The 71755-nt window shown below is 46.6% G+C and overlaps 2 protein-coding genes and 2 non-coding genes across 4 annotated transcripts; 2 read left to right on the top strand and 2 right to left on the bottom strand.

The window, feature by feature from the left end:
* Positions 1-26401: 26401 nt before the first annotated feature.
* LOC114806927 lies at positions 26402-26539 on the bottom strand. The gene has a single exon (XR_003754981.1). It is a non-coding gene; the product is annotated as a small nucleolar RNA SNORA7 (small nucleolar RNA).
* A 9039-nt stretch (positions 26540-35578) lies between these two features.
* On the top strand, positions 35579-36532 carry LOC100092128 (olfactory receptor 1F1). Its single transcript, XM_001520772.3, has one exon. The coding sequence runs from the start codon at positions 35579-35581 to the stop codon at positions 36530-36532; it is 954 nt and encodes a 317-aa protein (XP_001520822.3).
* Positions 36533-43047: 6515 nt separating this feature from the next.
* On the bottom strand, positions 43048-70945 carry LOC103170809 (olfactory receptor 1F1). Its single transcript, XM_039910290.1, has 4 exons — positions 70766-70945; positions 44169-45117; positions 43829-43856; positions 43048-43198 (listed from the first exon to the last, which is right to left on the bottom strand). Exons 1-4 carry the CDS (start codon positions 70766-70768, stop codon positions 43048-43050), a joined length of 1131 nt encoding a protein of 376 aa, XP_039766224.1. The 5' UTR covers positions 70769-70945.
* LOC114807187 lies at positions 66464-66601 on the top strand. Its single transcript, XR_003755240.1, has one exon. It is a non-coding gene; the product is annotated as a small nucleolar RNA SNORA7 (small nucleolar RNA).
* Positions 70946-71755: the final 810 nt, after the last annotated feature.

Here is a 71755-nt window from a genome sequence, read left to right as displayed (position 1 = left end):
CCCCTCCCAGGCCCATAGCACTTTTGTACATATCTGTAATTTATTTACATTAATGTCTGCCTCCCCCCATCCCCCGCCCGACTGTGAGCTTGTTGTGTGCAGGGAATATGCCTGTTTATTGTATTGTACTCTCCTAAGCATTTAGTACAGTGCTCTGCACACAGTAAGCACTCAATAAATACGATCGAATGAATGAAACATATCCTGTGGCAAAGACAGTCCAGACTCATGGTGCCTCTCTTCAAGACGGTCTCCCCTTCTAGCCTATCAAAACCAGGATTGGGACAGTGGATTCTGCAACTCATGTTCAGTGGGATTGGGCATCCGGTTGATGGATTGGGTATTTAATGCCTGTCAGCTCTCGGATTTCATACCCAAGTCGCATTGGCTCCAGGGGGGAAAGGAGCACAACAAGAAGCATTTCCCCCACACGGCTTCCTAAAGTCAGCCCCGTATGTGACACCACCTTGTGCACTGTTGTCTTCCCTCCCTAAACCCAGACACCAATCCTAACCCTATCCAAAGCTGCAACTTTCTCCTGCTTTTTCCCCCATCAGAAATTCCAACCACTTCTTGAAAGACCACACTGCCTCTCCCCTCAGCTCCATCATTCCCCTTTCCACCTCCCAGTTCTTTCCTGAGCCCAGGATTTTGCCTTTTCAGGTAGATTCCGAAGAAATAATGCCAAAATTGTGTCACTCCATGCCTTGATCCCCTACTCTGGCCAAAGAGAAAAGCTTTCTATCACATATATTGACACCGGAGTTCTAGGGAGTCACTCACAGTCTCTCGTCCCATTCTCCTGTGTTAGGACACATGGTGTGCAAGACAGATGGTGGCAATAGCGGGTGTAGTCTGTGGTCACAGTACAGACTCTCTCTGAGACTTTAACAGCAGCAGACATCACTGTACTCTTACCCATTGTATAAGCCACCGCTCTGTATGCTTTTCAGAGTGGCCTGGTCAGGGTCAGGGAGGTCTTTTCCTTTTTCTGGCAAAAACAAGAAGCCGAAAACAAAACAAGGAACAAACACATATCCAGTTATCTCCAAAGAACGAGACAGACCCGAGACAGAAAATGGCAGGAACACATGCAGTTGAGGATTGTTGTCTCAGAGGGCAGGACAGAGACACCAGATAGTCATTTGAAAACTGGCTGACATTCTGAAAAACCTCAACATGTGGAGAAACTTAGATTAGAACAATAAAGAAGAGGATAATAAAATAAAATTATGTGGAAACTGTACATTTGTCAATTGGCGAGTAAACAGGAATGCTGAGTAGCACTTAGAAAGATCCTAGAATGAAGAGAGGGTCAGCGGTGGAAGCCAGCTGGAGTGCAAAGATAGTATTTATAATCTTCTTATCACTCAGCAAAACAACAACAACAAAAAGTAGGCAGCTGTAATTTCTTTAACTTCAATCTGGCTACTTCCCAGAGAGCACTCAATCAACTCTCTCCTACCTTACCTCGCTTTTCTCTTACTACAGCCCAGCCAGCACAGTGGTCCTCTAAAACCAACCTACTCACTGTACCTCAATTTCATCTATTCCCCAGCTTACCCCTTGCCCACGTCCACACTTGGGTCCGGAACTCCCTCCCCGCTTCATGGCTGACAGTCCGCCACTCTCCCCACCTTTAAAACCCTCCTAAAAATTCTATCTCTAAAGGGCCTTCCCTGACTAAGTCCTCTTTTCATCTATCTGCCTTCCCCTTTATATCGACTACTCACTTGGCTGTGTACCTCTTAAGCACTTTGACAATCATCCCAGCCCCACAACCTGAATTGTACTTTCCAAGCGCTTAGTACAGTGCTCTGAACACAGTAAGTGCTCAATATATACGATTGAATTGAAAGAATGAATCAATAGCCTTACACTCTACTATTTCCCTTATCTGTAATTTGTCTTAATTCTTGTTTCCCTCTGTAGACTGTAAGCTCCTTGTGGGCAGGGATCAAATACACCAACTCTAGTATAATGAACTTTTCCAAACAATTAGTACAGGGCTCTGACCACAGTAAGTGCTCAATAAATATCATTGATTGATTGATTAATTTGAATGTTACTTTTTTCTCTCCCATGCCCCCTACTGAGACGGAGTCACTGGCTGGTCTGTTCCTCAAGATCTTCTGCACCAAGTTTCTTTTGTCAAATTCTTTGAGACCTGGTTATCTCTCAACATTAAAACAAGAATAACAACAGAAACTTAATTTTGCTGAGTTCAATTTTATTGGCAGGGAAGGAATTATTTACAGTGTCTCCAATTTAAAACTTGCACAGCGGCTTCCATCACACATAAAAATAAAAAAAGTAAAAAGAAGTGTGGAAGAGAATTTTCTAATATCCAAAGATAGTAAGTTAGGCGACTTTTATTGAAGTGGGTTTTGGTGGATGGAAGTGGCTTGGGAGAATGATGATAGAAAAAGATTCTGTGAACCCAATCTAGATCTCTCCCAGCAAAGAAAAGAAAAGTCAGAAACTAAAGGCAGACAGATACTCAGAAAATGGATTAAATAGCAAAGGGTAATCAGAGGTCAAATATGAACATTTCTTACAGTATATTTTCAATGTAGCTTTTATGGTCTGAACCGATTCTAGAGTTAGCTTTAGGCACAGTATATCTATGCATCCTCCATGGCAAAAATAATGAAGAATGTTAGCAAAGTCAAGAGCCTTAACTCTGTCTTGTTGGAGGTTCATGGGTTGGCCTGAAATATTCTCATTTCAACAAACCAAAAAGGGAGAGAAAATACTAAGATTGACAGGAAAAACTACTTGGGACTTTAAAGAGCTAGGTGCAGTCCATTTACAGGGGTGGCATGGTTCCAAGGAAGGTATGAATTTCAATTCATGAACTTCTAGATTTGTAGAATGTGGGCATTTCTAAGGGGATAAAAAAGGATCTACATCTTCTTTCAATTAAAATTTAGATACACGATAAGTCACTTATCTTCTGTGTGCCTCAGTTCCTTCATCTCTAAAATGGGGATTCAATTCCTGTTCTCTCTCCTACTTACAATGTCAGCCCCATGTGGGAACTGATGATCTTGTCCCTACCCCAGCACTTAGAACAGTTCTTGGCATTCGGTAAGTGTCCTCGAAAAGAGAATGGAACTAAAAAAGCAGTGAGGATTCAAACTCAAGGTGGTGACGCAAGCAAGGAAAAGTAACAGAGACAGTGCTGGATAGATCAGAAAAGGGGGGAATATGACCAAGTGCCCATTCACCTCCGGAGAGGTAGGAGTGACACAGCGGGCCCCCCTCTCCAGTTTGGCTGTGCCTTTATTTACAACATATAGGAGAACTAGCCAATCACAAAAGAACTCGGACAAGTGTGTTTTCTTCACTGACAAAAGAGACTCTCTTCAAGCAGGCCTTATCTGTTTTTGGTAAGACGCAATCTCCTGCCCCCTGAAATTTGCGGATGTTGGTATACATCCCACCTGAAATGGGAGACTTCCTGAGGCAAGAACAGAGTCATTTAGATCAAGAGCTGCTATCCTCAGAATGCTGTTCCAAAACACTAAGCCCTTAACAACTACCACGATTGTTCTATATTATTATTATGTGCCGGTGGGTTGGGATAGCAGCGAACAGGAGGCATCCACCTAGAGCTGGGGGCAGGAAGAAAAGATCAGATAGAGGCCAGGGGGCTTGTTAAATTCAAGTGGGCTACCTCGGGCCAGGCGCCCTTCCAGGGAAGGGAAGGTTAATTCCAGTAACGGACGCTGATTGGCTGCTTGACTTTATCCTGCCTTTCTGTCTGCTCGGGCACCAGAGGGAGGGCTTTCCGCCCTTGGCCTAGAGGGGGCGGCAGAGCGCCAAGGATGGGGTTAAGGCAGCTGGCTGCTGCTCTGGAAAATTCATTTTCCCCTCAGCTCAGAGCCTAAAAGCAGCTGTTTTCTGCGTGGGGAACCGAAGCTGAGACAGATGCAAACGGGGAGGGCAGAATAAGTGATTAGAAGACGCAGGGCAGCCGGCTGTAGGGAGGCAACTGCGGCTGATGGTCAGCCCTGGCTGAAGAAAAAGCCTGAGGTGAAGGCGGGGACTCTGGAACTAGTTCCGGGTGAAGTGTTCAAAGACGGACATTGAACTGGAACGTAGCCTGTGGAAACGCTCGTTGGAGGATGGAAAGAAATGCAGGGAGACTTTGGGAGCCCGTTGGAAGTGGCGCGAGGGGAAATGCCTCCTGCCAACCGACGCCATGGCGGGAAGCTCTCCACTCCGGCAACTGCCGAGGAGGCGCCGCCGTTGACCGTTGGGCAGGAAACGGATGCAGGGAGGAGGGGCCGTTTACTAGTCCCACTTTGACAGAAAACTGGTGTTAAGGGGCCTGGAACGTGAAGGATTAACTGTGCTCACTCACTCCCAATCCGAGATCATAGCCATGATCGTATCGTGTCGTGCTAATGTAATCTACTATGAGAAATTGGAGAGTAAGAAGGGACGAGAAACTTCGAGAGTGACGGGAAGCTTTGGGCTAATTTTCTTGAGGGGCACATTTATCGACGACATGCAAAATATCAACGTTAAACAAGTCATTATAATGCAAGGAAGAGAAATGAAAAAACGTTTAAGAAGTGAAATGCTGAAAATAAAACCAATTCTTAAAGCTCCAGTTCACATAACGCTCGAGACAGCCACATGGGCATTTATAAAGTCCACGGAAAATAACGTTAAAAAGTCACCGTAAAGAGAAAATAACATTTTAAAATGTTTAAAATTAAAAATGAAAAGGAAACTAATACTTAAGCATCAAGGGCACTTAACATTAAAGCCAACTATAGGGATATTGATAAACCCTGTGCGAAACATCAACATGAGAAAATTAATGGCTATAATGAGAGAAGAATGAACAATTAAAAATGAATAATAGAAAGACCAATACTTTCAATTGAAAAATTTAGGTTCCTGTTAATTTCTTGGGCATTCTGGAATATGTCTGCTTCCAATAATAATAATGTTGGTATTTGTTAAGCGCTTACTATGTGCCGAGCACTGTTCTAAGCACTGGGGTAGACATAGGGGAATCAGGTTGTCCCACGTGGGGCTCACAGTCTTAATCCCCATTTTACAGATGAGGGAACTGAGGCACAGAGAAGTTAAGTGACTTGCCCACGGTCACACAGCCGACAAGTGGCAGAGCTGGGATTCGAACTCATGAGCCCTGACTCCAAAGCCCATGCTCTTTCCACTGAGCCACACTTTCAACACACTTCGACTTTCAGGAGATGCCTTAAGGACATCCAATTTATAGGTTAATTCTCTTAAAATAAAAAATATTAAAAGAGGGCTTGGAATATATATTCTTACATTGAAAATGCACCTGAAATTTACTATTTAAAGTGGAGCACCTGCCTTTTAACAAGGAGAGGCAGCCAGGAGAGGGGAAATGAGACCCAATTGGAAACAAAGGTGAAAATAAATTCTTTTGTGAAATGCATTTAGGATTTTGACAAGAATCTTTTTATTTAAAAAGGAGTGAAAATCAAATAGCTGTCAGATATCTAGGCAGCTCTCACCAGCTGCTACTCATTTTTATTTTCTTCAACTGGATAGTTTTATCCTCACTGTGAACTCTAAGCTCATTGTGGGCAGGGAACATGCCCACTAACTCTGTTATATTGTGCTTAGCACACAGTAAGCACTCAGTAAATATGATTGATTGATCAACTCTTCTTGTTTGACATTTATTTCCACTGACCTTTGTCCCTGCCTCCCAACACCTAAAAAAGTGAGGCCCTGACTTGACCCTGTGTTTACCTGTTGACTGTGTCAAATCTGATATATTGTGTTGCTGATGGTGGGATGGGAGGGAAGGCAGTGCTGGAGATTGGAAATAAGCGAGGTGTGAGACAAATTCTTCAGTTAGTCGTTCGTGATCGGGCAGGAAGTCAGCTGCCCTTCATCTCCAGTGCTGTGCCTACCCCATTTTCTGTCCCCTCTGAACTTTCCCTGCCAGCACCAAAATCCTTGGAAATCTCAACACCTATTTCCTGATGGTCTCTGGTTTATGCTATGATCTCTTCGAGCCACCACTGGGAGCAGGGTCACTTCCTTAGGCCAAGACTTTGGGGAAATGAGGAATGCAGAAATTGGTCCTGAGGTTGAGAAGGGGTCATAAGTAGGCCGTTAAGACTGTTTTTATGGGTGCAACTGAAAATCTTGGGATTCCTGGAGAACCGCCCCTGTGCCCTGGGGGCCAGCCTTGCTTCTCTTTCCCTTTTGGGAGCCTCCCAAACACAGACATCAGGGTGGAAAGGTGATATCAATACACAGTGTCCAATTGGCAAGCATTAAATGCCCGATCCCAATGAGCAAGAGGTGTAGAATCGAATGTCCAAGTGCTGGTTTTGATGGGATGGAAGAGCAGATCATCTTAAAGAGGAGGAACCATTTGTCTGTACTGTCTTCTTAGCCATGGGACATATTTCAGCCCCAGTGTCAGGGCAGGATAACTGGGGGGACTCACCAGATTTAAACTCCAGGCCCCAGAGTAAGAGGGGCTCCTTGAGTGTCTGGGAAGGAACTGGCAGTGCCAAAGGGTCTTAACTCACAACTAACCTGGATGCAAAACATGGCAGGAGGGGGGGAGAAGTGGAAAGAGCCCAGGCTTGGGAGTCAGAGGTCATGAGTTCGAATTCAGTAGCTGCCACTTGTCAGCTGTGTGACTGTGGGCACGTCACTTCATTCTCTGTGCCTCAGTTACCTCATCTGGAAAATGGGGATTAACTGTGAGCCTCACAGCCTGATTACCCTGTATCGACCCCAGCACTTAGAACAGTGCCCTGCACATAGTAAGCGCTTAACAAATACCAACATTATTATTATTATTGTTATTATTATGTGGGTGAGGTGTGGCGCTGCTCCCACCAATGCCAACCAGAATCTGCCAGCCCACTGATGCCTAAACTTCTAGAGAACCCTGCCTCCCAGGCTACTTGTGTGGCCGCTGCCATTGAAGTTTCTGGAGCAATGGAGGAGGGGTGGGTTGGTGGGTCTTTTATTTTTTCCAAAAGGGTATGATGGTATGGATGCTTGTGGTCTAGGGGATGTCAAGGGAGAAGTTACAATTTGGATGGAAAGGACTGTAACAGCGTGAGGACGCAGTGAGTCAGTCAACTGTATTTATTGAAGCAATCTTCGCCTGCCATGTGGAATGTCACAATGTGGTGAAGTGTGTGTGTCATCATGAGGATCACAGGCACACAGTGCAAAGGGGATGATGGAAATCTTTTTTTCTTTGGCCATAGTTGGGGCTGGCTGCAGAGAACAGGGCTGGGGGGGAAGCTTGATGTCTTGGTTTGCTCTCTTTCCCCTTGGAGCCAGACATCTCCCTTTTCCCTTGAGGGAATCTGGGCCTCACACAGAAATCCAGTTGGAAATCTAAAAGCAATTCATAGTGTCCAATCGGCAAGCATGAAATGACCGATCCCACTGAACTTGAGTTGCAGAAGAGAATGCATAACTGGTGGCAATCTTAACATTAGAGGACAGGCCATGGTGCAGTCTGGATACCATGAGGTTGATTGTCCTCCTTTGCTAGGTGTCTCAGGTATAAATACCCCTCAGAGGGGCACCAACACCATCTATGCCTTAGAGGCCCCTGCCCAATCTCTGGTCTCTTTTTCCCCTGTCTCTCCCCAGCTCCACCCAGGACTCATATGCAAAGCAAGAGCCTGGGTTCGGGGAAGAGTTGGGAAGTGGAGAGTGGAGGGATGGGGATGAGGGGTGAGACATTTTTTCCTTCTGGGAAGTGGTCGGAATCCATAATAGAGGGGACAGAGGAGGAGAGTTAAAGGATTTGACAGGGTTACGTTCAAGGACTTGTTGGGGGATGGGAGCTGACCTAGGGTGTTGTCAGAGATGGAGCAGACTTTATGGAGCAGAGAAGCAGCATGGCCTATTGAATACTGCGCAGGCTTGGGAGTCAAAAGGCCCCGGGTTCTAGTCTTGGCTCAGCCACTTTTCTGCGGTGTGACTTTGTGTAAGTCACTTCAATTCTCTGTTCCTCATCTGCAAAATGGGAATTAAGACAAAGTGATGATGATATTGGGGTTGGTTCACAGGCCGTCTTGGAGATTGATATAATGGGAATGGACTCTCTCCATTCCTAGGGGACATATTTCTTCCCCCGAGTGGTCCCAGCCACAGTCCTGGTTGCTCTTGCCCACCCATAATCATTTTGTTGACGGTCCCTCCTCCACTCCTCCTAGGAGTCATATGCGCAGCTGCATCCAAGAGTATCTCCCAAGGTATCTGTACAGATACCTTGTCCCTAGAGACCCAGAGCTCAAAGGATGTGATAGGATCCTTTCCCTTTTGCCCAGAACATGGGATTGAGAAAGCAAAGTGACACAGTTCTGGTATCATTTGGTCAGCACAAATCCAAAGTAGCCCCAAAAGTCTGTATTGGGGCAAGAACTGGGAGGTGGAGAAGGGAGGGAAGAGGGTGAGAAGAGAGGCATCCTTTCCTGTTGAGAAGTAGTTGGAAACTATAATGGTGGAAACAGAGGAAGAGAGTTGCAGATTTTGACAGGGTTATGGTCAAGGCCTGGGTTGGGGGATGAGAGACGTTGGGGTGCAGGATGGAGTCAGAGATGAAGCAGACTCTAGGGAGCAGTGTGTGTGTACAGGAGGTTTCTCGGTGTTCCCCATTTGCCTCTTGGAGACATCTTTCCTTATCTCTCCTGTGCGGGAGCCTGCCCACACCTGGGCCTCAATTTGGAAAGGGGGCAGCAATTCAGAGTGGAAAGTATTAAATGGAAAGCATTAAACGACCGATCCCACTGAACGTGAGTTGCAGAAGCAAAGACAAAAGTCATGGTGATGCTGGGGTTGGGGTTGGGGGACAGGCCATGCAGGGGACTGGCAACAATGGGACTGGACTCTCTCCATCCCTAGGGGACATACCTTCTCCCTAGATTGGGCCCGGCCACAGTCCATTACCTGGATGCCCCTCCCCCAGCTGTGGTCATTATGTTGACTGTCTCTCCCCAACTCCTCCAAGGAGTCAGATGCTCAGTTGCATCCAAGAGTATCTTCCAAGGTATAAATGGTTTGTCCTCAGAGCCCCAAAGCCAAAGGATATGAGAGGAAACTTTTCTCTTTGGCCAGATTTTGGGATTGAGGCATGAAGTGACACAATTCTGAAATTACTTCTTTAGCACCTCCTGAAAAGGGGTAGACTTTAGGAAGCCATGTGGGACAATACTTCTTGTTGTTCTCCCTTCCCCCCAAGAGCCAGCCCATCTGCCCATCTTTCCTTTGTAGGAGTCTGCCCTTGCCCAGGTATGAGGTCTGGGAATCGACAGCAATCTATGGTATCCAATTGGCATGCATGAAATGTCCGATCCATTTGTGGAAGCTAATGGATAAGTGGTTCGGAGGGTATGCCATTATGGTGCCTGAAAGCCAGACATCTCCCTTTTCCCTTGAAGGAATCTGGGCCTCACATAGAAATCCACTTGGAAATCTAAAAGCAATTCATAGTGTCCAATCGGCAAGCGTGAAATGACCGATCCCACTGAATTTGAGTTGCAGAAGCGAATGCATAACTGGTGGCAATCCTAACATTAGAGGACAAGCCATGGTGCAGTCTGGATACCATGATGCTGATTGTCCTCCTTTGCTAGGTGTCTCAGGTATAAATACCCCTCAAAGGGGCACCAACACCATCCATGCCTTAGAGGCCCCTGCCCAATCTCTGGTCTCTTTTTCCCCTGTCTCTCCCCAGCTCCACCCAGGACTCATATGCAAAGCAAGAGCCTGGGTTCGGGGAAGGGCTGGGAAATGGAGAGAGGAGGGATGGGAATGAGGGGAGAGACATTCTTTCCTTCTGGGAAGTGGTCGGAATCCATAATGGAGAAGACAGAGGAGGAGAGTTAAAGGATTTGACAGGGTTACATTCAAGGTCTTGGTTGGGGGATGGGAGCTGATCTAGGGTGTTGTCAGAGATGGAGCAGACTTTATGGAGCAGAGAAGCAGCATGGCCTATTGGATACCGTGCGGGCTTGGGAGTCAAAAGGCCCCGGGTTCTAGTCTTGGCTCAGCCACTTTTCTGTGGTGTGACTTTGTGCAAGTCACTTCAATTCTCTGTGCCTCAGGTTATCACATCTGCAAAATGGGAATTAAGGCTGTGAGCCCCATGTGGAACCTGGACTGTGTCCAACCTGATTGACAGAGATGGAGAAGACTTTATGGAGCAGAGAAGCAGCATGGTCTATTTGATACAGAGCAGGCTTGGGAGTCAAAAGGACCCGGGTTCTAGTCTTGACTCAGCCACTTTTCTGCGGTGTGACTTTGTGCAAGTCATTTCAATTCTCTGAGCCTCAAGTTATCACATCTGCAAAATGGGAATTAAGGCTGTGAGCCCCATGTGGAACCTGGACTGTGTCCAACCTGATTGTCAGAGATGGAGCACACTTTATGGAGCAGAGAAGCAGCATGGCCTATTGGATACAGCACAGGCTTGGGAGTCCAAAGGACCCAGGTTCTAGTCTTGTCTCAGCCACTTTTCTGCGGTGTGACTTTGTGTAAGTCGCTTCAATTCTATGTGCCTCATCTGCAAATTGGGAATTAAGACTGTGAGGCCCATGTGGAACCTGGACTGTGTCCAACCTGATCACTTTGTTTCTATCTCAGCTCTTATTACAGTGCTTGGCACAAAGTTAGTGCTTAACAAATGACATTAAAAAAACCCGAACAACCTAGGTTTTTTTTTCAAAAGTGATGATATTGGGGTTGGTTCACAGGCCGTCCTAGAGATTGGTACAATGGGAATGGACTCTCTCCATTCCTAGGGGACATATTTCCTCCCCAGAGTGGGCCCAGCCACAGTCCTGGATGCTCCTGCCCAACCCATAATCATTTTGTTGACGGTCCCTCCTCCACTCCTCCTAGGAATCAGATGCGCAGCTGCATCCAGGAGTATCTCCTAAAGTACAAGTAACTTGTTCCTAAAGCCCCTGTGTCAAAGAATGTGAGAGGAAACTTTTCTCATTGGCCAGAGTTTGGGATTGAGACACGAAGTGACACAATTTTGCCATTACTTCTTTGGTATCTACATGAAAAGGGACAGACTTTAGGAATCCCCATGGGGGCAACACTTCTTGTTGTACTCCTTCTCGCCTGAAGCCAGCTCTGCCCATCTTTCCTTCACAGGAATCTGCCCTCGCCGCAGTGTGAAGTTTGGGAACTGAAAGCCATCCATGATGTCCAGTTGGAAATCATGAATGTCTGACCCCAACGAGTGAGGTTTGTGGAAGCGAATGGATAAGTGGATCAGAGGACATGACTGGTCAGAGACTGAGAGCTATGTGGCTTCACTGTCTTCAGTGCTAGGAGGCATATTTCCTCCCCAGGGTGGGCCCTGTCGCAGTCCATCCAAGACTAACCCTACCCAGCCCAAGGTCACTTTGTCACCTGTCTCTATTGCACTCATAGTAGGAGTCAGATGAACAGCTGCATCCAAGAGTATCTCCTAAGGTATCTGTACAGATACCTTGTCCCTAGAGACCCAGAGCTCAAAAGATGTGATAGGATCCTTTCCCTTTTGCCCAGAACATGGGATTCAGAAAGCAAAGAGACACAGTTCTGGTATCATTTGGTCAGCACAAATCCAAAGTAGCCCCAGAAGTCTGTATTGGGGCAAGAACTGAGAGGTGGAGAGGGGAGGGAAGGGGGTGAGAAGAGAGGCATCCTTTCCTGCCGAGTAGTAGTTGGAAACTATAATGGTGGAGACAGAGGAAGAGAGTTGCAGATTTTGACAGGGTTATGGTCAAAGCCTGGGTTGGGGGATGAAAGACGATGGGGTGCAGGATGGAGTCAGAGATGGAGGAGATTCTAGGGAGCAGCGTGTGTGTGCAGGAGGCTTCTCGGTGTTCCCCATTTGCCTCTTGGAGACATCTTTCCTTATCTCTCCTGTGCGGGAGCCTGCCCACACCTGGGCCTCAATTTGGAAAGGGGGCAGCAATTCAGAGTGGAAAGTATTAAATGGAAAGCATTAAATCACCGATCCCACTGAACGTGAGTTGCAGAAGCAAAGACAAAAGTCATGGTGATGCTGGAGTTGTGGTTGGGGGACAGGCCATGCAGGGGACTGGCAACAATGGGACTGGACTCTCTCCATCCCTAGGGGACATACCTTCTCCCTAGATTGGGCCCGGCCACAGTCCATTACCTGGATGCCCCTCCCCCAGCTGTGGTCATTATGTTGACTGTCTCTCCCCAACTCCTCCAAGGAGTCAGATGCTCAGTTGCATCCAAGAGTATCTTCCAAGGTATAAATGGTTTGTCCTCAGAGCCCCAAAGCCAAAGGATATGAGAGGAAACTTTTCTCTTTGGCCAGATTTTGGGATTGAGGTATGAAGTGACACAATTCTGAAATTACTTCTTTAGGACCTCCTGAAAAAGGGTAGACTTTAGGAAGCCATGTGGGACAATACTTCTTGTTGTTCTCCCTTCCCCCCAAGAGCCAGCCCATCTGCCCATCTTTCCTTTGTAGGAGTCTGCCCTTGCCCGGGTATGAAGTTTGGGAACCGACAGCAATCTATGGTATCCAATTGGCATGCATGAAATGTCCGATCCATTTGTGGAAGTTAATGGATAAGTGGTTCGGAGGGTATGCCATTATGGTGCCTGAAAGCCAGACATCTCCCTTTTCCCTTGAAGGAATCTGGGCCTCACATAGAAATCCACTTGGAAATCTAAAAGCAATTCATAGTGTCCAATCGGCAAGGGTGAAATGACCAATCCCACTGAACTTGAGTTGCAGAAGCGAATGCATAACTGGTGGCAATCCTAATATTAGAAGACAGGCCATGGTGCAGTCTGGATACCATGATGCTGATTGTCCTCCTTTGCTAGGTGTCTCAGGTATAAATACCCCTCAGAGAGGCACCAACACCGTCCATGCCTTAGAAGCCCCTGCCCAATCTCTGGTCTTTTTTTTCCCTGTCTCTCCCCAGCTCCACCCAGGACTCATATGCAAAGCAAGAGCCTGGGTTCGGGGAAGGGCTGGGAAGTGGAGAGTGGAGGGATGGGAATGAGGGGAGAGACATTCTTTCCTTCTGGGAAGTGGTCGGAATCCATAATGGAGAAGACAGAGGAGGAGAGTTAAAGGATTTGACAGGGTTACATTCAAGGTCTTGGTTGGGGGATGGGAGCTGATCTAGGGTGTTGTCAGAGATGGAGCAGACTTTATGGAGCAGAGAAGCAGCATGGCCTATTGGATACCGTGCGGGCTTGGGAGTCAAAAGGCCCCGGGTTCTAGTCTTGGCTCAGCCACTTTTCTGCGGTGTGACTTTGTGCAAGTCATTTCAATTCTCTGAGCCTCAGGTTATCACATCTGCAAAATGGGAATTAAGGCTGTGAGCCCCATGTGGAACCTGGACTGTGTCCAACCTGATTGTCAGAGATGGAGCACACTTTATGGAGCAGAGAAGCAGCATGGCCTATTGGATACAGCACAGGCTTGGGAGTCCAAAGGACCCAGGTTCTAGTCATGGCTCAGCCACTTTTCTGCGGTGTGACTTTGTGTAAGTCACTTCAGTTCTCTGTGCCTCATCTGCAAAATGGGAATTAAGACTGTGAGGCCCTTGTGGAACCTGGACTGTGTCCATCCTGATCACTTTGTTTCTATCTCAGCCCTTATTACAGTGCTTGGCACAAAGTTAGCGCTTAACAAATGACATTAAAAAAAACCCGAACAACCTAGGTTTTTTTTTCAAAAGTGATGATATTGGGGTTGGTTCACAGGCCGTCCTGGAGATTGGTACAATGGGAATGGACTCTCTCCATTCCTAGGGTACATATTTCCTCCCCAGAGTGGGCCCAGCCACAGTCCTGGATGCTCCTGCCCAACCTATAATCATTTTGTTGACGGTCCCTCCTCCACTCCTCCTAGGAATCAGATGCGCAGCTGCATCCAAGAGTATCCCCTAAAGTAGAAGTAACTTGTTCCTAAAACCCCTGTGTCAAAGAATGTGAGAGGAAACTTTTCTCATTGGCCAGAGTTTGGGACTGAGACACGAAGTGACACAATTTTGGCATTACTTCTTCGGTATCTACGTGAAAAGGGACAGACTTTAGGAATCCCCAAGGGGACAACACTTCTTGTTGTACTCGTTATCCCCTGAAGCCAGCTCTGCCCATCTTTCCTTCACAGGAATCTTTCCCTCGCCACAGTGTGAAGTTTGTGAACTGAAAACAATCCATGATGTCCAGTTGGAAATCATGAAATGTCTGACCCCAACGAGTGAGGGTTGTGGAAGCGAATGGCTAAGTGGATCGGAGGACAGGCCTGGTCAGAGACTGAGAGCTATGTGGCTTCACTGTCTTCTGTGCTAGGAGGCATATTTCCTCCCCAGGGTGGGCCCTGTCGCAGTCCATCCACGACTGACCCAACCCAGCCCAAGGCCACTTTGTCACCTGTCTCTATTGCACTCATAGTAGGAGTCAGATGCACAGCTGCATCCAAGAGTATCTCCCAAGGTATCTGTACAGATACCTTGTCCCTAGAGACCCAGAGCTCAAAAGATGTGATAGGATCCTTTCTTTTTTGCCCAGGACATGGGATTGAGAAAGCAAAGTGACACAGTTCTGGTATCATTTGGTCAGCACAAATCCAAAGTAGCCCCAAAAGTCTGTAATGGAGCAAGAACTGGGAGGTGGAGAGGGGAGGGAAGAGGGTGAGAAGAGAGGCATCCTTTCCTGCCAAGAAGTAGTTGGAAACTATAATGGTGGAGACAGAGGAAGAGAGTTGCAGATTTTGACAGGGTTATGGTCAAGGCCTGGGTTGGGGGATGAGAGACGTTGGTGTGCAGGATGGAGTCAGAGATGGAGGAGATTCTAGGGAGCAGCATGTGTGTGCGGGAGGCTTCTCGGTGTTCCCCATTTGCCTCTTGGAGACATCTTTCCTTATCTCTCCTGTGCGGGAGCCTGCCCACACCTGGGCCTCAATTTGGAAAGGGGGCAGCAATTCAGAGTGGAAAGTATTAAATGGAAAGCATTTAACAACCGATCCCACTGAACGTGAGTTGCAGAGCAAAGACAAAAGTGATAGTGATGCTGGGGTTGGGGTTGGGGGACAGGCCATGCAGGGAACTGGTAACAATGGGACTGGACTCTCTCCATCCCTAGGGGACATACCTTCTCCCTAGATTGGGCCCGGCCACAGTCCATTACCTGGATGCCCCTCCCCCACCCGTGGTCATTATGTTGACTGTCTCTCCCTAACTCCTCCAAGGAGTCAGATGCTCAGTTGCATCCAAGAGTATCTTCCAAGGTATAAATGGTTTGTCCTCAGAGCCCCAAAGCCAAAGGATATGAGAGGAAACTTTCTCTTTGGCCAGATTTTGGGATTGAGGCATGAAGTGACACAATTCTGGAATTACTTCTTTAGCACCTCCTGAAAAGGGGTAGACTTTAGGAAGCCATGTGGGACAATACTTCTTGTTTTTCTCCCTTCCCCCCAAGAGCCAGCCCATCTGCCCATCTTTCCTTTGTAGGAGTCTGCCCTTGCCCGGGTATGAAGTTTGGGAACCGACAGCAATCTATGGTATCCAAATGGCATGCATGAAATGTCTGATCCATTTGTGGAAGCTAATGGATAAGTGGTTCGGAGGGTACGCCATTATGGTGCCTGAAAGCCATGCGGCTGCACTGTCTTCTGTTCGAGGGGGTATATTTCCACCTCAAAGTTGACCCTGCCACAGTCCATCCCCTGACTGACCCTGCCCAGCCCACGATCACTTTGTCACCTGTCCTTCCCCCATTCCTTCCAGGAGTCAGATGCACAGTTGCATCCAAGAGTATCTCCCAAGGTACAAATGTCTTGTCCCTCTCATCCTGGAGCTCAATGGGTGGGAGAAGCGTCTTTTCCTTTTGCCCAGATTATGGCACTGAGACAGTGAAGTGACGTACTTCTATCATTCTGTCTTCAGCATGTCCCTGAGCTTGCAAGAATCTGGATTCAGGGAAGAGGCTGGAGGAGAGGGGAGGGTGGAGGTGAGGGGAGAAGGAACTATTGCCTTTTGACAAGGGGTAGGAATCCATGGTGGTGGAAAAAGCGGGGGAGAGTTGTGTGTTTGGACAAGGTTAGTGTTGGGGTCTGGTTTGGGGACAGGAGATGACTGTATACAGGGTGGTGGAAGGAGAAGGGGTAGATTACAGGGAGCAGTGTGAAGGCTTCTTGGTTTGCTCCTTTCCTTCTCTGTATCCAGCTCTGCCCATCTTTCCCTTGTGAGAGGCTGCCCAAACCCAGTCACCAAATTTGAAGGGTTAACGTACTCCACAGTGTCCAATTGGCAAGCATAAAATGCCAGGTCCCACAGAGCACGGGTAGCAGAAGAGAATTGACAAAGGCTGCTGAGGATGGGATCGGAGGATCAGCTACGTTGAAGGCTGAAAACCATGAGAATGGAAGTCTTCTTTGCCGGGGGAAATATTTCCGCCTCATAGTGGGCCTCGGCCACGATCGTGGCGGCCCCGCCATCTGTTTCCTGATGATCTGTGATCTGGTCCCTCCTTTCACAACCACCACGGCCCCCGGGGTCAAGTCCCAATCTGGGAATGTTTTTATCCTGGGCTTGGGGAGGGGGTGCAAGACCCTCATGTGACCCTCAACGCCAATGACGTTGCATGAACTTTTGCATGGTGAGGATGCACGTCACACAAGCGGCATGGCATAGCGGATAGGGCACAGGCCTGGAAGTGAGAAGGTCATGAGTTCTAATCCCGCTAAACCACTTGTCTTCTGCGTAAACCTGGGCAAGTCACTTCACCTCTCTGTGCCTCAGTTCCCGCATCTGTAAAATGGGGATTGAGCACCATGGTTGACAGGGACTGTGTCCAGCCCGATTGGCTTGCCTCCACCCCAGCACTTAGTACAGTGCCCCTAGGAAGCACTTAACAAATGCCATGATGATGATTATTATCTCTTCATTGTGATGTGCCTCTCCATGCAGCCTCTAACTCCTTCTTCCTTCAAAGCCTCCACACCACAGGGCTCAACCCACCCCCACACATATACCCAGACCCACACAAAGCCTCATATAACACCAGGTAGTTCAGCAGTGGCTGCCAAACTTCTCAGAGTAAGAGACTTTTCCTCAGCCCCCACTACCTTCTGCATCATCATCCTGACTTTCTCTCTTTGCTCTTCCCCCCTCCAAGCCCCAAAGCACGTCTGTTCATAACTGTAATTTCATTTATCCCATTGCTCTTCCCCTCTCCTAACCACAAAGCACTTATGTTCATATCTGGAATTTTATTTACTTGTATTCATGTCTGTCTCCCCCACTCTAGACCGTGAACTCATTGTGGGGAGGGAATGTCACTGTTTATTGTTGTACTGTACTTTTCCAAGCGCTTAGTACAGTGTTCTGCACACAGTAAGTGCTCAATAAATACGATTGAGTGAATGAATGAATAATTGTGGAAGCAAGGCCCTTCAGGACTCTCTGAGCCGCAGCAGGCTGGAAGATCCTGGTGGGCAGCGGAAGCGCGTGAGAGCCAGCAGATGCCCCCAGGATGACCACGCCTCAAAAGTCCAGAGGGGTCCCGGTGGAAGCACCAGCCTGCAAGCCGCCAATGCACAGCAGATCATCTTAAAGAGGAGGAACCATTAGTCTGTACTGTCTTCTTAGCCATGGGATATATTTCATCCCCAGTGTCAGGGCCGGATTACCACGGGGACTCACCAGATTTAAACCCCAGGCCCCAGAGTAAGAGGGGTTCCTTGATTGTCTGGGAAGGAACTGGCAGTGCCAAAGGGTCTTAACTCACAACTAACCTGGATGCAAAACATGGCGGGAGGGGGGGAGAAGTGGAAAGAGCCCGGGCTAGGGAGTCAGAGGTCATGGGTTCGAATCCAGGATCTGCCACTTGTCAGCTGTGAGACTGCAGGCAAGTCACTTCACTTCTCTGTGCCTCAGTTACCTCATCTGGAAAATGGGGATTAACTGTGAGCCTGACAACCTGATTACCCTGTACCTACCCCAGCACTTAGAACAGTGCCCTGCACATAGTAGGGGCTTAACAAATACCAACATCATCATTATAATTGTTATTGTTATGTGGGTGAGGGGTGGCGCTGCTGCCGCCAAGGCCAGCCAGAATCTGCCGGCCCACTGAAGCCTAAACTTCGAGAGAACCCCGCCTCCCAGGCAACTTGTGTGGCTGCTGCCATTGAAGTTTCTGGAGCAATGGAGGAGGGGTGGGTTGGTGGGTGTTTTATTTTTTTCCAAAAGGGTATGATGGTATGGATGCTTGTGGTCTAGGGGATGTCAAGGGAGAAGTTACAATTTGGATGGAAAGGACTGTAACAGTGTGAGGACACAGTGAGTCAGTCAACTGTATTTATTGAAGCAATCTTCACCTGACATGTGGGACGTCACAATGTGGTGAAGTGTGTGTCATCATGAGGATCACAGGCACACAGAGCAGAAAGGGGGTGATGGGATATTTTTTTCTTTGGCCATGAGTTGGGGCTGGCTGCAGAGAATGGGGCGGGGGGGGGGGAGCCTTGATGTCTTGGTTTGCTCTCTTTCCCCTTGGAGCCAGACATCTCCCTTTTCCCTTGAGGGAATCTGGGCCTCACACAGAAATCCAGTTGGAAATCTAAAAGCAATTCATAGTGTCCAATCGGCAAGCGTGAAATGACCGATCCCACTGAACTTGAGTTGCAGAAGCGAATGCATAACTGGTGGCAATCCTAACATTAGAGGACAGGCCATGGTGCAGTCTGGATACCATGATGCTGACTGTCCTCCTTTGCTAGGTGTCTCAGGTATAAATACCCCTCAGAGGGGCACCAATACAATCCATGCCTTAGAGGTCCCTGCCCAATCTCTGGTCTCTTTTTCCCCGTCTCTCCCCAGCTCCACCCAGGACTCATATGCAAAGCAAGAGCCTGGGTTCGGGGAAGGGCTGGGAAGTGGAGAGTGGAGGGATGGGGATGAGGGGTGAGACAATTTTTCCTTCTGGGAAGTGGTCGGAATCCATAATAGAGGGGACAGAGGAGGAGAGTTAAAGGATTTGACAGGGTTACGTTCAAGGACTTGTTGGGGGATGGGAGCTGACCTAGGGTGTTGTCAGAGATGGAGCAGAATTTATAGAGCAGAGAAGCAGCATGGCCTATTGAATACTGCGCAGGCTTGGGAGTCAGAAGGCCCCGGGTTCTAGTCTTGGCTCAGCCACTTTTCTGTGGTGTGACTTTGTGTAAGTCACTTCAATTCTCTGTGCCTCATCTGCAAAATGGGAATTAAGACAAAGTGATGATGATATTGGGGTTGGTTCACAGGCCGTCTTGGAGATTGATATAATGGGAATGGACTCTCTCCATTCCTAGGGGACATATTTCTTCCCCCGAGTGGTCCCAGCCACAGTCCTGGTTGCTCCTGCCCACCCATAATCATTTTGTTGACGGTCCCTCCTCCACTCTTCCTAGGAGTCATCTGCGCAGCTGCATCCAAGAGTATCTCCCAAGGTATCTGTACAGATACCTTGTCCCTAGAGACCCAGAGCTCAAAGGATGTGATAGGATCCTTTCCCTTTTGCCCAGAACATGGGATTGAGAAAGCAAAGTGACACAGTTCTGGTATCATTTGGTCAGCATAAATCCAAAGTAGCCCCAAAGGTCTGTATTGGGGCAAGAACTGGGAGGTGGAGAAGGGAGGGAAGAGGGTGAGAAGAGAGGCTCCTTTCCTGCCGAGAAGTAGTTGGAAACTATAATGGTGGAGACAGAGGAAGAGAGTTGCAGATTTTGACAGGGTTATGGTCAAGGCCTGGGTTGGGGGATGAGAGACGTTGGGGTGCAGGATGGAGTCAGAGATGGAGCAGACTCTAGGGAGCAGCATGTGTGTACAGGAGGTTTCTTGGTTTTCCCCATTTGCCTCTTGGAGACATCTTTCCTTATCTCTCCTGTGCGGGAGCCTGCCCACACCTGGGCCTCAATTTGGAAAGGGGGCAGCAATTCAGAGTGGAAAGTATTAAATGGAAAGCATTAAACGACCGATCCCACTGAACGTGAGTTGCAGAAGCAAAGTGATGGTGATGCTGGGGTTGGGGTTGGGGGACAGGCCATGCAGGGGACTGGCAACAATGGGACTGGACTCTCTCCATCCCTAGGGGACATACCTTCTCCCTAGATTGGGCCCGGCCACAGTCCATTACCTGGATGCCCCTCCCCCACCCGTGGTCATTATGTTGACTGTCTCTCCCTAACTCCTCCAAGGAGTCAGATGCTCAGTTGCATCCAAGAGTATCTTCCAAGGTATAAATGGTTTGTCCTCAGAGCCCCAAAGCCAAAGGATATGAGAGGAAACTTTTCTCTTTGGCCAGATTTTGGGATTGAGGCATGAAGTGACACAATTCTGAAATTACTTCTTTAGCACCTCCTGAAAAGGGGTAGACTTTAGGAAGCCATGTGGGACAATACTTCTTGTTTTTCTCCCTTCTCCCCAAGAGCCAGCCCATCTGCCCATCTTTCCTTTGTAGGAGTCTGCACTTGCCCGGGCATGAAGTTTGGGAACCGGCAACAGTCTATGGTATCCAATTGGCATGCATGAAATGTCCGATCCTTTGCAGAAGCTAATGGATAAGTGGTTCGGAGGGTACGCCATTATGGTGCCTGAAAGCCAGACATCTCCCTTTTTCCTTGAAGGAATCTGGACCTCACATAGAAATCCAGTTGGAAATCTGAAAGCAATTCATAGTGTCCAATCAGCAAGTGTGAAATGACCAATCCCACTGAACTTGAGTTGCAGAAGCAAATGCATAACTGGTGGCAATCCTAACATTAGAGGACAGGACAAGGGGCAGTCTGGATACCATGATGCTGATTGTCCTCCTTTGCTAGGTGTCTCAGGTATAAATACCCCTCGGAGGGGCACCAACACCGTCCATGCCTTAGAAGCCCCTGCCCAATCTCTGGTCTCTTTTTCCCCTGTCCCTCCCCAGCTCCACCCAGGACTCATATGCAAAGCAAGAGCCTGGGTTCAGGGAAGGGCTGGGAAGTGGAGAGTGGAGGGATGGGAATGAGGGGAGAGACATTCTTTCCTTCTGGGAAGTGGTCGGAATCCATAATGGAGAAGACAGAGGAGGAGAGTTAAAGGATTTGACAGGGTTACGTTCAAGGTCTTGGTTGGGGGATGGGAGCTGATCTAGGGTGTTGTCAGAGATGGAGCAGACTTTATGGAGCAGAGAAGCAGCATGGCCTATTGGATACCGTGCGGGCTTGGGTGTCAAAAGGCCCCGGGTTCTAGTCTTGGCTCAGCCACTTTTCTGTGGTGTGACTTTGTGTAAGTCACTTCAATTCTCTGTGCCTCATCTGCAAAATGGGAATTAAGACAAAGTGATGATGATATTGGGGTTGGTTTACAGGCCGTCTTGGAGATTGATATAATGGGAATGGACTCTCTCCATTCCTAGGGGACATATTTCCTCCCCAGAGTGGGCCCAGCCACAGTCCTGGTTGCTCTTGCCCACCCATAATCATTTTGTTGACGGTCCCTCCTCCACTCCTCCTAGAAGTCATCTGCGCAGCTGCATCCAAGAGTATCTCCCAAGGTATCTGTACAGATACCTTGTCCCTAGAGACCCAGAGCTCAAAAGATGTGATAGGATCCTTTCCTTTTTGCCCAGGACATGGGATTGAGAAAGCAAAGTGACACAGTTCTGGTATCATTTGGTCAGCACAAATCCAAAGTAGCCCCAAAAGTCTGTAATGGAGCAAGAACTGGGAGGTGGAGAGGGGAGGGAAGAGGGTGAGAAGAGAGGCATCCTTTCCTGCTAAGAAGTAGTTGGAAACTATAATGGTGGAAACAGAGGAAGAGAGTTGCAGATTTTGACAGGGTTATGGTCAAGGCCTGGGTTGGGGGATGAGAGACGATGGTGTGCAGGATGGAGTCAGAGATGGAGGAGATTCTAGGGAGCAGCGTGTGTGTGCAGGAGGCTTCTCGGTGTTCCCCATTTGCCTCTTGGAGACATCTTTCCTTATCTCTCCTGTGCGGGAGCCTGCCCACACCTGGGCCTCAATTTGGAAAGGGGGCAGCAATTCAGAGTGGAAAGTATTAAATGGAAAGCATTTAACAACCGATCCCACTGAACGTGAGTTGCAGAAGCAAAGTGATGGTGATGCTGGGGTTGGGGTTGGGGGACAGGCCATGCAGGGGACTGGTAACAATGGGACTGGACTCTCTCCATCCCTAGGGGACATACCTTCTCCCTAGATTGGGCCCGGCCACAGTCCATTACCTGGATGCCCCTCCCCCACCCGTGGTCATTATGTTGACTGTCTCTCCCTAACTCCTCCAAGGAGTCAGATGCTCAGTTGCATCCAAGAGTATCTTCCAAGGCATAAATGGTTTGTCCTCAGAGCCCCAAAGCCAAAGGATATGAGAGGAAACTTTTCTCTTTGGCCAGATTTTGGGATTGAGGCATGAAGTGACACAATTCTGGAATTACTTCTTTAGCACCTCCTGAAAAGGGGTAGACTTTAGGAAGCCATGTGGGACAATACTTCTTGTTTTTCTCCCTTCCCCCCAAGAGCCAGCCCATCTGCCCATCTTTCCTTTGTAGGAGTCTGCCCTTGCCCAGGTATGAAGTTTGGGAACCGACAGCAATCTATGGTATCCAAATGGCATGCATGAAATGTCTGATCCATTTGTGGAAGCTAATGGATAAGTGGTTCGGAGGGTACGCCATTATGGTGCCTGAAAGCCATGCGGCTGCACTGTCTTCTGTTCGAGGGGGTATATTTCCACCTCAAAGTTGGCCCTGCCACAGTCCATCCCCTGACTGACCCTGCCCAGCCCACGATCACTTTGTCACCTGTCCTTCCCCCATTCCTTCCAGGAGTCAGATGCACAGTTGCATCCAAGAGTATCTCCCAAGGTACAAATGTCTTGTCCCTCTCATCCTGGAGCTCAATGGGTGGGAGAAGCGTCTTTTCCTTTTGCCCAGATTATGGCACTGAGACAGTGAAGTGACGTACTTCTATCATTCTGTCTTCAGCATGTCCCTGAGCTTGCAAGAATCTGGATTCAGGGAAGAGGCTGGAGGAGAGGGGAGGGTGGAGGTGAGGGGAGAAGGAACTATTGCCTTTTGACAAGGGGTAGGAATCCATGGTGGTGGAAAAAGCGGGGGAGAGTTGTGTGTTTGGACAAGGTTAGTGTTGGGGTCTGGTTTGGGGGACAGGAGATGACTGTATACAGGGTGGTGGAAGGAGAAGGGGTAGATTACAGGGAGCAGTGTGAAGGCCTCTTGGTTTGCTCCTTTCCTTCTCTGTATCCAGCTCTGCCCATCTTTCCCTTGTGAGAGGCTGCCCAAACCCAGTCACCAAATTTGAAGAGCACGGGTAGCAGAAGAGAATGGACAAAAGCTGGTGAGGATGGGATCGGAGGATCGGCTACTTTGAAGGCTGAAAACCATGAGAATGGAAGTCTTCTTTGCCGGGGGAAATATTTCCGCCTCATAGTGGGCCTCGGGCACAATCGTGGCGGCCCCGCCATCTGTTTCCTGTTGATCTGTGGTCTGGTCCCTCCTTTTACAGCCACCACTGGCCCCCGGGGTCAGGTTCCAATCTGGGAATGTTTTGATCCTGGGTTTGGGGAGCATGCAAGACCCCCATGTGAGCTTCAACACCAATGATGTTGCATAAACCTTTGCATGGTGAGGATGCACGTCATACAAGCAGCATGGCATAGCAGATAGAGCACAGCCCTGGAAGGGAGAAGGTCATGACTTCTAATCCCGCTACGCCACTTGTCTTCTGTGTAAACTTGGGCAGGTCACTTCACTTCTCTGTGCCTCAGTTCCCACATCTGTAAAATGGTGATTGAGCACCCTGTGGGACATCCCGATTTGCTTGTCTCCACCCCAGCACTTAGTACAGTGCCCCTAGGAAGCACTTAACAAATGCCATGATGATGATTATTATTATCTCTTCATTGTGATGTGCCTCTCCATGCAGCCTCTAACTCTTTCTTCCTTCAAAGCCTCCACACCATAGTGCTCAACCCACCCCCACACATATACCCAGACCCACACAAAGCCTCATATAACACCAGGTAGTTCAACAGGGACTGCCAAACCTCTCAGAGTAAGCACCCACTTTTTCTCAGCCCTCACTCCCTTCTGCATCATCCTGACTTTCTCTCTTTGCTCTTCCCCCCTCCAAGCCCAAAAGCACTTCTGTTCATAACTGTAATTTCATTTATCCCATTGCTCTTCCCCCCTCCTAACCACAAAGCACTTATGTTCATATCTGGAATTTTATTTACTTGTATTCATGTTTGTCTCCCCCACTCTAGACCGTGAACTCATTGTGGGCAGGGAATGCCACCGTTTATTGTTGTACTGTACTTTTCCAAGCGCTTAGTACAGTGCTCTGCACACAGTAAGTGCTCAAAAAATACGATTGAGTGAATGAATGAATAATTGTGGAAGCAAGGCCCTTCAGGACTCTCTGAGCCGCAGCAGGCTGGAAGATCCTGGTGGGCAGCGGAAGCGCCTGAAAACCAGCAGATGCCCCCAGGATGACAACGCTTCAAAAGTCCAGAGGGGTCCCTCTGGAAGCACCAGCCTGCAAGCCGCCAATGCCAACCTACTCGCTGTGCCTCGTTCTTGTCTATCTCGCCGCCAACCTCTAGCCCACATCCTGCCTCTGACCTGGAACGCCCTCCCTCTTCATATCTGACAATTACTCTCCCCAACTTCAAAGCCTAACTGAAGGCTTATCTCCAAGAGGCTTTCTCTGATTAAGGCCTCATTTCCTTCTCCCTCCTCTTTTGGCATCATCCTGATTTGCTCCCTTTATTCACCACCCCCTCAGGCTCACGCTATATCTACTAGGTCATGCTGCTTCTCACGTTCCCTGCCCACAGTGAGCTTACAGTCTAGAGGGAGAGGCCGACATTTTCTTGTCTTATGCTGTCGAGTCATTTCCCACCCATAGCAACACTACGGACACAGCCCTCCCATTAGGCCCTGCTCTCCATCTGCAATCGTTTTGGTAGTGTATCCGTAGAGTTTTCTTGGTAAAAATACGGAAGTAGTTTACCAATGCCGCCTTCTGCGTGATATCATCTCTATACAGATGACACACAGATCTACATCTCCGCCCCTGTCCTCTCCCCCTCCCTCAGGCTCGTATCTCCTCCTGCCTCCAAGACGTCTCTACCTGGATGTCTGCCCGCCACCTAAAACTCAACATGGCCAAAACTGAGCTCCTCATCTTCCCTCCCAAGCCCTGTCCTCTCCCTGATTTCCTTATCACTGTGGATGGTACGACCATCCTTCCCGTCTCTCAGGCCTGCAACCTCGGTGTCATCTTTGACTCGGCTCTCTGGTTCACGCCACACATCCGATCTGTCACCAAAACCTGCCGATCTCACCTTTATAATATCGCCAAGATCCGCCCTTTTCTCTCCACCCAAACGGCTATCTTACTGTTACAGGCTCTCGTAATATCCCGACTGGATTACTGTGTCAGCCTTCTCTCTGACCTCCCTTTCTCCTCTCTCTCCCCGCTCCAGTCTATTCTTCACTCTGCTGCCCGGCTCATCTTCCTTCAGAAACGCTCTGGGCATGTCACTCCCCTTCTTAAAAACCTCCAGTGGCTGCCTATCAATCTCCGCAAGAAACAGAAACTTCTCACTCTAGGCTTCAAGGCTCTCCATCACCTTGCCCCCTCCTACCTCTCCTCCCTTCTCTCTTTCTACTGCCCACCCTGCACGCTCTGCTCCTCTGCCACTCACCTCCTCACCGTCCCCCATTCTCACCTGTCCCGCCGTCGACTCCTGGGCCACGTCCTCCCGCGGTCCTGGAATGCCCTCCCTCCTCACCTCTGCCAAACTAGTTCTCTTCCCCTCTTCAAACACCCTACTTAAAGCTCACCTCCTCCAAGAGGCCTTCCCAGACTGAGCTCCCCTTTTCCCTCTGCTCCCTCTGCTCCCCCTCTACCCCCCCTTCACCTCTCCTCAGCTAAGCCCTCTTTTCCCCCCTTTCCTTCTTATCCTCCCCCTCTCCCTTCCCCTCCCCTCAGCACTGTACTCATCCGCTCAACTGTATATATCTTCATTACCCTATTCATTTTGTTAATGAGACGTACATCACCTTGATTCTATTTATTTGCTATTGTTTTAATGAGATGTTCATCCCCTTGATTCTATTTATTGCTATTGTTCATTTCTGTCTCCCCCGATTAGACTGTAAGCCTGTCAAAGGGCAGGGACTGTCTCTATCTGTTACCGATTTGTACATTCCAAGGGCTTAGTACAGTGCTCTGAACATAGTAAGCACTCAATAAATACTATTGAATGAATGAATGAATAAACTCAAGTCTCTGTCCTCGATTCTCTCCCATGCTGCTGCTGCTCAACATAGGGGAGTCTTGATTTGTAGCAGATTGCTTTCCACTCTCTAGCCACTGTCCAAGCTGGGAATGGAATGGGTAGGCCTCTGCTTGACTATCCCTCCAATAATGGAGACTGGTAGAGTACTGGAAACTCTCCAGGTACGACCCTGAGAGGGGCTCAGTAAATACCATTAATTAATGTTGCTATGGAGATCTGTTTGCCTGGATCCATCCACTTGGGAACGTCTCCAGAAGAACCAGCACCTACCAAGGGTTCAGTTCAGTGACTGGGCTCCATCTTTTTCCCTCGTTCCCTCTTTGGAGCAGAAATACCTGTGCTGGAACTGACTGGAGCTGGATTCCTCTGAGACTGGTAGAGTATTGGAAACTCTCCAGGTGCGACCCTGAGAGAGTGAGGCAGACATTGCTATAATGTCTAGAGACATTATAGAGAAGCAGCATGGCTCCGTGGAAAGACCCTGGGCTTGGGAGTCAGAGGTCATGGGTTCGAATCCCTGCTCTGCCACTTGTCAGCTGTGTGACTGTGGTCAAGTCACTTAACTTCTCTGTGCCTCAGTTACCTCATCTGGAAAATGGGGATTAACTGTGAGCCTCACGTGGGACAACCTGATTGCCCTGTATCTCCCCCAGTGCTTAGAACAGTGCTCTGCACATAATAAGCACTTAACAAATACCGAGAAGCAGCATGGCTCAGTGGAAAGAGTACGGACTTGAGAGTCAGAGGTCATGAGTTCAAATCCCGGCTCAGCCACTCGTTAGCTGTGTGACTTTGGGCAAGTGACTTAACTTCTCTGTGCCTCAGTTACCCCATCTATAAAATGGGGATAAAGACTGTGAGCCCCACGTGGGACAAACTGATCACCTTGTATCCTCCCCAGTGCATAGAACAGTGCTTTGCACATAGTAAGCGCTTAACAAATACCAGCATTATTATTATTATGATTAATAATCAATTAAATCAATTATGAATGTGTACACAATTGCTGTGGGGCTGAGGGTGGAGTAAATCTCCCACTCTATTTCCCTTCCTCCTGCCACTGAGTGCTTCTGGGCCACCTAAGCACTTGGTTACTCACACTCCCTCCTTAGCTCATATGTGCAGATCTTTATAATCTATTTGTGTCTCCCCATCTGTAATATATTTCAGTGTCTGTCTCCCCTGGTATATTGTAAGCTTTTTGAGGTCAGGTACTATAGCTACTAATTCTGTGGTCCTCTCCCAAGGGCAATACAGTGCTCTGTACACACTAGGTGTTCAATAAATCCTAACAACTGATTGATTGATTGATTGAAGCCCAGGTCTTTTTCTTTGGTTTTTATACCTCCCACCTCTCGTCTGTAAGCTTGTTGTAGGAAGGGAACATGACTATCCATACTGTACTCTCCCAAGCACTTAGAACAGTGCTCTGCATACATCAGTAAATACAATTGATTGATTGATAGTGAAGCCTTTCCTCAGCCTGAATATGTGGGGTTTGTTTTTTGCCCCTATTGAATTTTATCCTGTGAGCAGAGGCCCATGACACAGAGAAGATATTCTGGGAAATCATGAGATCTTTCCTACCATCAAGAGAGCAATATAGACCCATCTCACATTAGTTTCCCTCATCCTTTCATTTAAGGGGAATCATTCAACTTGGGCCAAACTTCTTTCCCAAGAGAGTCAATCCCCGAGAGGATGGAGTGAAGAATGGACCCTTCCTATGGGCTTTTCTCTAACAAGGAGCCCAGGGAGTCCAGGAATGCTCCCATAAATATCAGGGCTTCTCAGACATCCTGTTTCAGCTGCCAAGAATGAGGAACCAGGTACCTACTTTCCGCACACCTTATCCCAGAAAGTTTCCTCCCAACTTTCAATCAGTGGTATTTATTGTGTGTAGAGGAATGGGTAGGCCTCTGCTTGACTCTCCCTCCTGTAGCCGAGACTTGTAGAGTACTGGAAACTCTCCAGGTGTGACCCTGAGAGGGGAAAGAGAAGAATTAGGAAGAGGAAAAGGAGAAGGAAGAGGAGCAGAATTTCTGTGCTGCTCCTACATTGGGTAAAGTCTGCATTTTCATATCAAATATGTATATATTCAAAAGTGATGAGATTGGACATAAATAACTAAATGCATACATACATAAATGCAAGGGGGGCTGAAGAGTTGATAAGAACTGGGATTCTAATCATTAAATCCTACTCTCTCTCCTACTTAGACTGTGAGCTCCATGAGGGAGAGGGACTGCGTTTAACCTGATTGTCTTGTATCTACCAAAGCTCTAAGTACAGTGCTTGGCAAATAGTAAGCACTTAACAAGTACCATAATTAATTATCATTTATTAGCTAGGAAAGGCTTGTTGGAAGAGGGGGGATTTTAGGAGGACTTTGAAAGTGTCAGGTATGTGGTGGGGAAGGAGTCTCAGGCTCTGGGAGCAACATGAGCAAGGGGTTGGAGGCGGGTGAGACAAGAGTAGGGTACAGCCAGGAAATGGGCTTGGGAAATGGGAAGAGAGCAAACAGGGTAGTGGGAGGTGAGAAGAGCTGATAAATAAGATTGAGAGAGGTGGTGGACAGCCTCCAAGCCAACTGTAGGAGTCTTGGCTTGATATGGAGGGAGATGGTCAGCAGTTGGAATTGTGTGACCTTGGATAAGTCATTTAACTTCTCCATGCCTCAGTTCCCTCTTCTGTAAAATGGGGATTAAATACCAGTTCACCACCAACTTAGACAGTGAGCCCCATGGTACAAGGGCTGTGTCTGATCTGATTGTTTTTCCCCCCCTTCTCAACACAGTGCTTGGCACATAGTAAGCACTTAACAATTATTATTATTATTCATTCATTCAATAGTATTTATTGAGTGCTTACTATGTGCAGAGCACTGTACTAAGCGCTTGGAATGTACAATTTGGCAACAGATAGAGACAATCCCTGCCCAATGACGGGCTCACAGGGGAGATATTTCCTGAGCTACGTTTCAGGAAGATGATCTTGAACTGAAGTGGGGAGAGATTCAAGGCAGGGAGATCAGTGAGAAGGCCAATAGTAGTTGTAGCAGTAATAATAGTGTTTATTTTGATTATTTTAAATGGTATTTGTTAAATGCTTACTATGTGCCAGGCACTATATTAAACACTGGGGTAGATATAAGATAATCAGGTTGGACACAGTCCAGGTCCCACATGGGGCCCACAGTCTTAATCCCCATTTTTACAGGTGAGGTAATTGAGGCACAGAGAAGTTAAGTGACTTGCCCAAAGTCACATAGCTGACAAGTGGCGGAGCCAGAATTAGAACCCATGACCTCTGACTCCCAAGGCCGGGCTCTTTCCACTGAGCCATGCTGCTTAAGAGATGTGCCCTCAATAAGTCTTTGAAGTGAGGGAAAGTAACTTTTGGATTTGAGGAGGGAGGGCATTCCAGGCCAGAGGCAGGACATGGGCTAGGGGTCGATGACAAGACAGGCATGATCGAGGTACAGTGAAAAGGTTAGCACTAGAGGAGCCAAGTGTGTAAGATGGACTGTAGGATAGAAATGAGGAGAGGTAGGAGGGGCCAAGGTGCTGGAGTGCTTTAAAGTCCATGGAGAGGAGTTTTTGTTTGATGGATGGGCAACCACTGGAGTTTTTTGAGGAGCAGGGTGATATGTCCTGAACGTTTTTGAAGAAAAATGATCTGGGCAGCAGAGTGAAGTATGGACTGGAGTGGGGAGAGACAGAAGGTTGGGAGGTCAGCAAGGAGGCTGATGCAGTTATCCAGGAGGGATAGGATGAGTGATTGGATAAAAGTGGCAGTTTGGATGGAGAGGAAGGAGTGGATTTTAGCGATGCTGTGAGAGTGGGACTGACACATTTAGTGATGGTTTGACTCTGTGGATTGAATGAGAGAGAGGAGTCAAGAATAATGCCAAGGTTATGGGCTTGTGAGACAGGAAGGATGGTGATGCCATCTACAGTGATGGGAAAATCAAGGAGAGGACAGGGTTTGGGTGGGAAGATAAGGAGCTCTGTTTTGGACATGTTAAATTTGAGGTGATGAGAGGATATCCATGTAGAGATGTCTTGAAGGCAGGAGGAGATGCGAGACTGGAGAGAGAGAGAGAGAGAGATCAGGATTGAAGATGTAGATTTGGGTAACACAGAGATGGCAGTTGAAGTCAGGGGAGCGAATAAGTTCTCCAAGGGAGTGGGTGTAGATGGAGAATAGAAGGGGATCCAGAACTGAACCCTGAGGGACCCCCACAGTTAGGGGGTGGGAGGCAGAGGAGGAGCCCATGAAGGAGACAAAGAATGAATGGCCGGAGAGATAAGTGGAGAACGAGGAGAGACAGAGTCAGTGAAGCCAAGGTTGGATAACATTTCCAGGAGAAAGGGGTGTTCCACAGTTTCAAAGGCAGCTGAGAGGTCGAGGAAGATTAGGATGGAGTAGCGGCTGTTGGATTTAACAAGAAGGAGATCATTGGTGACTTTTGAGAGGGTGGTTTCTGCGGAGTGAAGAGGATGGAAGCCAGATTGGGGGGGGGGGGGGCGGTCAAGGAGATAATTGGAGGAGAAGAATTTGAATCAGTGAGTGTAGACAACTCATTCAAGAAGTTTGGAGAGGAATGGTAGGAGGGAGATGGGGCAATAACTGGATGGAGCTGTGGGGTCAAGGGAGGATTTTTTTTAGGATAGGGGAGACATGGGCATATTTGAAAGCAATGGGGAAGAAGCCATTGACAGCATGAGAGGTGGGGAGGGTTTGGCTGGGAGTGAGTTTACGGGGGCTGGCGCAGGGGGAGGGGGATGAGGAGTGGCACTGGGACAGGATGACAGGGATGGGGCTGGGGGGGGGGGTGGTGCAAGGAGAAGGGAGAAGTTGGGTAGAGGAGGGGGTGAGGAGTTGAGGTGGCAGGGGATGACTGGGATGGGGTGACAGGAGTGGGGGGATTGAAGGTTCGTGGTGGGGCCAGTGAGATAAATGATAATAACAACTTAATCCAGTGATACCCAGAGGACAGGCCAAGAGAAGTAGATTGGTGAGGCATCCACATAAAGATCGTAGGTGAAGCCATGCAGTGGAAGATGCCCCAAGAGAGGAGGTTTAGAAACAGGAGACCAAGGGATGCAGCATCAAGCCTTATGGTACTGTCGCAGTAAGAAGATGTGAGGTAGAAGAGGAGCCAGGAAAGGAAACAGAGAAGGAGCAGTCGTAGTTTTGGTAGGACAATCAGGACACTGTCGAGTCACCAAACCAAGATCAGATAGTGGTTTAAGGAGCTGGGGTAGTCCACAGTATTCAAGGGGGATGAGAGACTAAAGAGGATTAGGACAGAGTAGACTTAGGTATCAGAAGGTCATTGGTTACTTTAGACAGTGGGTTTTAAAGGATTGAAGGGGGCAAAAACCTGACCGAAGTTGGGTCAAGAATAGAGCTGGTGAAGAGGAAGAGAAGGCAGAGGGTATATGAAAGTCTTTCAAGGAATTTGGACAGGAAAGGGAAGCGGGAGATGGAGCAATAGATGGAGTGGCCCTTGGAACGCAGATAAGTTTGTGGGATATTTATTTTTGCCAGGGAGGGGAGGGAGAGTCTGTGTTTGAAGGGAGAGAGGAAGGAGCCATTCAAGAGGGAGAGGGAGGGAGAGAGAGAGGTTGAAGACAAGGGTAAGGGGTGGTAGGAGTGTGGGAGCAAATGTTTTTAAATGATGAGAAGGAATGGAGTCAGAAGCAAAGTTGGAGGGGGTAGAATTAGAAAACGTGGAAGATAATGATAACTGTGGTATTTGTTAAGCATTTACTATCTGCCCAACACTGTACTAAGCATTGGGGTTGATATGATATAAGCTGAATGGACACAATCATTGTCCCACATGGGGCTCAAAGTTTAAGAAGAGGTGAGAAAAAAACAGATATTTAATCTCTATTTTACATATGAGGAAACTGAGACATAGAGGAATTAAGTGACTTGCCCAAGGTCACACAGTAGGCAAGCGGTGAAGCAAAAGCTAGAACCCAGGTCCTTCCAGCTCCTCAACAGAGAGACATTCAGGAAGGGGAAGGAAGAGGAAGGTATAGTATTCATTCATTCAGTAGTATTTATTGAGCGCTTACTATGTGCAGAGCACTGTACTAAACGCTTGGAATGTACAATTCGGCAACAGATAGAGAGAATCCCTGCCCAGTGATGGGCTCACTAATGTTTCACCAAGATAAATAGAATCATAGATAAATACACATCATTAACAAAATAAATAGAGTAATAACATATACAAATATGCACAGTGCTGAGGGCCACGCTGCTTCCACTAATAATAATAATGATGTTGGTATTTGTTAATATTTGTTAAGTGCTTACTATGTACCAAGCCCCGTTCTAAGCGCTGGGGTAGATAGAAGGTAATCAGGTTGTCCTACGTAGGGCTCACAGTCTTCACCCCCATTTTACAGATGAGGTCACTGAGGTCCATGGAAGTGAAGTGACTTGCCCAAGGTCACACAGCCAACAAGTGGAGGAGGTGGGATTAGAACCCACAACCTTTGACTCCCGAGCCCAGGCTCTTTCCCTGCTGCTTCTCAGTAAGAAGTAGTGTTTAGACTGGGAGCCCGTTGTTGGGCTGGGATGGTCTCTGTTGCCGAATTATCCATTCCAAGCGCTTAGTCCAGTGCTCTGCACATAGTAAGCGCTCAATAAATCCGATCGAATGAATAAGCAGAGCTTCTGCTGCTCTGACCCGAATGAACAGTCAGTCCTCAACAGGGACTGGCTGTGGGGCGGGTGTAGTTCTCCGCACATTGTAAGCAACCGGGACCAGCACCGCCGTCCTGCTGCTGTAATAACAATAATAATAATAATGATGGCATTTGTTAAGTGCTTACTATGTGCCAAGTACTGTTCTAAGCGTTGGGGGGGGATACAAGGTCAGCAGATTGTCCCATGTGGGGCTCACAGACTTCATCCCCATTTGATAGATGAGGTCACTGAGGCCCAGAGAACTGAAGTGACTTGCCCAAAGTCACACAGCTGACAAATGGTAGAGTCGGGATTAGAACCCATGACCACTGACTCCTGAGCCCGGGCTCTTTCCACTAAGCCACGCTGCTGCTCCGCGGTGCTTGGAGAGGCACCGTTCCCCGCCCCGACACACTGAACCAGGCCGGGCCCTGTCACCTACCGCAACGGTGCCACGATAATGGAGCCGGAGCCGGTGCCTCAGGGAGACGGAGAAAGAGAAGGAGGAAACGGAGAGGGAGAGGGAGAGGGAGCCGGCGCCTCAGGGAGCCCGAGCCGGCCTACAGCCCGTCCCTCAGGCAGGGCCCTCAGAGCCACCGGGAGCGATGGGAAGGTGAAGGGGGGACTGTGGGAAGTTCATGTCTGATGCATCCTATTTTACGGACAGAGTGGTAGGCAAAGTTAGGGAGAGGTGGCACTGGGGATGTCAGGAGAGAGTTAAAGATTTGAAATAGTTGGTGTGAGTTGTGGATGTGGGAGTCAAAGAGGGAGGAGTTGTGGAGTCCAGGAAACAGCTACTCCTTACCCTGAACCCTGACCCCAGAGGAATTACAGCAAGGACACTTTGGAACTGAACAATCAGTTCCAGGTTTTCCCTGTGTTCCACTTCAAGGTCCTCCACAAGCTCTCTTCATCTTACTATCTTTCCTCTCCTGCTACTAATTCTACTACTACTAATAATAATTGCAGTATTTAAGTGCTTACTATGTGACAGGCTCTGTACTAAGCGCTGGGGTAGATACAAGGTAATCAGGTTGAACACAGTCCCTGTCCCGCATGGGGCTCACCATCTTAACCCCCATTTTACAGATGAGGTAACTGAGGTCCAGAGAATAATAATAATAATGGTATTAAGAGCATACTATGTGCCAAAGGACTGCTCTAAGCACTGGGGTAGATGCAAAGTATTCAGGTTGTCCCACGTGAGGCTCACAGTCTTAATCCCTATTTTACAGATGAGGTAACGGAGGCACAGAGAGGTTAAGTGACTTGCCCAAAGTCACACAGCTGACAAGTAGCGGAGCCAGAATTAGAACCCACTACCTATGACTCCCAAGCCTGAGCTCTTTCCACTAAGCCTTGCTGCTTAAGTGAAGTGAAGTGACTTGCCCAAGGTCACACAGCAGACAAGTGGCAGAGCTGGGATTCACATTCCTCCCTCCTCCCTAACTCACCTTCTAATTGCACCTTTCTTTGAACTATTCCACTTTTGCCCCTGGGCAGGGATTGTCTGTCTGTTGCCGAATTGTACATTCCAAGCATATAGTACAGTGCTCTGCACAGAGTAAGTGCTCAATAAATACGATTGAATGAATGAATGAATGAATGAATGAATGGTCTAAAATCCCACCTTCTCCAGCAAACCTTCCCCAGTTAATTCTAAACACCCTGGGTAAGCTTGTTGGGGGCAGGGAATGTGTCTCAGTTGGGTTGTCCTCTCCTAAGCACTTAGTACAGTGCTCTGCATCTAGTAAGCGCTCAATAAATACCATTGATTGACTATAATAATAATAATAATAATAATGTTGGTATTTGTTAAGCGCTTACTATGTGCAGAGCGCTGTTCTAAGCGCTAGGGTAGATACAGGGTAATCAGGTTGTCCCACGTGAGGCTCACAGTTAATCCCCATTTTACAGATGAGGTAACTGAGGCACAGAGAAGTTAAGTGACTTTCCCACAGTCACGCAGCTGACAAGTGGCAGATCCGGGAGTCGAACCCATCACCTCTAACTCTGAAGCCCAGGCTCTTTCCACTGAGCCACACTGCTTCTCTATATGCTCATTGTGGGAAGGAATGTATCTGCTATTATATTGTACTCTTCCAAGCGCTTAGTACAGTGCTTTGCACACAGTAAGCACTCAATAAATACGTATGAATGAATGAATTGATTGTATCAACTCAGCCATTTCTAGTACTTATTTACCTATATCAATCCCCAGCTTTTTGCATAAAGGTAAATTCAAATACATATTCATTTATTTATTTGGATATTTCTTCTTGCCTACTACCCGTTTTAGCCAGGTTCTTCCTTCCAGTCCCACTATTTGTAAATAATTTTGTCTGTATCCCCCAGTAAAGTGTAAGCTCTCTGAGGGCAGGTAATGTATCTGCTTCTGTTCTATTTTCTCAAGAGCTGACTACAGTGCTCTGCACACTGTAGGTATCCAAGAAATGACATTCATTGATTGAGTGATTGATTTGTCTCTCGGCAGCTACGCCAATCTCATGGAAGGAGAAAATCAGACCAGGGTCTCTGAATTTGTCCTCTTAGGACTCTGGGACTCTCCAGAGCAGCAGCAGCAGCGGTTGTTCTTCTGGCTGTTCTTGTGGATGTACCTGCTCGGGGGGGCAGGGAATCTGCTCATGATCCTGGCCACTGGCTCTGACCCGCTCCTCCACACCCCCATGTATTTCTTCCTCAGCAACCTGTCCTTCGTCGATCTCTGCCTCACGACCACCACGGTCCCCAAGATGCTGCTCAACATCCAGACCCAGAAGAAAACCATCTCCTACGCTGGCTGCCTGACCCAGATGTACTTCTTCCTGCTGCTGCTGGATCTGGACAACATGATTCTGGCTGTCATGGCGTTTGACCGCTACATGGCCATCTGCCACCCGCTCCACTATACCTCCGTCATGCTCCCCTCTCTGTGTGGCCTGCTGATGGCTGTGCTCTGGGTTGTCGCCAACCTCTTTTCTCTCTTATTCACCCTCCTAATGGCTCAGTTATCCTTCTGTGGCAACAACACCATCCCCCACTTCTTCTGCGATCTCAGCGTGCTGCTCAAACTCTCCTGCTCCGATACCCACATCGTTGAAAACTTGCTGTTAATTGTATCAGGCCTGCTAGGTGTGACACCGCTGATGTGTATTCTTGTCTCTTATTCCCGCATTGTTGCGACTGTGATGAGAATTCCATCCGCCAAGGGGAAGCGGAAAACCTTCTCCACCTGCGGCTCCCATCTCACTGTGGTGGCCTTATTCTACTGTGCTGGTTTTGGGGTGTTTTTCACTCCTCCGTCCTCCCACTCCGGGGGGAAGGACACAGCCGCATCTGTGATGTACACGGTAGTCACCCCCATGTTCAATCCCTTCATCTACAGCCTGAGGAACAAGGACATGAAAGGAGCCCTGCAGAAGCTGGTCTGCAAGAACACAGCCTTGCCTCATAAGCCTTGATGCTTCCTCCTGGAAACTGCTATCATGTTTTTAATAGCACCAAATCGGATGTTAGAAGTGGATTTTCATTGACCTCTACCTCCGTAAGCTACCATAGTGTCTGTGAATGACCTCATCTCCTCTACTATATAATTTTTTACCTTTATTAGTTTGATGCGAAGAATGGAGTTGATCCCAGTCTCATCTCAGATAAGAAGGGCAGCCTACAGAGGTGGATGTAACACTTTAACATTCTCTTGAACAGGCATTCTATTACCAAAGATGAGGTCCTGGAAAGCCTAGAGGACTTATCAATATGTGAGGACCTAACACTCATTTCATCTGTTGACTAAGTCACATCTTCTGTGATAGCTAACAGGTTCTAAAAGTATGGGGAAAATATGCTGTGCAGTTACTTACTCAGGCTGGGCCTCAGAGTATGGAACAATAAGGAGATGCCACAGAACATCAAAAATGACACCATGAGAAGCAGCAGGGTGTAATGGATAGAGCCCGGGCCTGGGAGTCAGAAGGTCATGGGTTCTAATCCCTGCTCCACCACTTGTCTGCTGTGTGAACTTGGGCAAATCACTTCACTTTTCTGTGACTCGGTTACCTCAACTGTAAAATGGGGATTGAGACTGTGAGCCCTACATGGGACAGGGGCTATGCCCAACCTGATTTACTTTTATATACCTCAGCACTTAGTACAGTGCCTGGCACATACTAAGTGCTTAACAAATACCAAAAAAAAAAATAATAATAACATTGACTGCACAATCCTGGAATCGCAATTTAACGTTAAACCACAGAACGACCCAGCAGACATAATCCTCACAGCACTCCAGGTTCAGAAACGTAGGAAGCAGCAACAAGATCTCTATAGTTTTCATAGATCTTTACAAAAGCATTTGATGCCATTATAGATCGGTGCTCTGGCAATTACCAAGTAAATTTGACTGCCCTGAGTTCAACAAGATTCTGAGATCTTGGCTGGTTGGGTCATAACTGGGAGTGCCTTGTCTGATCCTTTCCCCATCACAAACAGGATAATCAGATCTGTGTTGTATTTTCTGTTCTTAAATCCATCTTAATCTATGTCGCCATGGTCAATGATGCAACAAGGGAACCGATCTCTGAGGTACGATTGTGTTTCCAATACACAGGGAACTTATTCCATCTCAGCAACCTAAGACCATCATGGAAAATCCCAGAAACAGTCATTAAGTAGTTGCTGCACTTTGGGTCATCTTCAGGAAGCACTGCTTGGCCCTCAACTCTCCTCAAATATCTCCCCGGGCTCCCTGAGTCTCTGAACATCAGATACACTCTCCTCACCACCGACTTCAAGGCTCTTTCCCATCTGGCCCCACCTGACCTAGATGCTCTCTTCTCCCACTATTCCCCACCTTGCTGTCTTCACTCCTTCCAAGCCAACCTTCTAGCTGGACCTCGCTCTTGACTCTCTTGCCTCCGTCTCCTCGCTCAGGCTGTTGACCCGGTTTGGAATCCCTTCCCTCCCCAAATCAGACAGACTCCCCCCCATCTCTCCCCACATTCAGAGCCCTCCTAAAATCACACCTCCTCCAACAAACTTTCCCCATTTAATTTCCCAGCATCCTAAGCCACGCCATCCCTTCATCCGACTCTAGCACTTATTTACACCCTCTTTAGCACTCACCTATATGTGTCTACTTCACTGACTGATTTCTGACCTCTCTAGTTCCTTGTGGGCAGGGAATGTGTCACTCGGCTACTCTCTGTTTCCCGAGTGGCTAGTACAGTGCACCCCACCAAGTGGGTGTTCTATGAATGTTGCTATCACCACTGTTATTTCTACTATTATTAGGTAGTTGACTGCATCCAAGAGACACACACAAAAGAAGAGAAACAGATGAGTGGGTCCAGCTTTGTAAAGTCATCCTGGAACTTCGGACTCATAGACTAAGTCTACAGAAAACTGGAGTACTAGCCTGCCCTTGGGAAATCTTAAATGCAACCAGAGACCTTTCTTGTCAATACGGAACTGATGTTGTTACAGAATTCCATTACCTAGTTGGCACACTTTCCAATGATGCACTGATAGAAAAATGACTCAGGAAGCCCTCAGCTATGTGACATGACAGCTGACTGTTGGGGAGCAACTGCAGAAGACCTGGTGTGCCACAATCGAGAAAGAAGTTATTCCTTTGGGTCAGAAGTTTCCAAAGGATTGAATAACTAAGAGGCAAAAATGAAAATACCAGATGTGGCAAACAACCTCAAAAGCTCATCTCTTCCAAGAGGTCTTTCCCAACTAAGCCCCACTTTTCCTCATCTCCCACTCCCTTCTGCGTCCCCCTGAATTGCTCCCTTTGCTTCCGCCCACCAAGCCACAGAGTACTGTATAGATCTGTAATTTTATTTATTCATATTGATGTCTATTTGTATTGCTCTCTGTCTCGCCTCCTCTAGACTGTGAGCTCATTGTGGGCAGAGACTGTCACTATCTATTGGTGTATTGTACCTTCCCAAGTGCTTAGTACAGTGCTTTGCACGCAGTAAGCACTTAATAAATATGATTGAATGAGTGAAGAGGAAACCTATTTTTGTGGTTACCCAGTATAGTCAGGACTTTCAGTTCTACAATAACATTTTCAGTCACCCTCAAACCCTGAGTAAACCCTCATATAATAGTGATAATGATTGTATTTGTTAAGAGCTTACTAATGTCAAGAACTGTTCTAAGTGCTGGGGTAGATACAAGATCATCAGGTTGGACACAGTCCCTGTCCCACATGGGGCTCACAGTCTTAATCCCCACTTTGCAGATGAGGTAACTGAGGCACAGAGAAGTAAAGTGACTTGCCCAAGGTCACATAGCAGTCAAGTGGCAGAAGAGGGATTAGATCCCAAGTCCTTCTGACTCCCAGGCCCGTGCTCTTATCCACTGAACCATGCTGCTATTCCCATCAGTGATGTCATTCTACAATAAATGGCACATTTATATATAGAAAGATCTGTGTGTCTTTTTCCTGGATGAATTCCATCCATTAATAGGCCACACATAATGGTAGAGTATGATCCAAGCAACCTGATTAACAAAGGACACAGTCAGTTTCAGCTCTCATGAAACATTTTTTCATTCTTTTCTATTTTTTTCCTAAGTCTCTTTTTCTTCTTCCTCTTTCTCCTTGTCCACAATGAGACTAAAAGTAGCGGTGGTACTTAGCAAGTATAACACCAACCACTTCAACCACAGTTCTCTAGCCAATCCCAGGTCATATCTTTAAGAGGACCAGTGATGAAATTCCAGTGTTTTTCCTCCTGTCTTGTGCCGAGAATCAAGCAGGAAATAATGGGCAGACTGGAAATGAGCTTATACAGTGTCTGAGCTAGCTTCGGATGGATTACTTCAGCCTAAAAAATTGTACAAGGAAACATGCTAATGAATGGACAAGCCTCTCAAATTTGAGCTGGCCTGAGGGAGAGAGAAGGAGGGTAGCTAATGGGGATTCAGGGCTGAGGGGCTAGAGTGGGAAGGGATATGGGAGTAAACCAGACCAATCTCAGTGCTCAGGGAAAAGGACACTGATGAGCTGTTACTGGGTTCTTTCTTTAACTCCCTCATGACACTGGAGCTGGCAGTTGGATAGACTGAAGCTCTCAGCTTTGGGGGTCTTTTTCCTTTAAACACACACCAATCAGTGTGTCGATCTTGAGGTCAAAAGATCATGTTGGATCTTAGTGGTTTATGCAGTCTAGCTCATGGTGGCAATTGACATTGTATATGTGTTAAATTGGACCCTCAGCTGAGGGGCCAGATCGCCTAAGCCCTCACATCTGAGGGCCTCTACTATCTTGGCCAGGACTGGGCCCAGATATTTTGGCATTTGTGCCCCAGTACCAATGAATGCCCCATTATCCTTTTCCAAAAATCTCTGCCCAAGCTATACAACAGAGTGTTCAGTGCTATAAGGAAGCACTCTCAGATGCTATTTGAGAAGCAGTATGGCGTAGTGGATAGAGCACAGGCCTGGGAGTCAGAAGATCATGGGTTCTAATCCCAGCTCTGCCACATGTCAAGTCTGTGGCCTTGGGCAAGTCACTTCACTTCTCTGGGCCTCAGTTACCTCATCTGTAAAATGGGGATTGAGACTGAGAGCCCCACGTGGGACAGGGAATGTTCAGGGCATGTCATCCCTCTCTTCAAAAACCTTCAGTGGTTGCCTATCCACCTCTGTATCATATAAAAACACCTCACTATTGGCTTCAAAGCTCTCCATCACCTTGCCCCCTCCTACCTCGCCTCCCTTCTCTCCTTTTACATCCCAGCCCACACACTCCGCTCCTCTGGTGCTAACCTTCTCACTGTGCCTCAATCTCGCCTGTCTTGCCATCGACCCCTGGCCCACGTCCTACCTCTGGCCTGGAGCGCCCTCCCTCCTCAAATCCACCCATCACTCTTCCCAACTTCAAAGTCTTACTTGAAGGTGCACCTCCTCCAAGAGGCCTTCCCAGACTAAGCCCTGCTCTTCTTCCGCTTCCCCTCCCTTCCATGTGACCATGATTCACTCCCTTTGCACTTTTCCCCCCTCCCCGCCCCACGGCACTTAAGTATATGTGTATATATCTATAATTCTATTTCTTTATATTGATGCCTGTTTACTCGTATTGATGTCTGTCTCCCCTCCTCTAGACTGTGAGTCCACTGTGGGCAGCGTTTGTCTCTCTTTATTGCTTTATTGTATTTTCAAGTGCTTAGTACAGTGCTCTGCACACAGTAAGTGCTCAATAAATACGACTGAATGAATGAATACATGACAGGGACTGATTTGATTTGCTTTGCTTGTATCCACCCCAGAGCTTAGTAAAGTGCCTGGTACATAGTAAGCGCTTAACAAATACTATAATTATTATGGAGGCTTGTGCTGATGCGAAAGGTGATTTGATCCCTTTCACATCCGTCTACCCCCAGAAGTTTCTTTTAGCTTCAAATCATTTAGCTATATGGCAGAGCGCATGGTGCTGGTGCCAGGTATAGACAGTGGTGCCAATACCCCAGATCCCCCCCAACCATCCCCCACAATGAAGGCATGGAGATTGGGCATCATGAGAACACCTCATTGAATATGTCAAGACTGGCATTTGTCATTTCTCTTACACCCATGCCTCTGCCTTGCAACCCCTTAGCTTGCACTCATTTAAAGATGGTGGAGTCTGGTTGAAAGAGCCCTGGATAAAGAAACATCATTTGTCATTTAATCACTGTGTGACTGGATAAGTCACTGAACCTTTCCAGGTCTCAGTAGAATGGGGATAAAAATTCTTGTTTCTCTCTGCCCCATGAGGGTATTTTGATGATAAAGTTGGGAATATAGATATTTGAAAGAAACGTGGAATGAAATATGCTGTATAGTAAATCCTCAATTATTTGAAATGACTGAACCAGGCATCTAGCTATTTAAGGTTTCTTAAACTGGAATATATTTGATTAAAATATAGTTAGTCACTACTTTGCCTCTAAGTAAGCAGGTGCCTACAAAATTGAACGATTGGAAAGTGCTGCCTTCATTATCTTTAATTATGCACTGACTTCATTTAGAGAACAGCTGTACATACCCCAGTGCCCAAAGTATACCGCCACTTGTCTGCTGTGTGACCTCGGCCAAGTCACTTCTCTGTGACTCAGTTACCTCATCTGTAAAATGGGGATTGAGACTGTGAACCCCTTGTGGGACATGAACTGTGTCCAACCTGATTACCTTGTATCTACCCCAGCACTTAGTACAGTGCCTGAAATATAATAAGTGCTTAACATATGTCATAAAAAAAGAAGTGGCAGAGAGGGATTAGAACCCAGCTCTTCCTGACTTCCAGGCCTGTTCTCTATTCACTAGGCTACACTGCTTCTGCTAGGCCATGCTGCTTCTGTGCAAAGCACCATACTAAGTCCTTGGAAGAGTTCAACAGAATAAAAACAGTGGTATTTTTAAATGATGATGATTATGGTATATTAAAACGATTTCTGTGTGTCAAGCACAGTTTTAATTGCTGGGGAAGAGACATATTAATCAGGCTGGACACAGTCCCTGTCCCACGTGGAGCTTACAGTCTAAGGTGAAGAGAGATTGGGTACTGAATCCTCGTTTTACAGATGAGAAAACTGAGACATGGAGAAATCGAGTGACTTGTCCAAAGTCACACAACTCCTGCACCCAATCAATACCACTGATTGAAGTGGAATAGCTGGAATTACAACCAAGGTATTCAGAAACTGTGTTCTTTCCAGTAGGCCAAGCTCCTTCTCTGAAACAAGACACATGTTCCCTGCCCTCAAGGAACTTACAATTGAATGGAGGAAGCAGACAAAAATGATTTACAAATGTTGAGAGCAGGAGGAAGAACCAGGTTATAACAAGAAGTAGAACAAATATGTCAGGATGAGCTAGTGGAATAAATAATTGAATACCCAAATAAATGTCTGAATGTATGTTAAGTGCTAAGAACAGGAGTGAAATACATAAGTAGTAAGAGAAGTTGTTGAGTAGATGCAACTAGGAAAGTCCTTTTATAAGGACTTCAAACATGGGGAGAGCCCCAGTCTGGTGGATTTCAGAGGCCAGGTTCTGAAACTCAAAATTTATGAATATGCTGAGTTCAAGTATATGAGCATTTACAAAGACAAAATTTTCTTTTCCTACTTCCCTGAGGTTTGGTAAGATTCAGGGTGCCAAGCTGAGACTCCAGAATCCTTTGTGTGGGTGGAAAAGAATCTGAGTCTCATACATTACTGGGGTCAGATCCCAGGGGGGATAGGTGAGATGTCTTAATTTTTGAACTTCCCTTTCCTAGACAACTGTTTTTCTCCCAGACTAAAAGCAAAGAGTAGGGAATAGGGCCCGGCTGTTTAATTAAACACCAGACTCATCCAGGATATGTGGAAGGCACAAGTCTCACTCTTTGAGGGAATAATAATAACAATAATAATTGGTATTGCTTACTATGTGCCAAGCACTGTATTAAACTCTGTGGTAGATACAAGATAATAAGGTCCCACATGGAGATCCCAATCTAAGTAGGAGGGAGCACAGTTTTGTTTTTTTTAAATGGCATTTGTTAAGTACTATGTTCCAGACACTGTACTAAGCACTGGGGTAGATACAAGCTAGTCAGGTTGGACACAGTCCCTGTCCCACATGGGGCATAGAGTATTAATCCCCATTTTACAGATGAGGTAACTGAGGCCCAGAGAATGCCCGAAGTCACACAGCAGGGATTAGAGTCGGGAAGGGATTAGAATCCAAGTCCTCTGACTCCCAGACCCACAAGACTGACCCCATAGAACTGTCTCGGTCACCAAATGCTGAAGGCGAGAAGGGAAGAGAATCAGTGAGATTTACAGGGTGTGCGGTATTAACTCATTATTTAAATCAGGTTAGGGGGTGAGCAAGAGAATAAGGAGAGATGGAAGAAAAATGTGTAGACTGGGGCTGTCCGAGGAAGGTCTTTGGTTGCCTGAGGTATTCGTGGGCAGTTGACAGTGGAGATAAAGCAAGCGTTTTGGAAAGATACATCCTTCATTTGGAGAAATCATTATCAAACCTGAGCTAGAGTCCACGGGGTTATGATTATTTGAAGTTAAGAGACCTGACTCCAGAAGCTGGGTCACAATCACCAGGAGAAGCCACAATCCTGCTGAAGAGTTTCCACAGGGCCCCTTTCATGTCTCTGTTCCTCAGGCTGTAGATAAAAGGGTTCAGCATAGGGGTGACCACCGTGTACATCACAGCTGCAGCTGTGTCCTTCTCCACTGTGTGGTAAGACATGGGGCTGAGGTAGACCCCAATGACTGCCCCGTAGAACAGAGAAACAACAGAGAGGTGGGAGCCACAGGTGGAGAAGGCTTTTCTCTTACCCCGGGCCGAAGGGATCCTCAGAACGGCAGCAAATATCCGGGTGTAAGAGACAAGGATACCCACGAAGGGCATTAGAATGGGCAGCGCCCCTACCGTATAAACCAAGACATCATTGATGAAGGTGTCAGAACAGGAGAGTTTCAGCAGGGGGCTGAGATCACAGAAGAAATGAGGGATTTCATTGTGCGAACAGAAGGATAATTGAGTCAACAGGACGGTGTGCGTCAGGGCATTAATACAGGCAAAAGACCACGACGTGGCCACCAACAGGGCACAGAGTCTTGGGATCATGAGAGAGGCATAACGCAGAGGGTGACAGATGGCTATGTAGCGGTCGTACGCCATGGCCACCAGGAGGAAACTATCAATGCTGGCAAACCAAATAAAGAAAAACATCTGTGTCAGGCAGCCAGCGTAGGGGATGGTTTTATTCCCTGAGATGTGATTCACCAGCATCTTGGGGACCGTGGTGGTCGTGAAACAGAGATCGACGAAGGACAGGTTGCTCAGGAGGAAGTACATGGGGGAGTGCAGGTGAGGGTCAAAAGCGATGGCCAGGATAATGAGCAGGTTCCCTAGGCCTGTGGTTAGGTACATGGAGAGAAAGAGCACGAAGAGTGACTGCTGTTCCTCCAGCTGGTTGGAAAGTCCCAGGAGGAAGAATTCAGAGGTGAGAGTTTGGTTTTTACCTTCCATGAGTTCGTGCATCTGTTGCAAAACAAAGGTGGAAAAGCATTCAGTCGAGAAAGCATCTGGATCCCGGTTTGTTTTTTTCTTTCTCTTAAGAATAATAATAATGAGGATAACTGGTATCTGTTAAGCATTTACTGTGTGCCAAGCACTGTGCTAAGCGCTGGGATAGGTACAATACAAACAGATCAGACACAATCCCTGTCCCCCTTAGGGCTCACATACTAATTAGGAGGGGGAATAGGTATTGGATCCCCATTGAGCAGATGAGGAAATTGAGGCACAGAGCAGGGAAGTGACTTGCCCAAGGTCACACCACAGGCAAGTGGCAGAGCTGGGATTAGGACCCGGGTCTCCTGATTTCCCAGTCCAGGGCTCTTGTCACTGAGAACCATAGCGCCTGAAATAACTACAGGAAGATATGAACAAAGAAAGTTTTTCGCTTAGGTCATTTAACTATTTTTAAAGTAAACTATCATCTCTGTTCTTCTGCTGGCTTCCTGAAGGGGAGTATGTTTGTACATATTTATTACTCTATTTTATTAATGATGTGTATATCTATGATTCTATGTATCTAGTCTGATGGTAACGATGCCTGTCTACTTGCTTTGTTTTGTTTTGTTGTCTGTCTCCCTCGTTTAGACTGTGAGCCCGTTGTCGGGCAGGGATTGTCTCTGTTGCCAAATTGTACATTCCAAGTGCTTAGTACAGTGCTCTGCACATAATAAGTGCTCAGTTAATATGATTGAATGAATGAATATATGTTCTAGAACTCAAAACTTGGTGTGACCCAAATTTTCAGGGGTGAGGGGCTCTAGGGACAGAATCAAAGAAAGGCAGGAAAGGAAGGCAGAGAGAGAAAGACAGAGACAAAAAGAAAGAGCTGTTGGGGAAGGGAGACGGAGATGGGGAAAGGCAGAGGTAATAGGCCCATACCCACAAACCCCCTCATACACATACAGACGCACAAGCATTCACTCATCTATCAATTAATCATATTAATTAATTAATTAATGTTGGTATTTGTTAAGCGCTTACTATGTGCCAAGCACTGTTCTAGGCACTGGGGTAGACACATGGGAATCAGGATGTCCCATGTGGGGCTCACAGTCTTAATTCCCATTTTACAGATGAGGTAACTGAGGCACAGAGAAGTTAAGTAACTTGCCCACAGTCACACAGCTGACAAGTGGCAGAGCTGGGATTCGAACTCATGACCTCTGACTCCAAAGCCCGTGCTCTTTCCACTGAGCCACGCTGCTTCTCTATTGAGAGCATACTGTGTGCAGAGCACTCTACTAAGCAACTGGAAGAGTACAATGTAACAGGGTTAGTAGACACGTTCTCTGCCCCCAACAGACTTAAGGCATTCAGTCAGCTCTCTCCCATCTCCTGATCCTTGCTCCTCTCCCACTATACCCTTCACTCCTTTCAAGCCACCCTACTCACTGGGCCTTGCTCTCAGCTGACCCCTTACTCACTCCCTCCTTCTTGCCTGGAACTCCCTCCTCTTCATATCTGGCAGGCCACTACTCTCCCCATCTTCAAAATCCTTCTTAAACCACATCTCCTCCAGGAGGTCTTCCTTGGTTAATCTCTCATCTCCCCATCTTATTTCTTCCCCTATTACCACTTCAGCTCTTCTGTATCACCTAACCATTTGGCTTTCAACCCCCATCCCACCCGCCCATCAATCAATCAATGGTATTTATGGAGTGCTTACTGTGTACAGAGTACACTTGGGAGAGAATGGCAGAACAGAGTAGGTAGACACCATTCTTGCCCACAAGGAGCTTGCAGATTATGTATATATAGGGGTCTCTGCTGCTCAGGATTATTATTATTATTATATTCGTTAAGTGCTTACTAAGTGCCCAGAACCCTAAACACTGGGGTCAATACAAGATAATCAGGGCAGTCATGGTCCCTGTCCCACTTAGGGCTCTCAGTCTAACTAGGCGGGAGTTGAATTTAATCCTCATTTTACAGTTGAGGAAACTGAAGCACAGAGAAGTGAAGTGACCTGCCCAAGGTCATACAGCAGACAGGTGGCAGAGCTGGGATTGAAACTTGGGTCCTCTAACACTCAGACCTGTGCTCTTCCTCTGAGTGGTCCAGGTCCTGTCCTGGAACCGGAAACATGCAGTTGAAAGGGCTCTCAAGAGGTCGTCTGGTCCAGCATCCAGCCTCCAAACAAGAAAGTGCCTAAACTGCCCAGGGCAGATGGCTGCCTTCCCATCCCACCGAATTCCATCTCCTTTTTGGACACTAAGACACAGGAACATGATGTCGGATTTAATTGCGGCAGGTCAGTGGGGCCTGAGACTTTGAGGTAAGGTGTCTGGTCTTGCCTTTAACACCGGGCACTAACCCAATTTGAGGGTGTAGGGGAGGGAGTAAAGAAAAAAAGGATCAAAAGGAACAGTTCTCTTTCCTACCTAGAAGGCCAGGACATTATTCCCATAGCCACTCTTTATGGGAAAAAGCACTCTTCATACTTCATTCTTAGCATTGACTGTCATTTGGGGAAAGGAGGGAAGTGAGCAAAAATTGAATGGGGAATATCTGGTGAGGACAGAGAGAAGAGTGGTTTTTTGAGCCCAGAGCAGATTCTGGAGTAGAAACTCAGAACTGGTGGGTGTGGAGACAGAAATAATAGAGTCAAGGAGCAGCAATTGCCCTCAGGAAGTCTCTGGTCTGGACAAGTCATGGACAAATAATCACCTGATCTGGGCAGGCACTGGCTCAGCCATTCAAGGCAGTTACTATCTGACTCTCTGAGTGCCCCTGCTTGGGTAAAGCCTCCATCACCACAGAGGTGTCAATCACATTTTTGGGGATATCTAAGGGATCAAAAGAAGCAGCGGGGCCTAGTGGCAAGAGCCCAGGCCTGGGGGCCATAGGACCTATGTTCTAATCCCGGCTCTGCCAGTTACCAGCTTTGTGACTTTGGGCAAGTCACTTCACTCCTCTCTGCCTCAGCTTCCACATCTGTAAAGTGGGGACTCGATACCTCTTCTCTCTCCTAGTTAGACTGTGAGCCCATTGAAGGACAAGGACCGTGTCCAACTTGATTATCTGATTACCCCAGCACTTAGCATGTAGTAAATGCTTAACAAATAACAAATGCTTATTCTCATCATTATTATCTATAGTGCTCCACGTCAGGAAGGAGCCTTCAGCACCCTCCCCCCCCCATTACTGTCAGTCAGTCAACTTGATTCTCAGATTGGGAACCCCTTAAGGACCAGGTACCAAGTTTAATTCCCACCTCTGTATATTTTTCAGCACCGCCCCCCCCCCCCATTACTGTCAGTCAGTCAACTTGATTCTCAGATTGGGAACCCCTTAAGGACCAGGTACCAAGTTTAATTCCCACCTCTGTATATTTTTCCAGCAAATAACAATAATAGTAATAATAACTGTTAAGCACTTACTAGATGTCAAGTACCATTCTAAGTACTGGGCTAGATCCAGGATAATCAGGTTGGACACAGGAGTCTCAAGTCTAAGTAGAAGGGAGCAGGATTTAATTCCCATTTCACATATGAGGTAACTGAGGCACAGAGAATCGTGACTTGTCCAAGGTCACACAGAATGAATGAATGATGGAATTTGCTAAGCACTTTCCTATGTGTCAAGCACTGTCCTAAGAACTGGGGTAGACATTAGCTAATCAGGTTGGACAGAGTCCCTGTCCCACATGGGGCTCACAGCCTTAATCCCCATTTTCCAGATGAGGTAACTGAGCCATAGAGAAGTGAAGTGACTTGCCCAAGGTCACACAGAAGACAAGTAGCAGAGTTAGCCTTAGAATCCAGGTCCTATGACTCCCAGGCTCTTTCCACTTGGCCACGCTCCTTCTCTAATCAAGGCCTTACCATGTGCCAAGCACTGTACTAAGAGCTGGGGTAGATAGATGATAACTGGGTCAGATACAGTATAGTGCTCTGCACACAGTAAATGCTTAATTAATACTACTACTAAAGCAACTGGGAGTCTCAGGGAAGGCATTGACTCTGTTTGGGGGGACTTTTCTCAACATACATGCAAGTGCACTGGTCACCCTTACCTGGAAGGTTGGTGCTGTTATCAGATACTGTCCCCAGTGTTTCCTCTTGCAGTAGGGAATGTCTAAGATGTGGCTCTCCCCCTCCCCTTTCTTGGACCCGAGATAATGGGGAGCGGGGTCCCACTTCTCCACTTGGCATCCGAAAGGGAACTGAAGGAGGGATATTTACAGTAGAGTTCCTGGACCCAGGGATGTGATTCCCTGGGCTCCTTGTTAGAGACCAACACGCTCAATCTCCTGGGGCTCTGCTCTCTGTGAAATGAATTGGGCTTCAAGCTGTTTTGTGTCCTTTCCCGACTCAGCTGGCTCAGTAATGGTGAAAGCTAATGAGACATGACCTTGTTGCTCTTCCAAAGAAGAAGAGGAAAAATTAATGGGGGGAAAGAGGAGGGAGGAGAAGAAAATGAAAAAATGAAGAGAGAAGGGTGGAGAAAGAAGAGGAGGAGAAGGAAGAGGAAGAAGAAGAAAACAGAAGGGGGAGAAGGAAGAAGAAGAGGAAAACAAGGGGGAGGAAGAAGAGAAGGAAGGAGAAAAAGGGGAAAAGAGAGGAGGAGAAAGAGGAGAAATAGAAGAGGAAAAAAGAAGGGGGAAGCAGAAGAGGAGAAAGAGGAAGAAGAGGAAGATAACAGGTGGAGGAGGAAGGTGAGGAAGAAGAAGAGGAGGAAGAAGAAATGGAGAAGGAAATGGAAGAGGAGAGAGGAGAAATAGGAACAAGATTTTGTAAGCATCTCCCTTTCCCCATATGGTTGCCAACCACCAGCTACCATCAAAGCAGTTGGTGTCAGTTCGAAATTTGCAACATCTCTAGAATCCACCCTTTCGTCTCCATCCAAACTGCTAGTTCGTTGATCCAAGAACTCATCATTCCCCACCTTGATTACTGCATCAGCCTCCTAATTGGCCTCCTTGCCTACTGTCTCTCCCCACTCCAGGTTACACTGCTGCCTGGACCATTTGTCTAAAAACAAAAATTCAGTCCACATCTCCCCGCCCCTCAAAAACCTCCGATGGTGGTCCATCTACTCTGCATCTAACAGAAACTCCTTACCATTGCCTCTTAAAGTTCAATCAGCTCTCACCCTCCTACCTAACTTTGCTGATCTCCTTCTCCAACTCAGCCCACCCTCTTCACTCTAACACCAACCTACTCTCTGTACCTCAAGATGACCCCTACCCACATCCTCCCTCCAACCTGGAATTCCCTCCCCCTTCATATCGACAGACCATCACCCTCTCCACCTTCAAAGCCTTATCAAAAATCACATCTCTTCCGAGAGGCCTTCCCCAACTAAGGCCTCATTTCCCCACTTCCTCTCCCATCTGCATCGCCTATGCACTTGGATCTGTGCCCTTTAAGCCCCACAGCACTTATGTACATATCCTTATATCCTGTCAATTCCTCTATCTGTAATTCATTTTATGTCTTTTTCCTCCTCTAGACTGCAAACTCCTTGTGGGCAGGGCATCATGTCTACCAACACTATTTTATTGTACTCCCCCAAGTGCATGATGCAAAATGCTTATTAAAACCCTGAGAAGATGGTTTGATTTCCCTTGTCCATGGGGCAGATGAATCTACCCAGACAAATTTGGAAAAAAAAAGAACATCCAAAAGTGATTTCATTGACATCTTAACCCCAAACCACTCTGGAAAACAGATTGGCCTAATGGAAAAAAGCACGGGCCTGGGAATCAGAGGTCCTTGGTTCTAATCCCGTCTCTACCATTTGTCTGCTGTGTGACTTTGGACAAGTCACTTAACTTCTCTGTCCCTCAGTTACCTCATCTGTAAAATGGAGATTAAGACTGTGAGCCCCACGTGGAATATGGACTGTGTCCAACCTTATATCTACCCCAGCATTTAATACAGTACCTGGCATATAATAAGCACTTAACAAATACCATTATAAACCCCCTAAAAACTCAGAACCCCACAAAATGCCAATATGACAACACAGAATTTTTGGTCTCTTCAAGTTAGGAGGAGAACCAGGAGAGGACAGTGTCAGCAAGGTCAAGATTAGATAACGTTTCCAGGAGAGGTACCAAAGGCAGATGAGAGGTCAAGGAGGATTAGGATGGAGTAGAGGTAAACAGAGACATTCCCATGGCTCAGTGGAAAGAGCATGGGCTTGGGAGCCAGAGGTCATGGGTTTGAATCCCAGCTCTGCCACCTGTCAGCTGTGTGACTGTGGGCAAGTCACTTTACTTCTCTATGCCTCAGTTTCCTCATCTGCAAAATGGGGATGAAGACTGTGAGCCTCATGTGGGACAACTTGATTACCCTGTATCTACCCCAGCGCTTAGAATAGTGCTCTGCACATAGTAAGTGCTTAACAAATGCCAACATTATTATTATTATTCCCTGCCCGCAATGAGTTTACAGTCTAGAGAACTCTCCTGACCACTCTCTCTGGCCACTCATTCTCAGTCTCTTTCATAAGCTCCTCCTCTGCCTCCCACCCCCTAACTGTGGGAGTCCTTCAAGGTTCAGTTCTGGGTCCCCTTCTATTCTCCATCTACACCCACTCCCTTGGAGAACTCATTCCCTCACATGGCCTCAACTAACACCTCTATGCAGATGATACCCAAATCTACTACCTCCACCCCTGACCTCTCTCTCTCTCTGCAATCTCACATTTCCTCCTGCCTTCAAGACATCTCCAGTTGGATGTCCTCCCATTACTTCTAATTTAAGCTGTCTAAAACAGAACTCCCTGTCTTCCCACCCAAAACCTGTCCTCCCCCTGACTTTCCCATCACTGTAGATGGCACCATCATCCTTCAGTGGTTGCCCAGTGGTTGCCTATCAACCTCCGCTCCAAACAAAAACTCCTCACTCTAGGCTTCAAGGCTCTACATCACCTTACCCCTTCCTACCTCTCCTCCCTTCTCTCTTTCTACCACCCACTCCGCACGCTCCACTCCTCCGCCGCCCACCTCCTCACCGTCCCTCGGTCTCGCCTATCCCGCCGTCGACCCCTGGGCCACGTCCTCCCGCGGTCCTGGAACGCCTTCCCTCCTCACCTCTGCCAAACTGATTCTCTTCCCCTCTTCAAAACCCTACTTAAAACTCACCTCCTCCAAGAGGCCTTCCCAGACTGAGCTCCTCTTCTCCCTCTACTCCCTCTACCACCCCCCCTTCACCTCTCCGCAGCTTAACCCTCTTTTCCCCCCATTTCCCTCTGCTCCTCCCCCTCTCCACTGTACTCGTCCGCTCAACTGTATATATTTATTACCCTATTTATTTTGTTAATGAAATGTACATCGCCTTGATTCTATTTAGTTGCCATTGTTTTTACGAGATGTTCTTCCCCTTGACTCTATTTATTGCCATTGTTCTTGTCTGTCCGTCTCCCCCAATTAGACTGTAAACCCATCAAACGGCAGGGACTCTCTCTATCTGTTGCCGACTTGTTCATTCCAAGCGCTTAGTACAGTGCTCTGCACATAGTAAGCACTCAATAAATACTATTGAATGAATGAATCCTTCCTGTCTCACAAGCCTGTAACCTTGGCCTCAGTTTCTTCATCTGTAAAATGGGGCTTAAGTTCCTGTTCTCCCTCCTACTTAGACTGTGAGCCCCGTGTGGGACTAAGCACCCAGGACATGGGGTCACTCTCCACACTGAGTTTGAAGATCCTACTAGCTTTTCCAAGGAAAATGGAAGAAGTTGAAATTTTTGATCAAATTTAAAGTATGACTATTGGATGGGGACGCTCTTACAATCAATCCACCAGTGGTATTTATTGAGCACTTACCATGTGCAGAGTGTGCTGTACTAAGATGAGAGAGTGCATTTATCAAATGAACCAATAATACATATTGAGTTCCTAATAGGTGCTCCTAATAGGCAAACGCTGCTTTGCTTAGAGTCACAGCATTGCTTAGTGGAAAGAGCACGGGTTTGAGAGTCAGAGGTCATGGGTTCTAATCCTGGCTCCGCCACTTATCAGCTCTGTGACTTTGGGCAAGTCAATTAATTTTTCTGTACCTCAGTTACCTCATCTGTAAAATGGGGATTAAGACTGTGTGCCCCACATGGGACAACCTCATTATCTTGTATCTTCCCCAGCACTTAGAACAGTGCTTGGCATATAGTAAGCACTTAACAAATGCCATCATTATTATTCCTTTTGTTCTGGTTGCTGAACAGGACAAAAGAAAAATATGGTCCCTGCCTTCAAGAAGCTTCCATCTTAAAGGTTCTAAAACGGATACCAACATAGTGATACATTTATAAGTGTTTTGGAAAATGTTTCAAGGGGAAATGGAAATTATACTTGGGCTGGGAACATCCTGCAATGACTGTGATGTGTTTTACATCTTCAGTCCTACAGGAATTGGTAATTCTAGGAATTCTCCATCTACACCCACTCCCTGGGAGAACTCCTTTGCTTCCATGGCTTTAACAACCACCTTTATGCAGATGATACACAAATCTACATCTGCAGTCCTGATCTCTATCCCTCCTTCCAGTTTCACATCTCCTTCTGCCTTCAAGACTTTAATATCCTCCAATTGTCTCAAGCATAATATGTCCAAAACAGAGCTCCTTATCTTCCCTCCCAAACCCTGCCCTCTCCCAAACTATCCTGTCACTGTGGATGGCACAACCATCCTTCCTGTCTCACAAGCCCACAACCTTGGTGTCATCCTGGACTCCGCTCTCTCATTCCCCTCACGTATCCAATCCATCACCAAATCCTGCCAGTCTCACTTTCACAACATCACCAAGATCCGCCCTTTCCTTTCTATCCAAACTGCTACCACATTAGTACAATCACTCATCCTATCCCGACTGGATTACTGCATCAGCCTCCTTTCTGACCTCCCAACCTCCTGCCTCTCCCTACTCCCATCAATACTTCACTCTGCTGCTCGGATTATCTTTCTACAGAAACGTTCAGGGCATGTTACCCCCCTCCTCAAAAATCTCCAGTGATTGCCTATCAACCTCCATATCAAACAAAAACTCCTCAATATTGGCTTCAAAGCTCTCCATCACCTTGCCCCTTCTTACCTCACCTCCTTTCTCTCCTTCTACGTCTCAGCCCATACACTCCACTCCTCTGGTGCTAACCTTCTCACTCTACCTCGATCTTGCCTGTCTCATCGCCGACCCCTGGTCCACATCCTACCTCCGACCTGCAATGCCCTCCCTCCCCAAAACTGCCAATCATTCTTCCCCCTGTTCAAAGCCCTACTGAAGGCACACCTCCTTCAAGAAGCCTTCCCAGACTAAGCCCCCTTTTCCTCAGCTCCCCCTCCTTTCCACATCATCTCGACTCGCTTCTTTTGCTCTTCCCCCCTCTCCCCACCCCACGGCACTTATGTATATATGTATGTATCTAGAATTCTATTTATTTATATTGATGCCTGTTTACTTGTATTGATGTCTGTCTCCCCCCCTCTAGACTGTAATCCCGTTGTGGGCAGGGATTGTCTCTATTGCTGTATTGTACTTTCCAAGCACTTAATACAGTGCTCTGCACACAGTAAGCGCTCAATAAATATGATTAAATGAATGAATGAATGAATGAAAAACTCCAGTGGTTGCCCATCCACCTCCACATTAAACAAAAATTCCTCACCATTGGCTTTAAAGTACTCCACTACCTTGGCCCCTCCTACCTCACCTCACTACTCTCCTACTACAACCCAGCCCGCACACTTCACTCCTCTAATGCTAACTTTCTCACTGTACCTCAATCTTGCCTATCTCACTGCTCAACCCCTCATCCATATCTTGCCTCTGGCCCAGAACGCCTTCCCTCCTCAGATCAGATAGACAATTAATCTCCCCACCTGCAAGGCCTTACTGAAGACACATCTCCTAGAAGAGGCCTTCCCTGACTAAGCCCCCACCACTTTCCTCTTCTCCCACTCCCTTCTACATCATCCTGACTTGCTCCTTTTGCTCTTCTTCCCTCCTAGCCCCATAGCACTTATGACATATCTGCAATTTATTTGTATTAATGTCTGTCTCCCCCACCCCGACTGTAAGCTTGTTATGGGCAGAGAATTTGTCCTTTTATTGTTGTATTGTACTCTCCCAAGCTTTTAGTACACAGTAAGTGTTCAATAAATACTACTGAATGAAATGAATAAATAATAACTCATAGACCTGGCTATGAAATTGCATGTGATTATCATTATTCTGAGAGATGACAGATCAGTTTTCTGGATCAGTTTTCCCTTCTGTTCAAGAGTTGGATGAAGTGAAGCATCTCTCTCTAAACAGAAAGTTGGAAAAATAGACATGGGGCCAACCTGAGAGATATGGGGGCTGGGTGATTGGCATGCTATAGCTTTAATCATACCTACAGGACACTACATTTTCTTTCCTGACAATAAATGGTATCGGCCTCAAAGGGAGCTGATAGAGTCAAATATGGATCTAGCAGGGGACACCTGGCTTGTTGATTTGCTGCCAAATATTCTACCTCTCGGGGCAAGCAAGGGGGAGAATATGGGACATAATAAGATTTAATAATAATAATGGAGGTATTTGTTAAGCGCTTACTATGTGCAAAGCACTGTTCTAAGCACTGGGGGGGATACAAGGTGATCAGGTTGTCCCACATGGGGCTCACAGTTTTCATCCCCCTTTTACAGATGAGGTAACTGGAGCGCAGAGAAGTTAAGTGACTTGCCCAAAGTCACACAGCTGACAAGTGGCAGAGTCGGGATTCAAACCCATGACCTCTGACTCCCAAGTCCGCGCTCTTTCCACTGAGCCACGCTGCTTCTCTGATTTACATGGTAGTAGGTAAGCAGGTACTATTTCCCAAGTAATCACTTCATTAAATTGAAACCTCATAATAAGCTCTCAGTTGTAGGAAGAACTGTGGGAAAAGAACGTTGGTAACCTACCAACTCAGTTTCGATTTAGAACAATCTCCACTTCCATGGGGGATTTCCCAACTAGAATACATTAGAGATTAACCTGGCTCTGCTCTCGTTTTAGAGGCTCAAAAGCCCAAAGGGATCGATCTACTCCCTGAAGAAGTTGCCTGACTGGCTCCTAACAGTCTCCCTTGCAGTCAATTGCAAGATCTGTTTGTGATCAGTTCTTGTCACTTTTAATGATGCCCAATGGGACCCATTAAAAGTTTATGAAGAATTCCCAGGTGCCCATTGATAGCATTTTATTCCTGGAATGGAAAGACTGCTGCACATCACAAGCAATTAAGGATGGAATAATAATAATAATAATAATGATAGTGGTATTGGTTAACTACTTACTATGCACTGTACTAAGCACTGGGGTAGATACAAGATATTCAGGTCCCCCATGGGGCTCAGAGTCTAAGTAGGAAGGAGAACAGGGAATGAATCCCCATTTTGCAGATGAGGGAGGTAAAGCACAGAGAAGTTATGACTTGCCCAAGGTCACACAGCAGGTATGTGGAGGAGCTGGGATTAGAACCCAGGTACCTCTGATTCCCAGACCTGTGCTTTTTCCACTAGGCCATGCTGCTTCTCTGAATCTGTGCCAAAGATGGAGACTATCACTTCCAACACACCCTAGGATACAGTCCCACAGGGAAATCCATATGTCTAAACTGAAGAGCTTGGCTAGCCCCTTCTATATGGGTAGAGATTGCAGAAACTGAGGGATCAAGGGATCTTTATTTATGGACAGAGAGATCCTTGAGCACATGCCCACTCCAGCCCACTAGCATTTCCAGGATCCTACACGGTAGCAAGATAAGTACAAAAACCTTGGAGCTAAAAGGAAATCTTTGAGTAACTCCATTAACAAGATGCTTAACTGGAAGACAGGTTGGCTAATGGCTTGCTGTGGGCAGGAAACACGTCTACCAACTCTGTTGTACTCTCCCAAGCTCATAATCCAGTACTCTGCATATAGTAAGTGTTCAATAATTACCACCGATTGAGTGAGTGTGTGCTTTCTGTGTGCAGAGAACTGTACTAAGGGCTTGGGAGAGTACAGTACAAGTACAGAGTTGGCAGGCACATTTCCTGTCCAATAGGAGCTTACAGTCCAGAGGCTAATAATCACAGGTGCCAATTCCATGGAAGTCAGGGGGGCTTAGGGGACAGAAGTCAAGATTTCTAGCCCGCTCTTTATCCCCCATTGGCAGGATGCGGCTCCCGTCACTACCGTAATTCACAATGTACTCACTAGGGTCAGACCAGAGGTTCTTCTTGCCCCTCGATCAGGAATCGTCCACCCACCTCAACCTAAACCAACGCAGGGAGCCTGAGGAGACTAGCTGGAGACAAGGGCTAGGGTTGGAACTCCAGAGCCCTACCTCGGTTTAAACCATAGGCGCTGCGACTTCCCCACCACTTTTCAGTCCAGAGCTGCTGGCTGTTGCCGCTGTGTAATCAGCAATGGAGCCGGAGCCCCTGTTGACTGTGAGACAGCGGTGGCCGGTGGCTCTAGGCCGGATAGTAATGCAGACCCTGCAGCCTTTAGCAGCTCTGGAACTCCAACGCCCCACCCCCATCCTCCGTGGAGGACCCCCAAACTGCCTGAGTGCATGAGAGCTGAGGTAGGCATTTGGCTTGTGCTCAAGGAGCTCTGGAGTAAGGAGTAAGAGGAGCCTCTGGAGGGTCCCCAGAATAGTGAAGGTGAGGATAAACTGTGGTGGCAGATATTATTTTTTCCTTCCCTTTTATCCTCCTCTCCCTGCTTTTTCCTTCCTTTCCGCCTTCTTTCCCTTCCCTCTTTCTTCTCCTGTTCCCTTTTCCTCCTCCTCCCACTCTAGATTGTAAGCTCATTGTGTGTCTACCAACTCTGTTGTATTGGCATCTCCCAAGTACTTAATACAGTGTTCTGCACACAGCACTCAGTAGCTACCATTAATCGATTCTCCCCACCTTTCCATCTCCTTTTTTCTCCTCCACCCTTCACTGCTCTGCCCCAACACCTCCCCTAGGTTTGCCCCTTAGCTTAAAATAGCAGAGAAGCAGTGTCGCCTAATGGAAAGAGAATGAGCCCAGAAGTCAGAGATCCTGGGTACTAATTCCGGATCCACCTTGAACAAGACGCTGAACTTCTCTGTGCCTCAGTTACCTCATCTGTAAAATGGAGATTAAGACTGTGAGTCCCAAGTGGAACATGGAGTGGTTCTAACCTGATTAGCTTGTATCTACCCCAGTGCTTAGCAGAGTGCCTGGAACACAGTAAGTGCTTAACAAATGTCATTAAAAAATAGAAAGCTAGCATTCCTGCTAATTTACTTTTCATGTATCTCATTCAGTCGTATTTACTACTGCCTTAGTGTGTGCAGAGAACTGTACTAAGCTCTCAGGAGAGTACAATATAACAATAAACAAACACATTCCCTGCCCACAACAAGCTTACAGTCTAGAGCATATCCATCTCCCCAGCTGCAGCGTAAGCTCCTAATCAATCTATCAGTGGTATTTACTGAGTGTTTACTATGTGTAGAGCACTGTATAAAGTGCTTAGGAGAGTAATAATAATAATGATGATGATTGTATTTGTTAAGCGCTTCGTATGTGCCAAGCACTGTTCCAAGCACTGGGACAGAGAGGAATATCAGGTTGTCCCAAATGAGGCTCACAGTCTTAATCCCCATTTTGCAGATGGGGTAACTGAGTCACAGAGAAGTTAAGTGACTTACCCAAAGTCACACAGCTGACAAGTGGCGGAGCCAGGATTAGAACTCATGACCTCTCACTCCCAAGCCCGGTACAGCAGAGTTCTCTGGTAGGCAAAGAGAAATTGTCATCTTCTTTTATCATCCACTGCCCACTGCAGACACTCAGTAAGTATCATTGGTGGACTGACTGACTGAGCACAGCAGCCTTGGGAACCCCATTCCCCCCGAGGTGGACAGTGTCTATTTCTGAATCAGTCATCTGCAGTGTTGTTGTTGTTTTTTTTAATGGTATTTGTTAAGCGCTTACTATGTGCCGGGCACTGTACCAATCAGGCTGGACACAGTCCATGTCCCACACAGGACTCACAGTCTCTATATACAATTCTTTCATGAGTACATATGAGGTACTAGCATGGAAGATAACATGGGTTCTCAGGTTTTGGATCAGTAACTGGGATCAATCAATCATTTATTGAGTGCTTACTGTGTGAAGAGCATTGTACTAAACACTTGGGAGAGTATAATACAACAGAGTTGGTAAGCACAATCATTGCCCGCGAGCTTACAGTCTAGAAGGGAGGCAGATATTAAGATAAATTACAGATGGGGAAAGGCAGAGAATAAGATATACACATAAGTGCTTTATGGGTGGAAATCAAGTGCTTAAGGGTGCAGATATAAATGCACAGGCCATGCAGAAGGTGAGGGGGGAAAGTAAGGAGAGATAATGAGTGGTTAGTTAGGGAAGGCTTCTTAGAGGAGACATGATTTTAAGAACACTATAAAGGTGGGGATTCCTTCTAGGGCCACACCTGAAGAGTTCCCAATACCCTATCAGTCTCGACTGCAGGGGGGAGAGTCAGGCAGAGGCATATCCATTCCATTCCTAGCTTGACCAGTGGCTAGCGAGTGGCAGGCAATCTGCTACAAGTCAAAACTCACGTGTGCTGGGCAGCAGCGGCATGGGAGAGAATCAAGGGCGAAGACTCAAGTTTACTGCGCAGAAGGAGGCGGTGATAAACCACTTCCGTATTTTTATCAAGAAAACTCTATGGATCCACTACCAGAACAATTGCAGATGGAGGTGGGGCGAGCTGGGAGAGATGTGTCTGTGGCGCCACTATGGGTCGAAGATGGCTCGACGGCATAAGGCAAAACAAGAATAAAGGTGGGGAGAGCGAAGGTCTTTTGGATATTAAGGGGAAGAGAGTTTCAGACCTGAGGGAGAAATTGGGCAAGAGGTCAGCTGAGAGACAGATGAGGTTATTCATTCATTCATTCAATAGTATTTATTGAGCACTTACTATGTGCAGAGCACTGTACTAAGCCTTGGAATGTACAATTCAGCAGCAGCTGGAGACAATCCCTGCCCAATGACAGGCTTACAGTCTAAACGACTGTCAAGCTTCAGTGAATAGGTTGGCATTTGAGGAGCGAAGTTTGCAGACTGGAGGTCAGTGAAGTAAGGTAAGAGGGAGAGAGCTGATTGAGCTTCTAATAGCTGATGGTAAGGAGTTTCTGTTTGATGTGAAGATGGATGGGCAATCATTGGAAGTTTTTGTGGAGTGTGGAGATGTGAACTGAATGTTTGTTTTTTTCCAGTTGAGCAGCAGAGTTAAGAGTGGACTGAGATGGGGACTGGAGGTAGGGAGGTTAGCGAAGAGGCTGATGCAGCAGTCAAGAGAAGAACATGATAAGTGCTTGGATTAGTGTGGTAGTAGTTTGGATGGAGAGGAAGGAGTGCATTCTAGAGATGTTTTGAAGGTTGAACAAACAGGATTTGGGAACAGACTGAATGTGTGGGTTGAATGAGAGTAGATTAAAGCCAAGGGTACAGGCTTGTAAGGCAGAGAGGATGGTAGTGTTGTCTACAGTCATGGGACAACCAGGGGGAGGACAGGGTTTGAGTGGGAAGATGAGAGGTCTGTTTCAAAACTGACAGAAAGAAAAGCCAGTTTATCCAAAACTTGATGATGACGTGTGTCTGGACAACAAAGAGAAAATTCAGGAGCAGTGAGTTTTAATCATGGGGCTGTGACTAACAAGGCGGGTGACTTTGGATAAATCATTTAACTCCTCCCCTGCTCACCCTGCCTTACTTGGTTTGGTTTCCTAATGCTGCTTCCTCATGGACTCCTCCTCCCCCTCCCATCCCCTAACTGTAGTGGTTCCTCAAGGGTGAGTTCTTGGTCCCCTTCTGTTCTCCATCTACACTCACTCCCTTAGTGAACTCATTCACTTCCATGGCTTCAACTATCATCTCTACGCGGATGATACCCAAATCTACATCTCCCCTGTTCTCTCTCCCTCCCTCCAGGCTCGCATCTCCTCCCACCTTCAAGACATCTCCACCTGGATGTCCTCCCGCCACCTAAAACTCAACATGTCCAAGACTGAGATCCTTATCTTCCCTCCCAAACCCTGTCCCCTCCCTGACTTTCCCATCACTGTGGATGATACTACCAACCTTCCCATCTCACAAGCCCGCAACCTTGGTGTCATCCTGGACTCCGCTCTCTCTTTTACCCCACATACCCAATCCGTCACCAAAACCTGCCAGTCTCACCTTCACAACATCGCCAAGATCCGCCCTTTCCTCTCCATCCAAACCACTACCATGTTAGCACAATCACTCATCCTATCCCGACTGGATTACCGCCTCAGCCTCCTTTCTGACCTCCCAACCTCCTGCCTCTCCCCACTTCAGTCTATACTTCACCCCGCTGCCCAGATTATCTATCTACAGAAACATTCTGGGCATGCCACCCCCCTCCTCAAAAATCTCCAGTGACTGCCTATCAACCTCCATATCAAGCAAAAACTTCTATTGGCTTCAAAGCTCTCCATCACCTTGCCCCTTCGTCCCTCACCTCCCTTCTCTCCTTCTACATCACAGCCCTCATACTCCACTCCTCTGGTGCTAACCTTCTCACTGTGCCTCATTCTCGCCTGTCTCGCTGTCGGCCCCTGGACCGTGTGCTACCTATGGCCTGGAATGCTCTCCCTCCTCAAATCTGCCAAACTACCACACTCTCCCCCTTCAAAGCCCTATTGAAAGCTCAACTCCTCCAGGAGGCCTTCCCAGACTAAGCCTCCCTTTCCTCTGCTCCTCCCCTCCCCATTGCCCCAACTCGCTCCCTCTACCCTCCTCCCCACCCCACAGCACTTGTGTATATATGTACATATTAATTATTCCATTAATTTTATTAATGATGCATATATAATTCTATTTATTTATATTGATGCTACTGATGCCTGTTTACTTGTTTTGTTGCCTGTCTCCTCCCTTCTAGACTGTGAGCCCATTGTTGGGCAGAAATTGTCTCTGTTGCTGAATTGTACTTTCCAAGTGCTTAGTACAGTGCCCTGCACACAGTAAGCACTCAATAAATATGACTGACTGACTGACTGACTGAATGAATGAATGAATGAATGAATGGGAAGCAGCATGGCCTAGTGCATAGAGCACGGGCCTGGGAATCAGAAGGACCTGAGCTCCAATCTTGGCTCCATCACATGTCTGCTGGGTGACCTTGGCCTCTTCTCTGGGCCTTGCTCACCTCATTTGTAAATGTGGAACAGGGCCTGTGTCCAACCTGATTAGTTTGTATCTATCCCAGCGCTTAAAACAGTGCTTGACAGATAGTCAGTGCTTAATAAATGTCATTATTATTATTACAATTATAATAAACAAGAGTGAGAGGATGACACAATTATCATAAATTCTAGGTATTATGGTGCGAGCTTTTATCGATATATTTGCCCAGTCTCAATAAATAGAAAAAGGTCCACCGAAAAACAACCCCATATCAATCAGTGGTATTTACTGAGCACATACCATGTGCAGAGCACTAGACTAAGTTCATTCAATTGTATTTATTGAGCACTTACTGTGTGCAGAGCACTGTACAATTCAGCAATAAGTGTTTGGAGAGTACAATACAACAAAGTTGGTAGCTAGAGGACATGTCACAGAAGATGGGGTATCTCAATGATTTAGAGGCTGAATATATAGTTGTAAGTTTAGAAATTAAAAATTACTTGACCCCCAAAATGATACCATCACATAAAGTTTCAGACTAGCCAGGAAAATAATCCTAACTCCCAAGACCGGTGAGCTAAAAGGAACCAAGGAGGAGAGAGAAAAGGAAGAGAGACTAGTGAAAACTGGGCATAATCATCGTCATCAACAAAATCACTTCTTGAGTGCCGATGGGGTACAGAACACCGTTGTAAGTAACAGGCCTAATAATTGATAGTATTTATTCAACTCTTAGTGTGTGCAGAGCACTGTACAAGCGCTTGGGAGAGTACCATATAACAATAAACAAACACATTCCCTGCCCACAATGAGCTTACAGTCTGGGGGGGGGGGGACAGACATTAATATAAATAAATTATAAATACTATGAAATTTAAAATACCCCTACTTTTCATACTATTCCCTTTTTCTCGGTCTTCCTAGAAATTGGAGAGGGAGGCAACTTTAAGCTCCTTGTGGGCAGGGAACATGTCTATCAACTTTGTTGTATTGTACTTTCCCAAGGGCTTAGTATGGTGCTCTGCACACAGTGAATCCTCAATAAATGCCTTTGACTCATTAACTGAGGCAGAGTGGAAGTTTGGGTCTATTTCCTGTGAGCAAATGTTTGTGTCCTGTTAGCCTATTAATAGGGGGTAAACAGAAAAAAGATGGAGGGGGCTTTAAGGAGCGTTAGTACAGAGGCGTGGCTCGGTGGAAAGAGCTCAGGCTTAGGAGTCAGAGGTCATGGGTTCTAATTGCGGCTCCGCCACCTGTCAGCTGTGTAACTTTGGGCAAGTCACTTGACTTCTCGGTGCCTCAGTTACCTCATCTGTAAAATGGGGATTAAGACCGTGAGCCTCGCGTGGGACAACCTGATTACCCTGTATCTACCTCAGCGTTTAGAACAGTGCTTGGCACATAGTAAGTGCTTAACAAATGCCAACATTATCATTATTATTATTGTTATTACATAGATGGGAAGGGAGGTCTGTGGGAATTTTGGACACCAGTTGGAATTCCTTCAACCAAATGATTTTTGAAAACCCTTTGCAAGGCTGTTTTATGTCATTCTAAATCACAATAATTAGCCAAATAGGAACAAGCCTTTCAGGCCATTTCCTTAAACTATGAGCCCCATCTGGGACAGGGACTGTGTCTGCCCTGATAAACTTGAATCTACCCCAGGATTTAGTACAGAGCTTTGCACATAATAAGCACTTAATAGCAGTGTGGACTGGTAGCTAGAGCATGGGCCTGGGAGTCAGAAGGTTGTGGGTTCTAAAACTGGCTCCTCCACTTGTCTGTTGAATGACCTTGGGCAAGTCACTTCACTTCTCGGTGCCTCAGTTACCTCATCTGTAAATTGGGGATTAAGACTGTGAGCCGCATGTACGAACTGGACTGTGTCCAACCTGATTAACTTGTATCTGCCCTAGTGCTTAGTAGAATTAATGGTACATAGTAAGCATGAAACAAATACCATAAAAATATTATTATTATTATTATTAAAGTGACACAAAATGAAAAGGAGCCCAGAATAATGGCAAGATTAAAATTATATTAAAGCTAACTGAAAACTGCAAAGACTTTATGATGAACAAAGGATTTCAGTCTTCTTTTCTCTCTACTCACTCATCTGTTCCTCATTCTGTCTCTTTTTGGCCCTTTTCAATGAGTTCGCACCTGTTCTGTTCTGAGACCTCCTCCTTCACCTTCCTTCAGGATTTTAAGTTCTTTCCCCCTAGCCTTTCTTGACCCCCACACTCCTTCCTCTTTGCCTTGCTCAACCAGTCTATGTCAGAGGTGAATGAACAACCCCTAATAGTGAAAGTAGGTACTGTGGCAATACTCTGGAGGAACTTCAACAAGAAACGGGAAGTCCTATTGTGAGGTGACTTAAATAATTCTGAAATTTGCTGAACCGTAAACTGTCGTTACAGATGATGAAACTATTCTCAGAACCGATCTTGCATCTCCAAATTCAAGCATATCATTTTTCATCTAGATTTGTTTCTCAGTAGGCACCCCACCAGCTAAGCTAATTAGTCAGATCTAAGGGCCAAAATGGGCAATCAATCAATGGTATTCATCGAGTGCTTACTATGTGCAGAGCACTCTACTAAGCACTTAGGAGAGTACAACAGAATGAGGAGACAAGTCCCATGCCCTAACGAGTTTAGAACAGTGACTGACACATAGTAAGCATGTAACAAATACCATCATTATTATTTATTTACAAACTAGAGGACACAGTGATTTCTTTAAAATCTAATCTTGAACAGCTGGACCTTGAATTTAGCAGTCACTTCAAAAACAGAGCATAAATATCGAAGAGTGTAAGGCCCACACATGGGAAAAGTTATTTAAGCAAAGTACCACTTTTCATTCAAAATATGTGCAATAACAAGATGTGTCTTGGCTGAACAGACTCTACACTGCGACGCAGTCAAGGAAGGAAAACATTATACGATTCAGGATATATAATAAACATGTCAAGGCTAAAATTGTCTTAGCCAAACATATCCGAATGGGTGACAATTGAGCGCAACAAAAAAACCCTTCATAACTCCAAATAAAGTTCTAAACTCAGTGAATGAATTTTGAATGCCTGGGTCAAAAAGAGCTGGTAGGGGTGGGTAGAAAGAACAGTAAAATGAGCATAAATACAATCAGTCCCCGCATAATGAATGTTTTCACTTTGTGTTTTGGTGAGAAAGCCACTAGGGAATTAGACATCGTTCTTCCACCAAATTAGCTTTTCTGGATACAATGTGATGCGGTATCAGAAAAAAAAAAGCTTGTGTGCATGTGTTCTGCTTTGATCAAAACAGAAGAATCTTAACACAAATTTCCCTTAATGTCTGCCGTCCCCACTAGACTGTATGCTCCCTGAGGCCAGAAATCTTGTCTACCAACACTATTAACATGGTAGTCTCCTCGAACAGAACTAATTGTATTCCAAAGTGAATGCACTCAAGTTTGGCCTAGTTAGGATTTTATGAGGTTAGCTACCCTTTGTTCCTGGAGTAAAGGAGGATTATGTGTACATGCCCTGGCTTGTTCTTGGCAGGAATATGTGACTTTCCATTTTTAGCAGCATCATCATTACTAATAGTTTAGCTACCACTAGCAGCTCTCTTTACTTCTGAATCTTCCTTTCATGACCACTAGAGATTTGATTCTTTTGTCAAAATTCTGGCAAATCCAGAAGTAATAAATGGCTGAGTATATATTAAGGACTAAATTCTTACAACCAATTGTCCACCTCTGTTGCTCCCTCAGCGTGGCATACTGCTCACCCCATGTAAGGCATTCATCCTCAATGTTAATTGAATTTTCAACTATTTTGACCAAACTCCCAATCTCCTAACCACTGTGTAGCTGGTACTCTTTCCACTAGGGCAAACCAACAGAGCAACACATTTGAAAAGTGTCCCAGAGATGGTCGCCTGTTGAGTTCACTGAAGCTTCAGATGGCAACCACAGTTGCCAGATCGAGCTCCAAAACCCTTTCTTGTCTCCAACGTCACCCATAAAACCAGCAAGCTGTCACCTTCCCTCAAGAGAAGGCGATATCTTCTATTCTCATCTCCACCGAGAATAGAAGAGGAGGAAATGAGCTTAAAGCTCAAAAACAGGGATTTAGATTAGGCAAGAGAAACTTTCCCCTCTCAGAGTCGTGCCTGGAGAGTTTCCAGTACTCTACCAGTCTCAGCTATGGGAGAGAGTATCAAGCAGAGGCCTATCCATTTCATTCCTAGCTTCGCCAGTGGCTAGCGAGTGGAAGGCAATCTGCTACAAGTCAAACCTCATCCATGCTGGGCAGCAGCGGGAGGGGAGAGAGTCGAGGGCAGAGGCTCAAGTTTAATGTGCGGAAGGCAGCAATGATAAACTACTTGCGTATTTTTACCAAGAAAACGCTATGGACACACTACCAGAACGATTGCAGATGGAGAGTGGGGCATTCTGGGAGAGATGTGTCCATGGTGTTGCTATGGGTCAGAAACGACTCGACAGCATAAGACAAGAGAAATTTAGACTCCAGACATCTACCACCTTGCAGAAGAAAGATGAGAGTAGAAGATGTGAGCCTGAGTCAATGGGGCCCTCCTTGCTGTCCCACCCCCTGCCTTCCTACTGGATTTCCCAGGGTGCCATGCTTGGGTCTGGATGGATTTCCATTGAGAGGGACAGGGAGGAGCTCTCAGGTTGGAACACCTGCTATGTAAACCTTCCCCTACAGTGGACTAACAATCCTCTGCTGCCTCTCTGCTACTCTTTTTTTTTTTGGTTAGGCTATCTCTAAAAATTATCTTTTCCTTTCTGTTCCTAGCTTCAGGAGATACAGGGTCATCGGGTCATACCACGTGGGGCTCCCAGTCTTCATCCCCATTTGACAGATGAGGGAACTGAGGCCCAGAGAATGATAATAATAATAATGATGTTGGTATTTGTTAAGCACTTACTAGGTGCTTAAGCGCTGTTCTAAGCGCTGGAGGAGATATTAATTTTAGAGAAGCAGCGTGGCTTAATGGAAAGAGTCCAGGCTTGGGAGTCAGAGGTCATGGGTTCTAATCCCAGCTCTGGCACTTGGCAGCTGTGTGACTTTGGGCAAGTCACTTAACTTCTCTGTGCCTCAGTTATCTCATCTGTAAAATGGGGATTAAGATTGTGAGCCCCACGTGGGGCAACTTGATCACCTAGTATTCCCCCAACCCTTAGAACAGTGATTTGCACATAGTAAGCGCCTAACAAATACCATGATTATTTATTAAATCAATTGCGACTTTCACATTCAACATTACTGAATGTTTCAAGAATCTGTCTCGTGTTTTCTACCATCTTTCTGCTGAGTCTGTCTTCCCATATCTAAATTATGTGGATTGTTAATCTCTCATGCAGAGATAGTTTCTGTTTAGTATTGTGCCTAGCACTTTTCTGTCAGTCAGTGCATTTTCCAAAGTAATAGTAGTATACCTCTATTCCACCATTTCCTCATGCTATTTTTAATAGTATTTGTTAAACGCTTACTATGTGTCAAACACTGTTCTAAGTGCTAGAGAAGATACCAGTTAATTAGGTTGGACACAGTCCCTGCTTTGAATGGGGTTCCCAGTCTAAATGGAAGGGAGAACAGGAGAATTGAGGCACAGAGAAGTGAAGCGACTTGCCCAAGGTCACCCAGCAAGCAACTGGCAGATCTAGGATTAGAACCCAGGTCCTCTGAATCCCAGGCCTGTGCTTTTTCCATTAAACCACACTGTTTCTCTTCTCTTCCCTTCCTCCTCCTCTAAGAAGATGTGTTGATTTATGGGAAGATGTCTGGAAATTGAAGTTGTAGAGTCATACCAGATGTTAGTATGAAATAAATAATGGACTTGGATCAAAGGAAAACTTTTTGATGAGTTTTTCTCTTTCCCACCTATCCCATTACCACCCCACTTAATGAGAGACTTTAAAGCTCTCCATCACCTTGCCCCCTCCTACCTCACCTCACTTCTCTCCTTCTACAACCCAGCCTGCATACTTCACTCCTCTAGTTCTAACCTTCTCACTGCTCCTCAGTCTCGCCTCTCTCACCACCAACCCCTAGCCCAAATCCCGCCTCTGGCGTGGAATGCTCTTCCTCCTCTAATCTGAGAGACAACCACTCTCCCCCTCTTCAAATCCGTAGGAGTCAGAGGTCATGAGTTCGAATCCCGGCTCTGCCACTTGTCAGCTGTGTGACTGTGGGCAAGTCACTTAACTTCTCTGTGCCTCAGTTACCTCATCTGTAAAATGGGGATTGACTGTGAGCCCCACGTGGGACAACCTGATTCCCCTGTGTCTACCCCAGTGCTTAGAACAGTGCTCTGCACATAGTAAGCGCTTAACAAATACCAACATTATTATTATTATTATTATCCGTATAGAACGCACATCTCCTCCAAGAGGCCTTTTCAGACTAAGCCCCACTTTTCCTTATCTCCCACTGCGCATCACCCTGACTTGCTCCCTTTGCTATTCCCCCTTCCCAGCCCCACAGCACTTATATATAATTTTATTTATTTGTATTGAATGATAGTATTTGTTAAGCACTTACTATGTGCCAAGCACTGTTCTAAGCAGAGGGGTAGATACAAGGTAATCAGGTTGTCCCATGTGAAGTTCACAGTCTTCATCCCCATTTTACAGATGAGGTAAGTGAGGCACAGAGAAGTTAAGTGACTTGCCCAAAGTCACACAGCTGACAAGTGGTGGAGTCAGGATTAGAACCCACAACCTCTGACTCCCAAGCCCATGCTCTTGCCATGATGTCTGTCTCCCCCTCTGTAGACTGTAAGCTCATTGTGGGCAGGGAATGTCAATGTTTATTGTCATATTGTACTTTCCCAAGAGCTTAGTACAGTGCTCTGCACACAATAAGTGCCCAATAAATACGATTGAATGAATGAGATAGTTTCTGCAAGCCTTTCAAATGGGTCATCTTTCTGAAGTGTCATCAATCAATCAGTTATATTTACTGAGTATATACTGTGTAGAGCACTGTCCTAAACACTTGGGAGAGTACAATATAACAGAATTGGTAGACAAATTCCCTGCCCACAAGGAGCTTACAGTTTAGAGTCTAGAAAAGCTGCATGGCTTGGTGGAAAGAGCACAGGCTTGGGAGCCAGAGGACATGGGTTCTAATCCCGGCTCCGCCACTTGTCTGCTATGTGACCTTGGGCAAGCCACTTAACTTCTCTGTGCCTCAGTTCCCTCCTCTGTAAAATGGGGATGAAGGACTGTGAGCCCCCCATGGGACAACCTGATTACTTTGTATCTACCCCAGTGCTTGAAACAATACTTGGCACAAAGTAAACACTTAAATAATAATAATAATAATAATGTTGGTATTTGTTAAGCACTTACTATGTGCCAAGCACTGTTCCAAGCACCGGGGTAGATACAAGGTAATCAGGTTGTCCCAAGCAGGGCTCACAGTCTTTATCCCCATTTTACAGATGAGGTAACTGAGGCACAGAGCAGGGAGAAGGTAAGTGACTTGCCCATGGTCACACAGCTGACAAGCGGCAGAGCTGGGATTAGAACCTGACTCCCAATCCCGGGCTCTTTCCACTAAGCCGTGCTGCTTTTCTATAATTATTATATAAAATTATAAAATTTTATATATTATTGTATTGTATGTATTGTATATTATATTATTGTATTTTTCACATAATTTATAATTATAGAATTGGTATAAAATATCATAATTATTACAGGGGGAGATGGACATTAATAGAAATAGATTACAAATATTTATATAAGTGCTGCAGGACTGAGCATGAGACTACAACTGAGCAGAGTTGGTAGACAGGTTCCCTGCCCATAGGGAGCTTACAGTCTAGAGGGGGAGACAAACATTAACATAAATAAATTATGGATATATACATAAGTGTACATTAACATACATAAGTGTACATTAACATAAATAAATAAATTATGGATATATACATAAGTGTTGTGGAGTTGAAGGAGGGGTGAATAAAGGGTGCAAATCCACATGCAAAGGTGGCACAGAAGCAAGTGGGAGAAAAGGAAATGAGGACTGAGTTGGGGAAAGCCTCTTGGAGGAGTTGGGCCTCCAGCCTCACTCCACTTCAGTGTGGCTTAGTGGAAAGAGCATGGGCTTGGGAGTCAAAGGTCCTGGGTTCTAATCCCACCTCCACCACTTATCAGCTGTGTGACTTTGGGCAAGTCACTTAACTTCCTTGTGCCTCAGTTACCTCATAGGGATTAAGACTGCTAGCCTCATGTGGGACAACTGATAACCTTGAATCTACCCCAGTGCTTAGAACAATGCATGGCACATAGTAAGCACTTAAATACCATTCTTAATATTATGTCAAGCTGCTGCATGGATCATCATCTGGCTGTGTCAATCAGCAAACATCTCTCCACTTCTTAAAACCCTCCAATAGCATCAAGCAAAAATTCCTTACCATTGGCTTCCCGGCTTTCTTCACCCATTTCACTCCACATTCTTCACTCCTCCCAAGTTTGCTTTCTAACTATACTCTGCTCTTGATTCTCCTTCCTCTTACCCTAAGGTCATGCTCTTCTCCCAACCTGGTATTCCCTTCACCTTCAAATCCAGCAGGCCCTACTTTGTCCAAGCTTTAAACTATTCTAAATCCCACCACTTCCAGGAGACCTTCTCTGATGGAATTCACTACACTCAACACCTGATTCTAATCCCGGCTCTACCATGTGCCGGCTGTGTGGCTGTAGGCAAATCACTTAAGTTCTCTGTACCTCAGTCTCCTCATCTGTAAAATGGAGATTGAAAACCTGTTCACCCTCTCTCTTAGGCTGTGAGCCCCAAGTGGGACAGGGATTATGGCTGACCTGATTGTATTGTATTTACCTCAGTGCTTAGTACCATGCTTGTCTGCTCTGATTATCTTGCATCTCCCAGCATTTAGCACAGTGATTGGCATAATAGTAAATACATACATTCCACAATTGTTATTTTTATCATCAACATTACTATTATAACCCACCCTTAGTTATAAATATTTTTATGTTTATTCCCCCATTTGAGTGTAATAATAATGATGTTGGTATTTGTTAAGCGCTTACTATGTGCAGAGCACTGTTCTAAGCGCTGGGGTAGACACAGGGGAATCAGGTTGTCCCACGTGGGGCTCACAGTCTTAATCCCCATTTTACAGATGAGGTAACTGAGGCACAGAGAAGTGAAGTGACTTGCCCACAGTCACACAGCTGACAAGTGGCAGAGCTGGGATTCAAACTCATGACCCCTGATTCCAAAGCCCGTGCTCTTTCCACTGAGCCACCCTGCTTCTCTGTAAGTGTTACAGAGGCTAGGCATTGAGGTTGAGGGATCCTATGGCTGATACTGGGGTTCTTAAACAATATGTATGGGAATACTGGAAGCAGCAGGAGAATGGGGTGGGATTAAAACTCAG

This window comes from Ornithorhynchus anatinus, chromosome X1, assembly GCF_004115215.2.
Source record: "Ornithorhynchus anatinus isolate Pmale09 chromosome X1, mOrnAna1.pri.v4, whole genome shotgun sequence".
NCBI lineage: Eukaryota > Metazoa > Chordata > Mammalia > Monotremata > Ornithorhynchidae > Ornithorhynchus > Ornithorhynchus anatinus.
Note: the sequence above shows the minus strand (reverse complement) of the source record. Positions and strands in the feature narration are given on the sequence as shown.

Coding starts and splice junctions, on each gene's coding strand:
- LOC100092128 (XM_001520772.3), top strand. CDS start 35,579: ATGGAAGGAGAAAATCAGACCAGGGTCTCTGAATTTGTCCTCTTAGGA.
- LOC103170809 (XM_039910290.1), bottom strand. Junction 43,857..44,168: donor CAGGATTGTGGCTTCTCCTG/GTGATTGTGACC, acceptor TCTCGCCTTCAG/CATTTGGTGACCGAGACAGT. Junction 43,199..43,828: donor GACCGAGACAGTTCTATGGG/GTCAGTCTTGTG, acceptor ACCAAACCTCAG/GGAAGTAGGAAAAGAAAATT.